The sequence below is a fragment of the Cetorhinus maximus genome, chromosome 20, assembly GCF_964194155.1.
Source record: "Cetorhinus maximus chromosome 20, sCetMax3.hap1.1, whole genome shotgun sequence".
Lineage (NCBI taxonomy): Eukaryota > Metazoa > Chordata > Chondrichthyes > Lamniformes > Cetorhinidae > Cetorhinus > Cetorhinus maximus.
Window position 1 is genome coordinate 13,379,773 of NC_135898.1, and position 63,942 is coordinate 13,443,714.

General features: G+C 41.9%; 2 protein-coding genes across 3 annotated transcripts in view; both read left to right on the forward strand.

The window, feature by feature from the left end:
- LOC144694857 (sodium-dependent phosphate transporter 1-like) overlaps positions 1-5,780 on the forward strand; it is a 21,280-nt gene extending 15,500 nt beyond the window's left edge. For both annotated transcript variants that reach the window (XM_078565507.1, XM_078565506.1), the window contains exons 6-11: positions 90-209; positions 1,365-1,646; positions 2,426-2,990; positions 3,699-3,884; positions 4,705-4,789; positions 5,029-5,780. In XM_078565507.1, the coding sequence (XP_078421633.1) occupies positions 90-209; positions 1,365-1,646; positions 2,426-2,990; positions 3,699-3,884; positions 4,705-4,789; positions 5,029-5,187 (1,397 nt within the window). In that variant the 3' untranslated portion in view covers positions 5,188-5,780. The remainder of the gene's footprint in view (positions 1-89; positions 210-1,364; positions 1,647-2,425; positions 2,991-3,698; positions 3,885-4,704; positions 4,790-5,028) is intronic.
- Positions 5,781-17,995: 12,215 nt separating this feature from the next.
- snrnp200 (small nuclear ribonucleoprotein 200 (U5)) lies at positions 17,996-57,234 on the forward strand. Its single transcript, XM_078565504.1, has 45 exons — positions 17,996-18,102; positions 19,471-19,634; positions 20,614-20,785; positions 21,400-21,592; positions 23,307-23,362; positions 23,797-23,895; positions 24,204-24,356; positions 24,586-24,685; positions 25,483-25,619; positions 25,738-25,821; positions 27,050-27,223; positions 29,288-29,425; positions 29,573-29,728; positions 31,681-31,851; positions 32,206-32,399; positions 32,777-32,900; positions 35,178-35,327; positions 35,802-35,912; positions 37,273-37,404; positions 37,592-37,780; positions 37,971-38,168; positions 38,451-38,603; positions 39,244-39,324; positions 39,936-40,019; positions 40,259-40,365; positions 41,618-41,736; positions 42,046-42,200; positions 42,437-42,626; positions 42,970-43,143; positions 44,119-44,279; positions 46,496-46,723; positions 46,947-47,138; positions 49,883-50,061; positions 50,337-50,488; positions 50,893-51,001; positions 52,010-52,118; positions 52,280-52,469; positions 53,415-53,579; positions 53,812-53,933; positions 54,056-54,199; positions 54,319-54,495; positions 54,960-55,120; positions 55,683-55,764; positions 55,857-55,949; positions 56,580-57,234. Exons 1-45 carry the CDS (start codon positions 18,058-18,060, stop codon positions 56,727-56,729), a joined length of 6,417 nt encoding a protein of 2,138 aa, XP_078421630.1. The 5' UTR covers positions 17,996-18,057; the 3' UTR covers positions 56,730-57,234.
- The last annotated feature ends 6,708 nt before the right edge of the window (positions 57,235-63,942 follow it).

Here is a 63,942-nt window from a genome sequence, read left to right on the forward strand (position 1 = left end):
TTCTTCATGTTTTCCTTTCAGGTGGGATAGAAATGCTGGCGTATTAGACACTGCCTTGTAATTCTAAAGCTTTTGTTTTCTTGTCCTAGTATTGGGATTTGACCGGATTCCTCTTTGGGGCACAGTGCTGATTACATTGGGGAGTGGTGTCATCTGTGCACTCTTCATTTGGTTCGTCATCTGTCCCAGAATGAAGAGAAAAATTGAAAGTAAGTGAAATTTACAGACTTCCACAGTGAGCTTTCAGGTGAGTTTGTAGGGATATGAGGTGAAGGATAATGAGCATTTCTTTGGTTTATAAACTTAGTTTTTCTATCAGTTTATTGAAATAGGGGAGTCTCAGGATACGTGTCACAATGCAAATAACCTTCTCCCTCTTGTATAATGAATCACAGTATAAATTTGTCGTGAAAATTTTTCTGAGGCATATTGTCACTTGCCTGTAGGAAGAATGGGAACTTTGCACTGGATTTGAACAGTTTTTCTCCTCCAACCCCTCCATGCTTTCCTTGTCACCAAGAAGCTGAGAAATAAAACTATATATTTGGCCATCATCAATTTCTTAGGGCAGTTGCACATGTGAAGTTCTGGTAATGTGTATTTTGTGGAAGCTGCTCCAGTTAATATCATGTAATTTGGTTTCTTTCACTATTATTTGTTCTTGAGTTTAGAGTTGTTTACTATTTTGAGAGGGACGGATAACAAAGGTTGTTTGTGGTCTCCCTGACATTTTTTAATAATTGTTCTTTTGTCATTTTGTTGAAACTAGAATGATTAAAGTTGATTGCAAGTGAAGTGAATGAGAGCAGTTCTGACTTCAATTACTGTGATGAGTATGGTCAAGAAAATTTTAACTTGCACTAAATACTGTAGAGACTTGGGAGTTGATGTTCATGTGGATTTAAGTAGCTTGATGTATAGCTATCTGCTTGAAATGATAGCAGCATTGTGAGGCCAAATTATATTACTTTGTATTCCTAATGTTATTAGTCAGTTACTCCAAATGGGCCAGTAGCATGTTGTCTGAGATGTCTTTGAGGGAGCAAGAATTATATATACAGTACATTCCAACAAGCTGGTTTGTTAATGCTGCAAACCTGTTCAATGCAGAGTGTTGCTTGCTTCTCATAACCATTTTAAATGGTTGTATATTGTGTGCTGAACTGATGGAAGAAAGTATGTATTCGATAATAGTATGGAGAGACTTTTATCAATCGTTGTCCGCATTAAGCTAATGAATAATTCAAACATTACATTGAGGTCTTAAATAGAAAGTGACTCTTGATTTTATAATCTAAGTTTAATGTTATTTGATTAAGGCTCAAGATGATTTTGTGCTCTGTTTTGACATTTGTGCTCAACAGGAGAGGTCAAAGCCCGTAAGGTACACAGTGTACTAGATAAGAAGAATGATGATTACTATTCAGTTCCCAAGGATGAGCTGGAAGAGACTCATTTGAAGGTTCTGTTGACTGATGCAGCATCTGAAATAAAGACTCCCCTTACAGATGGGGTTTCTGTTCTACCAGCCAAGCAGAGTTTGGAGAAGCCAAGTGGAAGAATTGCTTTCATCGGAGATTCAGCAGAGGATTTAAGGAAAGAAAGTGGAGAAATGAAAGAAACCAATATTGACCATGTGATGAATGGTAAGCTATGAAATTAGTTCTTCAAATGTGAACTCTGAAGATGATCTAGTGGTGCATGCCAAATTTTGGACAATGGACAAAATACTTTGGTGTACTAATGATGTTAAGAGCAATAACAGAGAAAGCTGGCTTCTCTTCAAAACAAAGTTTGAACAATTTTGAACTTAAATAATGTCTCAATGGTGTTTATTAAACTTTTTGGTGGTTGTAAATCTAAGTCAATTTGCTGACTTGACATCACAATTGGCTATTCTTCCTGCAGTAACTCATGGGACAAAGTAGTGAAATTCAACTATGTGTGCTTGCTTCAGAAAGTTAGTTTTCACAATTTCTTGGGTGGTGGGAGTTGGAAAATAAATAGTTAAATAAGTGGATACAAAATTTTGAAGCTTGGGTTTAAGTCATGGTATTTCATTGGGAAACAGTCTGACTATTTTTGACCAGCTTTGGGTTGTTATCGGATTTTTGGTTGCCAAATGAATTTAGCGGTGTACATCACTGGCCCCTTCCAAATAAGTCAAACAGACTACTTAATCTTTAGTTTATTGGCCAATATCAGGCTACTGCCCATTGTTTTTGAACTGAGAAGGTGGTGAAATCTTATCTAGTAACTGGCTTACAATAAATTGAAGCCTTGTCTGACCAGAAACATGCTTTATCCTGTATTCTAGTTTCTTAAGCTAAGTGTGAGCTTACATGATGCAATAAGCAAAATGCATACTAATGTGGAGGTAGCTTTTCTTGAAGCTTAAATGATTTTATGTTCATAACTGTTCAAGGGACCGTGCAATTTGGAAGCAATCATGTGCAGTTCAACCAGGTTATTGGTGATCAAACAAGTACCAATGGCTACACTGGTCACTATCACACTGTACACAAGGATTCAGGATTGTACAAAGAACTTCTTCACAAGTTGCACTTAGCCAAAATGATTGACTGTTCTGGGGACTCGAATGAACCAAGCAGCAGGCCACTACGTCGCAACAACAGCTATACGTGTTACACCATGGCAATTTGTGGCATGCCTCTTGATTCCTTCAAGCCCAAAGAAGGGGAAGCGAAGGCTGAGGAAATGGAAAAACTGACATCATCTGGCTTGGAATCGAAAAAACGTATCAGACAAGATAGTTACAGCAGCTACTGTAATGCTATGGCTGACTCCAACAAGAGTACTGAGGATGGAAATGTGAAGCTTGAAATTGACCTGGGAGACCGTAAATGCAGTGATGGGTCGGTGGAGGAATGGCGTGAGCAGGAAAAACCTGAAGTTGCATTATTGTTTCAATTCCTGCAGATCCTGACTGCCTGCTTTGGCTCCTTTGCTCATGGTGGTAATGATGTCAGGTGAGGAACCTTTTGCATTGCATTTCTGACCAGACTTAACACAATATGGTGTTTTAATTTTTTTTGTTTTTGGTTCTGTTTCAAATGACTTGTTATTGTGAGTTCAGACTCCTAATTACATGAAGGTTCTGCATGCTTTTTCTAAGTAAGAAGCCAAACATTGCAAGTAATGCGTGTGTAAATTGGTTAGGCCAGGTGAACTTGTATCTATTTCATGTCTTTAATGTTGTAAAACATTGTGGCACTTCACATGAGTTTTTATAAAACAAAGTTTTTCACTGAGTCAGCGATTCAGGCAGACGGTCAAAGAGGAGGTAAATTTTGAGAAAAGGCATGTTTAAGGAGGCAATTCCAGAGCTTGGAACTTGAACAGCGGAAGGGACTACTGTGATTGCCAAGTGGAGCATAGGCACATTTGTAATGTTGGCAGAATTTTGAAATTTCATGGTACTGTAAGAACCTGCATTGTCTCAGTACAAGTGGTTATTTAGGCAGATGGTATAATATTTTGAAAGGAATTGGATTGAACAATTTGAGAAGGATGAGTGCAGAAAATGGATTTCATGTAGATACCTGTGGAACCAGGATTGTCTTGGCTAGATATGCTATAAATTCTGTGTGGGAAGACAAATGATGACTGAATGAGAAAATACTTGGCTTAGCAGCTTGCATTTATTTCACATGACTCAAACTTTTTTTTTCCCTCAGCAATGCAATTGGTCCTTTGGTGGCTCTGTGGGTTGTTTACTACACGGGAGATGTTGCCTCAAAAATGGAAACTCCAATCTGGCTGCTTTTGTATGGAGGTGTCGGCATATGTCTTGGTCTGTGGGTCTGGGGGCGGAGAGTTATTCAAACTATGGGCAAGGATCTGACACCAATTACTCCCTCAAGGTAAGCATTTCTGTCCTTTTAAAGCTTCATGAGTTTCTACGATTTGAGTATGTTGAATATATTTAAGTGTACACGATCCAGGTTTTTGTGCATTGCATTTGGGCTCCAGTCGGCTTACTGACACTACCTTTGTGATCTTCATGTTGTACTTGGTGGTATGGAGCTTAGGAAGGTCAAGTTTAAGCAAGTTGTTTTAGTTGAATAACATGATTTGAAAATCTGCATAAAATTTACCAAGCACTGAGGAATACAATTACTTTTTTCTGATTAACATTTTAAGGTAAAACTTGTTTTGCGAGAAGTGAAGAATGTTGAGACTATTTGATGTGAGCTTGAGTAGATGAGTACAGAGTAAAGTTATTCTCTTCAAGTTCCAGCAGTTTCTGGCAGAGCATGAAAAATATGCTCCTACATCTAAGTGACAACTTTTCACAATAGCCAGCCCAGGTGGTTTTGGCTGTTTAATGCTGTAGACTCCATGTCCTAAAAAGATAGGTTGAAACTGTGGTCATGGAGCATGTTGCCCAGTATATGAATTCCTTCAAGTAAGGTGTTTTTCACCTGCTATCATGCAAGGAATGACGGGCATAATATAATTTTTATCACAATCCCTGGACAAAGATATCCCAGAGAAATAACTCTGGATTTGTTGCATTAGGAAAGACCTTGAGTGAGGTGGTTTGCTTCCTAATTGAAGCATTTAATTTAATTATAGTTTCAACCTTTCAGTTATCAAGCAGTACAAAATTCTATTGTAGCAACATAACTGGTCCCATAGTGTAAGTTAATCCATGTTGTAACACATGATTTACTTTTACAGTGGCTTCAGTATTGAATTGGCTTCTGCTCTTACTGTGGTGATTGCTTCAAATGCTGGTCTTCCTGTCAGTACAACACATTGCAAGGTGCGTGTCATCATGATAGTCAACATAGTTTTGTGGCCTCCTTATCTGAAGAGAATCGAGATATATATAATATATTATAGATATATATAAAAATATCCTGAATTTGGAACCATATTCATGATCAAATTAATTAGAATACACTCTGTAGGCAATTAAATTATCATGGTACATAAAATGCTCATTTAGAAGGATAGCTGTTAAACTGTTAACAAAACACTAATGTCCTCTTATTTCTGCAGGTAGGGTCAGTTGTAGCTGTTGGCTGGATGCGTGCCAAGAAAGCTGTTGACTGGCGTCTCTTCCGAAACATCTTCATGGCTTGGTTTGTTACGGTCCCAATCTCCGGTCTTATGAGTGCTGCCATTATGGCTTTATTCAAATATGCTATCTTAATATAAGTGTGCTGAACAACTGCCTAAGCACCATCTACATTCAGGCAGCATTGCTGTGGTTATGGCCCTGTGCTTCAGTAGAGCAGTTTATTCAGATTGTTGTGTGAATCCTGTAAAATGGAAGTCAAAGCAATCACTTGAGTCTTCAAAACATCAGTATACATTTAAATAGAGTCCAACTTGGCTGAAATTGTGCTGTACAAAGTAACTTTTAGTTTCTTTTTTTTCTTAGACTTTGTGATGCTGAAGTAATTTGAATGAGAGTCAATTTTTTTGTATAGTGAATTTATTACTGCATGTTTTTAATTAACAAGGCACATTGCTATTTAATACTGTGAACTATGAACTGGAGAAGCTTCTTAATGACATTTAAAAACTTGAAACAAGTATGCATAAAGCACTGGGATTCTAGTTGAGCCACTTGCATGTCCGCTTGAGCCAATATGATGGTACCAAAGAGTGGGGCAATCAAGTGCAAGATTCACATGTGCACAGTTTTTTTCCCCCCAAGTCTTCCATTTAAACCTGACAAATATTAGAAAAACATTCATTTGTAATTGAAGTTAAATGTTCATTAAAGATTAGCAAGCCTTGCACTACTCTTATGTCTTTTATTAAAAAGCTTGTGATAAAATACAGAAGATGTATTGAAATTCTTGTGTTTTGTACAGGTCACCTGTGGAAGCTTGAAGACACTTGTTATGAATTTGTAGTTGCATGTTAAATTACATATCTCAACTTAGTGTTTTTGATGTATCCACCACTTCAGGCTCAAATCTTGTTCTTGCAGCATTAATGGCCAGCTGAACAGGATCTGTGTCAATAGGTTGGACATCCCAGCTATTGGGCATATTCAGTTGAAGTAAAACCAAAGCTCACTACAAGATAGGAAGGGGTGTAATACAGGTTTAGTACTAGGACCACTTAATTTGCAGAAATGAACTAAAATCCAAAGTACAACTTGAGAAATTGTAGACAAAACCAAATTTTTCCCAGGGGGGTAAAAAAGAAGTTAAGTGCATAGAACCTTGGTACAATTATATTAGTACAGTGCCTAGTTCCAGTTTGGTAATTTAAAACCTCACTGGGACCAGACTTCCAGTGAATTGTATAACCTGGGATATAGAGGGCTTTAAACTAAATGGTCGGGGGCAGGGCTTGGATAAGGCGAGTTTTGGGAAGTTTGAGATAGTAAAGATAATGGAGCAGGGGAGCAATATTGGGTAATCATGACCAGTGCGACAGGAAAGCAGTGGATAAACACCAAGTAGGGTAAGTAGGAGGAAATGGTTAAAAAGAAGCAATTTTGTGCTTTTAAGAATGCTGCTTGAATACAGATAAACAGGGTGGATAAAGTGATAGCACAAATTGGCATAATTGAGTCTCTTGGCCATTAAAAAGTTATGGCTGTAAAGTGACAAGAGCTGGGATCTGAATATTCAAGGGTATTTGGCAGTTCGTGAAAAAAGGGGGCGGCTCTCTGAAGGGATGAGTTCAGTATAGGAGTGAAAAATTACCTTGGTTCCAAGGATCAAAAATGTTCAGTCAGTTTGGATGGAGGTGAGACATAGCAAAGAATGTCATTGGTGGGAGTGTTTTATATGCCCCTGACAGAAGCTAGGACTGTAAGCAAGGTACTGCAATAATTGGGGAAGTTTTAATCATGTCATTTGGCTAAGTCACAGTAGCAAAAATAGCCTGATTTCAAAAGTAAATTTCAAAAGTTTCTTAGAACAATAGATTCTGGAACCAAACAGGCAACGGGCTATTTTAGACCAGGTGATGTGTAATGAGACAGGATTGATTAATGATATCATAGAATAGGTAAAAGTGATTATAACATTGAGAAATTCCTTGAGTTTCAGGGTGAGAAATATGTGTCTGAAACTAGTGTCTTAAACCTAAATGCAATCACACAGGTATCAAGACTGAGTCAGCTAGAGTGAAATGGGAAAATGAGTTAAAAGGTAAGACTACAGACATTTAAGGATATTGAGTACTCATCTAAGATATATTCCACTGAGACACACTATGACAGGACGTGCCATCCTTCTAAGTAAGTTAAGGATGCTATCAAATTGCAAGAAAATATGTACAATGCTGCAGAGGTTAGTGGTAGCTCAGAAGATGGGGACAATTTTACAAAATGGCAAAGGATGACTTAAAAGAAGAGGGAGAAAATTAGCAAGTAAAAAAAGGGACAGTGTAAGCTTGTACAAGGATATAAGCAAGAGTGGCTGAAGAAAGCAGTGGTCCCTTAGAGGGTGAGGCGGGCATTAATAATGGGTGGGGGAGGGAAGCAAACAGCAGAGACTTCGAACAAGTATTTATATCTGTCTTTGTAGAAGCTACAAAAAGCATCTACGGAGAAGTAGGAAATCAAGAACCAAAAGGGAGGGAGGCACCGAAAACAATGATCACTTAAGAAAAAGTATCAAGTAATGGGACTTAAGACTGACAAGTGCTGAAGTGACAAGTCATGGCCTGCATCCAAGACTTTAAGGAAGTGGCTGCAGAGACATTAGATGTAATCTTCAAAATTCCCTCGATTTTGCGAAGGCTCCAGCATATAGTAAAACTGAAAATTATTTGAGGAAAAATGGAGAAAAAAGGCACAACTATAGGCCAGTTCGGTGAACATATGTCATGGGGTAACTGTTAGAATCCATCAGTGAAGAGTTAATAGGACATTAGGAAAATCATAACACAGCAAGGCTGAGTCAATATGCTATTGTGAAAGGGAAATTGTATTCCACATATGGGGTTGGCGAGGATGAAGCAATTAGGGTGGATAAGGGGAACCAGTATATGCAGTGTATTTGAATTTCCGGAAGGCATTCAATACAGTGCCACAAAAGGTAATTGCACAAGTGTCTTGGTATTGGGGTGATATTAGGATTGGCTAACTGATGGGAAGCATTAGATAAATGGGTCATTTTTTCATGTTGGCAAACTGACTCATGGAGTGCCACAGGGCTGAGTGCTGTGAGCATGACTAATTATTTATATTTGTGACCTGGATGAAAGGACTGACAGCATTGTTGCCACATTTGCTGACAATACGAAGGTAGAAAAGTCCCTTGAGGAGGGATGGAGATTGAGTGGGCAAAAGTTTGGTACATGGCATATGTTTTGGGAAAATGAGGTTATCCACTTTGGCAGGGAGAATCGAAAAGCAGAAGATAATTTAAAATGAGAGCGCCTGCAGAATGCTGCAGTACGGAGGGATCTTATTCATGAATCTAAGCATTCAGGTAAAGCAAGTAATGAAGGCAGATGAAATATTAGCCTTCATTTCAAGGTGGATGGGGTATAAAAGTGTGACAACTGTATAGGGCATTGGTGAGGCCACACCCCTACAGTACCATGTATAGTTTTGGTTTCCTTGGTTAGAGGAATATACTTGCATAGACAGCAATTCATTGCAGGTTCACTGGGCTGATTGCTGGGGTCGACTGAGGAAAAGTTGAGCAAATTGGGCCTGTATTAGTTGGAGATGAGAAGAATGAAGTGATCTCATTGAAACATAAGATTCTGCGGGGGCTTTCCCAGGTAGGTGCTGAATTTTCCCCTTCATGTTGTGAAATCTACACCTGGGGCACAGTTTAAAAATAAGGTCATTCTAATTTAAGACTAGGAGAAATTAATCTTTTTCTGAACCAATAGTTTTTGGCATTCTCTTCCACAGCAAGGAATCGCAGCTGGGTCATTGAATATATCCGAGGCTGAGTTAAAGCGATTTTTGATCAACACGAATTTAAATGTTAGGAGGGCAGACAGGAAAGCAGATTAGCTTTAAGGTAATTGACTGGCAGAGCAGGCTTAAAGGGCTAAATGGCTGACTGATCAAAGAGTTTCTAAAATTTAAAAAAGGTACAGGAGCAGATGCAAAAGCAGATTTACAAGGATGATTGCACCAATCACATCTATGATAGGGTTTACAAATCGAGAAGATGGGGTTATAAATACAAGATAATTACTAATAAATCTGGTCAGAAATTTTTTTGACTTATTTAATCCATTTAACTCTAGGACAACTGGAGCCATTGTCTAACCCTTAGCAGAAACACCATGCCCTTGCAACTTATTCCATCTTTTCCTGAACTCTGCTGTTATATCTGTACTTTTATTGTCATGTTTGACCTGAAACTGTACTTCTGCCCCCATCTCTTCCTGTGTGGGGGTAGAGGATGAGGGTCTCAGCTAGTTATTTGTGACTGGGAACTGTGGTTGGTATATGAAGTGTGAACATCAAAAATCAATTTCCTTTGATAGCTTACATAAATGCTTTGTAACATCTGGTTTTGTACTTGCGATTAGGTTACCCCTTGTCTTCTTCATCTTCCCAAAAACACAATTAATCTGAATTTGCAAGAGGAAAAATATTATCTTGGGTTTGAGGTCCTAACTGTTATCCACTGGCTCTTGAAGAACATGGTACAGGGATGTTCAGTAAAAACATAAAATTAGTATTTTGATGTTCATTGACAACTAATTAAAAACCAGCTCACAGGAAGGAAAATAACAAACTGCTTAATTTATTAAAATGTCCACAGCACTTCACAGAACTTTTGAACAGAAATTGACATCAAGTCACAGATAGTGTAACATGTAACCAAAAGCTTTATCAAGAGGTAGGAAAAATGCATAATTCTGAGGTAATAGCTGAAGAAGATCAGAGGTGGGGAAGGGAGAAGTGATGAGAATGAGTGTGATCAAAGCAGTTAATGAGAGAGAACTTCATAGGAAGCATCAAGTAGAAAAGAAAGCTTACACAGGACTTTTGGGCAAACTGCCTTAGGAAAGATATCTTGGATTATAAGTATAAACGTAGATCACAGAGATCATTCCATTTTTCCTTCCCAACTGCCTCTTGAATGAGTTCAGACGTTTTGTCACTATTAATCTGTTCTGAGACCTAAACACTGATTTTACCAGTTTATACTTATTTCTTTTGTTCTGTAGTTGTGATTTAACTTGAAATCATACTCCGGATAAACCATTTCTACTACATTTAGTACTAGTACGAGATATACTTCCGGTATTACAAGTGACAAACTGGATGGCTGTCAAGATGGGTGTGAACTTCAGGATTACTCAGATAAAAGGACTGCTGTTGCTAATGATAGAAGTTTTGAGCCAATGGCTTATTCGTGTTCTATTGCTTAGTAACATTAATAGCAATGGACTTGGACATCTGCACACCGTGGCCACAAATATTGTCTGGCAGAAACAGATAATTGAGTATTCCATCAAACATAAATACTAGCATAAGCTTTAGTCATTACTGCTGAGGTTATTTTAACATCAGAAGGCATAAGTCACATAACTTCCTCTGTAAAGTTTGTGATGTGTTGTGCTTGTAGGAAGATGCATTCAAGATTTTCACCATTTTACCTATCATACATGCTATGGACTCGACAGCAATAGTTAAATTGTACAATCACAAGTTTATCAATACTTCAGTACTCCCTGTAGCTGGACAAATTTATGTGTTTCGTGATAGACTAGATTTTAGGCAAACTTGATAGTGACTGGATAATCAAACACACTGCAGTTTATCAAGGATAATGATCTATACTTCTGACAGTGTATCACATGCTAGAAAATTGATTCAATTACAGCTTCACTCTAACAAAAATATCTTTATTCTGAAACTTTCCACTCATAAACTGGCACACAGTACATGAAATTGTCTTAGATATGGTTAAACATCTTCAAAAGTAGGACAATAGATTTCTTGGTATGAGGGGAAATCATGTCATACACCTCACTGGCTCTAATGACCAATTTAATGCTCATTTTCTGGAATCGAGATCAGCAAATATCCAAGTGAAAAACTACTTCCAAACCTAACTTCAACCACGTTGCAGCATTCATTTTTTCCAAAATATAGTTTCAGCCACTTTGTGTTCAAGACTCAGTATTAGCCACAGAAATATTAAACTATCAAATCCATAATTTTAACATACACATTCAAAGACTGAGTTATTCATATATTATACTTTCATGTGGCTAACTACCAGAAGCCATATAGCCAAGTTGTCTCATTTCCTCTTAAACTGCAGTTTGAATTTAAATACACCCAAATATTTCCCCATTCTTTTATCCTATTCAGGACCAATCATAATAGCCACACCTTGGGATACCTGTACAACTTCCCATTGCAAAGAAGAAGATTTCTGTATTTCTCCCTATTATGCTTCATAAACATATGCAATATTTTCTATTACCCACTCACTCAACAACAACTTGGAAGTTCCCTTATTCTTTCATGGGGTGTCATTGTTGCTGAAAAGGCCACTATTTGCTCATCCAATCTGCAAGTTTTGCCCCAATCCACACACCATCCTGACTTGGAACTATATTACTGCTCCTTCACTGTTGTCGGATCAAAATCCTGGAACTCCCCAGCAGTTTTCTGGATGTATCTGCACCAGGTGGACAGCAGCAGTTCAAGAAGGTAGCTCACCATCACCTTCTTAAGGGCAATTATGGTTGGGCAACGAAAGCTGGCCTTGCCAATGATGCTGATACCCTTGAAAAAAATCATGGCACAATGAGTAAGGCACTTAACCAAAAAGTCAACAGAGTTTAATACAAAACCACATGTATAGATTAAAAGAAATTAGGTTTTAAGGAGGTTCTTTAGGGAGCAGAGAGATGATTTAGATCAGAGTTTAGGGTGTAGGCATTTGAAGGTATAGCTGCCATTGGACAGATTCAAACTCGGGATGTGCAAGAGGTTAGAATTGGAGGTGTACTGAGATCTTGGATGGTTGTCGAACTGGAGGGGGTTTAAAAAAGACATGGTCACGGAAAGATTTGAAGGCATAGGTGAGAATTTTAAAATTGAGATACTGCTAGACCTGGAGCCAGTGCAAGTCAGCAAGCTCAGAAGTATAAGAAACATTAAGAAATAGGAGTAGACGTAGATCAAAAGGCCTCTCATTATTCAATGCTTCATTATTCTCTGCAATCATGGCCGATCTTCAGCCTCAACTTCATTTTCCCGGGAGCTTCCCTTTTCACTTGTTTTCCTGAGACACCAAAACTTTGTATTTCTCGGCCTTAAATAGAGCATCCACAACTTTCTGGGATAGAGAATTCCAAAGATTCACAACCCTTTGAAGAAATTTCTCCTCATCTCAGTCACAAATGATCATCCCCATAACTTTGACATTGCCCTATGTTCTAAGTGCCCCAACCAGGGGAAATAAGCTGTCAGTGTCTACCCTGTCAAGCCCTTCAGAATCTTGTGTAGTTTCAATGAGATCACTTCTCATTCTGTGAAACTCCAGGCAGTAATTTTTTTTTTTCACGGGATGTGGGTGTTGCTGGCTCGGCCAGCATTTATTGCCCATTCCTAATTGCCCTTGAGAAGGTGGTGGTGAGCTACCTTCCTGAACCGCTGCAGTCCATGTGGCCAAATGCCCAATTTACTCAGTCTCTCATTCGATAACTCAGTCCAGGAACCAATCTAGTGAACCTGGAACCTGGAGGCGGTCTTCATGATGGAGAGAATATGGAGTCAGAAGTTCAACTCGGGCAGATAGACAAAAAAGCTGTAAACGGTCTGGTTGAGCCTCAGGCAATTGCCAGGGACAGTAATGAAGTTTATGGCTTGGAGACTGAGTTCACGGCAGGGACTGAAGATAATGCTTCAGTGTTCCCAACGTTTACTTGGAGGGAATTTCTGTTCGTCTAAAACTGGATGTCAGACAAGCAGTGTGACAATCAGAGACAGCGGAGAGGTCAAGGGTGATGATGAGGTGGAGCTTGTTAGTGCGTATATGGGACCCAATGTGTTTTCAAAATGTTATAGTTGGGGATGGTGGGCAAGGGACAAGATAACCCCTTGGGGGACTGCAGAACTTTTATCACGTTACAAGAATGCGTTCTCTTGCATTTGCCATCCTTCAGTAATGCCATATTTGTAAAATAAAATATTTGTGACTAACTCACTTTAAATGATTAATAAAGTAACATTGTAGCATCAGTTTCCTGTTAGATGAATAGTGCATTATATTGCTGTAGTCAGACTTGAATATGTGCTTTGTATTTCTCAAAATTTAGTTCTTCATTCCATTCAAACACAAGATAAAGGAATACTATAGAAAACAGATTACAACTATAACAGGAATTAATGGCATTTTAATGTGAAGTGCAGATCAAAACGCTTTACAACAGATAAGCAAATCAAGATTGTGGACACATAAACTATGTTCCTCAGCTTTGTTCATGTTGATTGTCATATTTTGGACTGACATGTATCTCTGTGTATACAGCTTTCATCAGATACATGTGCATGGCAGTTTGCTTTATTTGATATGATCAACATACACATTTAAGACCAGTTTGGGGCAACTCCAGGGTAAAGTAGCCATCAGTTAACTTGTTTAGTTTGTGCCAGTAACTTGATTGCATGTATCTCATCAAAGTATATGAGATATAAACATAGGAGATGGGGTGGTATGGCAAGTTGAAGACACCATTGTACCACTCCAGCCCAAGTTGATGGGAGAACCTTAGGTTCAACTGGCTTTAATGGTTACATGTGAAAAAGTTTGATTAATCTAGCTAGTTCCCAGTGCCAATGATTTTCAAAACATAAGCCTAGCAGCAATTCAGCCTGATTTGTCAACAAGTCATTTTACTTAGTGTAAAGGAAAGATCATTTTTCTCCCCCATATTACTGTGGGATACTTTAAAGCAAGCTTGTGGGGGCTATGTTGTGTGTGTTTAAACTGCAGACAGTCAGGCTGCAAGGTTTGAATCATCAAGAGGTATTAGGTGTAAAACAAGAATTTGGAAGAGAGATGGATAAACGAGGATGATACAGTAGATACAGTGTGAATGGAATTTGCATTTTTAGATAAATTGAGAGGTTGTTTGATTTTCAAAGGAATATAAGATGTTCACAACTGGCAAGATAAATAGGCAAAGTTACTAAGTTTATTTTTCCAGAAAGTGCTGACCATAATTACAACATGAAAGATTTTTATATTCTGGGAAAGGTAACTTCCAAAGACAGGTTGAAACAATGAGATTTACAGATCAAAAGGGAGAAAATATATTTAAAGAAAGAAGATAAGCTGTGTGGGGAGTGGCGTATGAGATCTTGAAAGGAGCCCTGTATGAAACAGACCTGTGGGGAAAAGCCTTTTGCCACCCTGGAGAAGTTTGCTGTTCCAGTAACCAAGGTTGTGTTAACTTTGGAGGTCCATTGTTGAGTGAGAGGAAGAGAGTGGGTGCTTGTGGTAATTTTGCTGGATGTTTTATAGATTAAGAGTCTATTTGGAGCGTTGCCTGAAAGGGGTGTGTAGTTGAAAGTAGTTAAGTCGAAATCTGGTGAGAACTATTATAAAACTAAATGTAACTACTCTTGTGTGTTTACTTTTTCTTTTCTTTTGTTAATAAATGTTTTAATTTAATCTTAAAATCTCTAAAAGTAGTAGTGTACTCATTACTCCTGACTTTAGTGCACAGATCTTTTCATAATAAATACAAATTGCAAAATCGTTGTGCTAGTGTGGCCAAGTTTCCCTTTGGGATTTGGTCAGCCTGGTAAATACCACCTGCCATATCATTGGTAAATGTGAAGAAATAAGTTTAGCCACGATTGGTAATTTGTTCAAAAATTATAAAACATTGTCCAGAAAGACTTCAAACTCAATGCAACAAAACACGGATGAAGTAATCTCAAGGTACTTGGATTTCCAACAGTTCTCTCATTGGAGGTGGCAACAAACACAATAGCGAAGCATAAAAAGTACTTTAAAACTTAGAACTCAAAGAATGATTGCAGAGGTTAAAAGAAGGGAAACTTCGTACTTGCAGATTGAATGTAAAAAGAATATGGAAGACCATGTACTATTTGCTAATCCTACATACACTAAGAACTCCTGGTTAAAGTGCGAGGATCATATTGCAAGATAGCAAAGGTGGAAAACAGTTGGGGAGAAGCCAAAAAACTGAGGTCTTCCAAAATACTTCACAGCCAACGAAGTACAACAGGAAACAACTGCAGAGCAGACATCAGAGAAGTACCAATGAAATATCGAAAAGTTATAAACAAAAAAAACTGGAAGCTAAAATCCCTTATCAATTAAGCTTTTATGCAGCCTTCCCATTATACCACCCACACTCCTAACCCAGATTTGAGTGTATTGGACTACTGGATGGTTTTAGACTTAAGGAAATTAAACATTATAGGGGGAAGGTGTTTGACAAAATAAACGAAGGCTCTTGAAATGGCTTTTGTCATTGAAAAATTAATACAATGAGAAGCAATGCTGATTCCAACAACGTCAACAAATGAAAATGGATAAAAAAATGGAGCAAAAGGCTCGATTTGCAATCCATGAGTAAGGTGAAAGACACTGGGATTTTCAATGCCCCATGAAGGGAATGAAGACAAAAGCAGCTCCGCTGAGTAGAACTGATTTTGCATACTCTGAAGTTGACAGCTGCACATGATAAACATCAGAAGGGGTTAGAAAAGGAGTAGAGATCATGGGAGACTGCCCCCGAAGTAGAGATCTGGAGATATTATCCCACCAGCCCATTCCACAACTTTGCCACCAAGATCAGAGCACAGTGGAGAGTTTTGCGCCAGGAAGCAAATGAGATGAGCAGTTTTGGCAGCTTTAAGTCAGAAAAAGTTCTGGCATCCATTTCCGTGTCGGACAGGGAGCCAGACAGGAAAGATTGGTCAAGACAGGAAGTCAGACAGCGTGATGGCAAAAGGTGAATCGCATCCAACTTGACTTAGTTCCAGTCCTACTCCGGCCCCCTCCCACAACTCTTTCTCTGGTACATCGATGATTACTTCGGTGCGGCTTCATGCTCTCGTCGGGACCTGGAAAAATTTATTAATTTTGCTTCCAATCTCCACCCCTCCATCATTTTCACTTGGTCCATCTCTGACACTTCCCTTCCCTTCCTTGACCTCTTTGTCTCAATTTCTGATGATAGACTGTCCACCAATATCCATTACAAGCCTACCGACTCCCACAGCTACCTCGACTACAGCTCCTCACACCCCGCTTCCTGTAAGGACTCCATCCCATTCTCTCAGTTCCTTCGCCTCCGTCGCATCTGTTCTGATGACGCTACCTTCAAAAACAGTTCCTCTGACATGTCCTCCTCCTTCCTTAACCGAGGTTTTCCACCCACGGTCGTTGACAGGGCCCTCAATCGTGTCCGGCCCATCTCCCACGCATCTGCCCTCACACCTTCTCCCTCCCAGAAACATGATAGGGTCCCCCTTGTCCTCACTTATCACCCCACCAGCCTCCGCATTCAAAGGATCATCCCCCGCCATTTCTGCCAACTCCAGCATGATGCCACCACCAAACACATCTTCCCTTCACCCCCCCGGCGGCATTCCGTAGGGATCGTTCCCTCCGGGACACCTTGGTCCACTCCTCCATCACCCCCTACTCCTCAACCCCCACCTATGGCACCTCCCCATGCCCACGCAGAAGATGCAACACCTGCCCCTTCACTTCCTCTCTCCTCACCGTCCAAGGGCCCAAACACTCCTTTCAAGTGAAGCAGCATTTCACTTGCATTTCCCCTAACTTAGTCTACTGCATTCGTTGCTCCCAATGCGGTCTCCTCTACATTGGAGAGACCAAACGCAAACTGGGCGACCGCTTTGCAGAACACCTGCGGTCTGTCCGCAAGAAAGACCCAAACCTCCCTGTCGCTTGCCATTTTAACACTCCACCCTGCTCTCTTGCCCACATGTCTGGCCTTGGCTTGCTGCATTGTTCCAGTGAAGCCCAACGCAAACTGGAGGAACAGCACCTCATCTTCCGACTAGGCACTTTACAGCCTTCTGGGCTGAATATTGAATTCAACAACTTTAGATCTTAAACTCCCTCCCCCCATTTCCGTTTCTTCCCCCCTCCTTTTGTTTTTTCCAATAATTTATATAGATTTTTCTTTTCCCACCTATTTCCATTATTTTTAAATCTATAACTGTAATACCCTGTCAGTCTTTCCACCCCACCCCACCCCACCCCGACTAGAGCTGTACCTTGAGTGTCCTGCCATCCATTCTTAATTAGCACATTCTCTTAGATAATATCACCACCTTTAACACCTCTCTGTTCCTTTGTCTGTGACATCTTTTGATTATCTGCTCCTATCACTGCCTGCTTGTCCCTACAACCACCCCCCTCCCCCAACTTCTCCCCCCCCCCCCCCCCCCCCACTATTTCACCCCTCCTAACTATACTCAGTTCTGCTGAAGGGTCACGATGACTCGAAACGTCAACTCTTTTCCTCTCCGCCGATGCTGCCAGACCTGCTGAGTTTTTCCAGGTAATTCTGTTTTTGTTTTTGACTTTGTGTCTCCTGCCTGAAGTTGCACTCAGGACAAGTCTCCAGCTAATCCGGGACAAGCAATGTCACTCAGATAGCTTAATTCGTGTTATTCACAAAGAACCGGAGGCAGGATAAAATAATCGCAGTCCAACTTAATTTCCAATAACCCCGCCACCCCCTTTCACCTCCCTCCCCCCCACCCCCGGGGGTCCCGCAAATGGTGGGACGGCGTCTAAAATGGCGGTCGAGTGAGCGGTAACAACCTGTTCATAGTCAGGAGCGGGGCCATTATTCTGCCCACAGAACGATTAAAAAAAAAACAATCTTGGCCACGCAAACCCTCCTCATTCATCAACGGGGGAGGAGGGGAAAAAAAGGACTCACGAATGTGAAGTGATGTCGGTCCGAGGACGGCGCGTTTTCCTCCACCTTTGACAGGCCCGTTGCCATGGAGACCGCCCCGGTGCTCACCCGGAAGCGGAAGCCGCTGCCGCCGGAGGTCAGGTTCCAGCGCCATCGGGCCGAAACAGAGCTGCAGTCATGGCGGATGTCACTGCTCGGAGCCTGCAGTACGAGTACAAAGCGGTGAGTGAGGCCGGTGCCGGTGGGATGTTTGCGCCGGGTTTGAAGCCGGGGGCTGGCTGGCTGGGGGAATTGGGTGCCGGTTCGCCCTGCCTGATCGAAATCGGGCGAGCAGGATGGTCGGGGTTCAACGAGAGTGCAGGGCTGAGGCCTGGTTTTGATGGGCTAAGGCTAGGCGTTGAGTTGGTGCTGAGGTTCGCTGGGAAATTTGGCGTGGATGCCTGTCCCAGTATACTCGCAAATGTCAACAAGGAAAGAACCGTGTTGTAATTGCGGGAAATCGAGTTGTATTTCCTGGAAGTTAGATGGTTAAGAGGTGATTTGATCCACGTTTTGAAGATAATAAGGGGAACTGGCAGGGTCGGTGGAGAGAAACTATTTCTACTGGTTGAGGAGTCGAGGACTAAAAATTAGAGCCAGACCTTTCAGGAGTGAGGTTAGGAAGCACTTGTATACGCAAAGACTGATAGAAGTTTGGGACCCTCTGAAACAATTGATTGATCGGTTAATTTTAAACCTGAGATCGATAGATTTTTCTCACCCAAAGGCAGGTAGATTGGGTTACGTTTTGCTTTGCATATTAGATGTAAGGACGAGATTCATGAGGGGTCAAATTAAACATGGAGAGTTACAAAGAATTATTTATAAAGTCTATGTACTTTGGATTTGTAGTATTTTGTTTAAATTGTAAGAGAATTCAGGGCAAAAACAATTCTTGAAACCATCAAAAAGAACTTTCTCTCTTACTTGTAATCATTCTATTCTGGAATTCTCTCCCACAGGCCTTGTTGGTCCCCTACTTAAACATGCACAAAATTTGTACCCCATCCCCATCCAAAACAAAAACAAGCAGAAAATGCTGGAAAAACTCAGCAAATCTGAAAGCATCTGTGGCAAGAGAAACATAGTTGATATTTCGAGTCCGTATGACCCTTCTTCATTGGGATTCAAAACGTTAGCTCTGTTTCTCTCTCCACAGATGCTGTCAGACCTGCTGAGTTTTTCCAGCATTTTCTGTTTTTGTTTCAGATTTCCAGCATCTGCGGTATTTTGCTTTTATACGAAAACAAGCAGAATTGAGGCCATCTGGAGCCTTCAATTCTGTTTCTAAACGATGAATGTAGCTCCTTTTTGAAAATGCTAACTGACACTGAGCCACCTATCTTCTCCCAGCGTTTGTTTTATACATTCAGCAGCTTGGGAGGGGCTGAGGGCAAGTTTCGAATAATTCCCAACTTTGCTCGAGGATTGTGAGTTTTGTGCAGCTTTATATATAAATGGAGTTGCTGATATTGGCTGCAGGTTTGTTTAACCTGCTGTACATCAAGATAAAATTAGGTTTTTGCTTTAATTCCTTGTTTCTTATTGCAGAACTCCAACCTTGTATTGCAAGCAGATCGCTCACTGATCGATCGAACAAGGCGAGATGAACCCACAGGAGAAGTGCTGTCACTGGTTGGAAAGCTGGAAGGATCCCGAATGGGAGACAAAGCTCAGAGGACAAAACCACAGTTGCAGGAGGAGAGACGAGCAAAGTAAGGACAACATGTATTGCCAACATCACAGTTTATTTGGAATTAGGAACATTGTTATACCAATAATACAAAAACAAATACATCTTTATATGCTGAAAGCATTGATTCTGAATGGTAAAATGTATCAGATTAAATACTGGAAAATATACTGTGAGGATTGGTCAATCTGAATGACTGAAAATATTTTTGCTCAAAGAAATTCAATATTTTTAACGCTTTAAAAGTAAAGTTAGGAAACAACCAACTGAATTCTGAGTTTATTAAATTAATAATTACACCTTATCGATCCACCTTACTCAGACACTACATTAAATGGGAGGAAAGAGCTGCCTTCGGCACATTCCATGCTTTACTGTAGGCAATAATATGAGCATCCACTAGCATTTGAATCGAGACATTATGTCCTATCCACCACATTCCAGACATTGCACTTTGCTCCAAATGCAAAAGAATTTTGGAGGTTCAGAACAAAAAACAGGTTATCTGGTCATTCATAGGATAGACAGATTTTTGGTGTCTCAAGGAATCAAGGGATTTGGGGAGCAGACAGGAAAGTGGAGCTAAGCCCACAATAACGACATGTTTCGGAAAGTTGTTTATTGGTTATCAGGTGCTCTGGGCACAATCTGAATGGCATGCTAAGATGCAGTATAAATACCACTTTTTCTTTATCTGGCATAACAGCTCTATTTAAATAAAACTGCAATTACCTCTGTACAATGCCATGAGAAATCCATTAACAATAAATGTGGCGTAAAATTATGGGAGGTTTGCAGTTGAGCCTGGAAAATTTCAGTATTTTATAGCTTTCCATTTGGTGTGGAGGAGAGCATATCTAATCAGATTATTTGGCCAATTTGCCCTGCCCTGGAAGCTAGATGGTTTTCCACACAATATATATTTGTGTTCTGGTTAAGTGTGGATTCCTGTTTTAATTCCTTTGCCTGTCGTTAAAATGTTTGAGTTCTTCGTCATGCAGGAGGAGAAAGCGTGATGAAGACCGACATGACATGAATAAAATGAAAGGATATACATTGTTGTCAGAAGGTATTGACGAAATGGTTGGAATTGTGTACAAACCTAAAACGAAGGAGACCAGAGAGACCTATGAGGTGCTGCTCAGCTTCATTCAGGCTGCACTTGGTGATCAGGTAAGAGTTTCCGGGAAATACACCGGAATACTGCCAAAAGCTATTAATTTTATTATCCACTTAGTTTAGTCATTTTAAAATTGATTGCATCACACATGGCAGCAAATTATGCTAAGGGACTCACTCCTGTTCCTGTTGAGTACATCCTGGCATGCTCATTTTTCGGTACTTCTACTTGCATTCATTAGTCTTCCTTCAGGTTCTTTTGCTCTTTGTCTGATCTGTACCACATGCTTAAACAAAGTTAATCACTTCTTTCCCTTGGCTTAATGGCCCTTGCTTTTTAAGCCTAAGACCATAGGCTGATCTGATAATCCTCAACACTTTCCTGCCTTTTCCCCATAACCCCTGATTCCCTTACTGATTAAAAATCTGTCTATTTCAGCCTATTCCATGTTAATTGACTTGTCTGTCCCACGTACTCACGCCAAAAACAGGTGCATGTAGGATAGACAAGTTGAACAATAATCGATCAATAATGTATGCAGAGGTGGAGCAAACTAGTAAATTCGTCACAGACAGTGAGGGCTATGTTACATTCACAATGTGTTCAGCTGTCGTTCAGATATGCAGTTGGTGCATTTTTTCTGCATTGATTGGGTTTTCTTTACTAGCCACGTGATATTCTCTGTGGAGCAGCAGATGAGGTCCTTGCCGTGCTGAAAAATGATAAACTGCGTGACAAAGAGCGACGGAAGGAGATAGAAATGCTCCTGGGACAGTTGGAGGATACTCGTTACCACGTGCTGGTAAATCTGGGAAAGAAAATCAGTGACTACGGAGGAGACAAAGAGGTGCAGAATATGGGTATGTAGGACCCAAACTTCAGGGTTAAAACGGACAAGGAGGGGACTGTGTTTTTAAAAAATGATTGCCGCGTCAGTAGGTCAATGAAATGCTTTTTAAAGTACTGATTATTTTGGGTGGTCTCTTTATTATCTTCACTCCCTGCTTCTTCTCCCAACCCTACCTCGGATATGTTGAAATATTTTCTCCCTTTCTGCATGTGAAAGAGTTCCTTCCATTTCATATTTCTGTCAACATCACGACACAGATAGCAGTTTGAAAAAGTGTGAGGCTTATGTTGAGGTGTTTGTTTCTTTCTCCTTGTCTGTGGAAAGAATCTTACCCACAGGGTGGCCTCCCCTCACCGTCCAGTTGATTATGTGAGATGTATCACAGTGTCTCCTACCAATGCAATATGGCCGTCAGTGCATGTGCACTGGTCCGTGCGCACATCACTCTGCTGCGCCCAAAACATGGGTTTTGAAGGTAGAAAATGTATGTAGGTCTTAACGTCATGAGTTTTTAAAATATTTTATAACTACGGGTGAATGACAGCAAAATGATTAGATAATTACATTTCCACTAACGATGTTCAAACAGCACGGGCACCAAACAGTAGCTGCATTCTCACCACAACTGTTCAGACTCCCCCTCTCAATATTTTAACTGTGTCGAATAATTGTCAAAGAGCCATCATTAACAATTCATAAAAGAGACAGGAAAAATATTGCTGGTGCTGCAACTAGGAAAAAGGAGATACAATGTTCTCACGGCTGCCTGAGTCTGTAAACCAGTAGACGTGGCGGAGAAACAGTCGAACTGCACACGCAAGCGCAGCCCAAGATCTATTTTCTATTTTAATGTTTAAAAATAGCCATTTCTGTCATGTGCTACATGAGCCTTCTTCCCACAGCTGCTTTTGTGGAGTAATTAATGTGCTGTTATTTAAAACTGCAGTCTCTAGGTCTTCTGCCCTCAGGGGGTACTTCAGGTCATCTTGTTTCTGTGTTTGTTAACTTAGTAGCATTTAAGTCTTTGGCTGCAAAATCATGTTTTCCTTAATGCTCATGCTGTTTTCCTTTGAGTAACTAATGCTATATATCTGAAGTTGGCACTTGTGGTCCTTGGGACAGGACCCTTTCTTATAAGTTGTCTTCATGCTCACATACAAAGTTTAAATCAATTTCCTAATAATTTGGATATATCTTAAGTTGCTAGTACTCAGGTGTTAAAGATTTCTCCACTAATGAGACAACAATGCGAAAGCGCTTTCCAAATATCAATGCCCACATTAAATATTTCTTTACCTGGGTTTTGACAACCAGGGTCGTGGTACTGGATCCAAAGATGAGATCAACTTCCCTGTTTGCCACTCAAGATCCCTGCTGATTAACTAGAGGCACTGTTGGTGTAATGATTTTTCTGTAATATCCGCATGTAAAGAAAACAAAATTATCCGTCGCGCACACTAGTTTGATTGCTTGGGTGATATTGAGCTGAGAGTGAGCCTTTATAATAATGAGAGACGGCATGATGGTGTTTATAAGTTGCAGTTCTGTAACCAGCAGCAAGGGCTGTTCTACCCATATACTCTTTTAGACCCTTTCTGCTATGTCGAGTGTGCTTCCCTCACCCTCATCCCAGTCCCTGTTCCTGAAGTTGCCTTGATAACACAGAAGTTTCCAAGGGAACTGCTTTGAGATGTTAGAAATTAACAGCATGCCCTCTTTTTCAGATGACAACATTGACGAGACGTATGGAGTGAATGTACAGTTTGAGTCTGACGAAGAGGTAAGTGAAGCAGCCTCCCAAATATTTTCAAACTTGCTGAAACCCCCCTGTAGATTACACTGTCCAGCATTGTTACTAAGATTAGCACCTCAGTGCCTTGACAGGAGAGAGCCAAACCATTCATTATGCTATGGAGTTTACTCATACTACATCATTATTGCATGGAAGTGCAAGCGTGTTGGTCATGTGGCATCATACTGAAGGGCCCCATCTGCTGCATGTGGGTGGGATGTCTCACTATGTACTGTCCAGCCATCTTACTCCACCAATTTTCATTATTGTTACTGGAAAATGTGCCCTGCTGTGGTAGGTTCCGTGAAGGGGGACATTTATAATGACTGAGGGTACCTGTAAACTATGTTTAGGGTTTTTTTTTCCAGATTGTATTGACTATTTTGCTCTGTTTGCTGCTTTGTTTCCAATTCCTATTTCAGGAAGGAGATGAGGATGCATTTGGTGAAGTGCGTGAAGAAGCATCAGATGAGGACACAGAAGGCGAGGAAGCAGATATCAGCTGCACACTTTCTGCTAATGTAAGTTCCTGGCATAAATATTGGTGTGTTGTGAGCATGAAGAGATTGCTGACCAGTGGCTGCCTGCTGAGGGGAAGTAGCTCAAATGAGTCAGCACGATTTCAAATGAAGCAATCAAGTTATGCTGCATTAGTGTGATGCACACAATAATAAACACAAACGGTGGGCACCACTAATAAAGTGGTATGTCCAAACCAAAGTTGTAGATGGCTTAAATAAAATTTCGGAGTGGGGTTATTAGTACCTTGTGTTTTGCAAAATGTTTACTGAGCAATTAAGTGCAAGAGTGCTGGTTTTTTGTGTTTTAGCTCGGTGCTGCTGGAGATGTGCTGAGCGCAAAGAAGAAAGACCTGCATCCTAGGGACATAGATGCCTTCTGGCTCCAGAGGCAGCTCAGCCGCTTCTATGATGATGCTATCATGTCACAGAAGAAAGCTGATGAAGTGCTGGATATTCTAAAGGTGAGCTCCAAGATGATGGTCGGGTGGCCAGAAGTGGACACTGTATTCTAACTCCAGGCTATCCAATGATTTAATTATATTTTGTCATACAACTTGCCCTCAGTGCCCCTAATTTTTAAAAAAAATCTTTAGCTGATTTATGTATAAAATGCCACTTTACAGTGTAGCTGAAGTTGCCTGCAATTTCTTTTCCTCATTGCATTTAAGCCTTATTTTTTTTCCTCACTAGACAGCTGGTGATGACCGTGAATGTGAAAATCAGCTTGTTTTGCTCCTTGGCTTCAACACTTTTGATTTCATCAAGATCCTAAGGCAGCATCGCATGATGAGTGAGTATCATGATATACATGTGGGTGGATATGAACAATTAGATCTAACACTTACCCCCATTATTTATATCCATTCAGGGCAGGCCTTAGAGGGATTCTTTTTGACAGCTCATACAGATTGTAACTGATGTTTGGAAACTCACAAGTCTCTTTGGCCTTAATCACCATCTTGGACTGAAGGTGGTGAAAGCATCTTTTGCTGCCTGCATGTGTCTGATAGAAAATGAGCCTGGGCAGCCAAAACCCAGCTCTTAGTTGACATGAGTCTCAAACACAAAATGGTACTAATTCTATACAAGATGTTAATTTCATTGAAGGACTTGGGCTGGTGTAGTCGTGGATGCTTTTCTGTGGTTGTGTTTGAGGCACAAGGCAGAGTGGAGAGAACCATTAGCCTTTGACTCTGACACTCGGTGCTCCATCCAGCAGAATAAATATGCCTCCACCCTGAGCTTCAAATTCTTTCTCTCAAAAAAGTGCTCTTCCAACAGCCCATATTCATCACAAGTAGCAGTGTGGTGTAAATGGACATTTTGATCAGTCAGCCATGTGTCACTGATTTCTCTGACTGGAGTGTTTAATTCTGCTACAGGGAAGTCTCATCTGAGATTTCTCCTTCCATGAGAGATTATGTAAAGTATGGGAACTCATGGCAGACCAAGTCGTGAGGTTGACTATTTGGGTGGTGTTTATTTGTTAGCCCAAAGTGGAAATAGGAGAGTTTTCCAGATGTTGTCTATGTTTTTCACAGCTGGCTCTATATCCTCACATGCTAACTGTTCTGTTTATCTTTGAAGTTTTGTACTGCACCCTGTTGGCCAGTGCTCAGAGTGAGGCAGAAAAGGAGAGGATTCAGAATAAGATGGAGGCAGATGCAGAGCTTTCCAAAGTCCTCTATAAACTTCAGGAGACTGAAAAAGAGGATATAATTCGGGTAAGCTGCAGAGGAGTTGTAAAACACACCAGTCCACACAATCAGCAATTTTACAAACTGGAAACTGATAGAATTTTCAGTTATAATCATCAAAAGATTTTCTTTTTCCCCCTCATAGGAGGAAAGATCCCGTAGAGAACGCGTTCGTCAGTCCCGTGTGGATACAGACCTAGAAGCAATGGATATTGATCGGGAAGGAGAGGTTAGTCTGGTCAAAAATCAAATGCTGGTGTCATTTAGAACAAGAGTGATGACGTGACATAGAATGTAAAATGAAGGCAGATAGCGCAGAGATCAGTGATAGGACAACTTTTGAAGAGAGATCTGTAGCTTGTGAAAGTGGGATGAATTGATTTTAAATTTAGTGTGGAGTGCAGTGAATTACATTAAATCGAAAACATGTTCAGCTGACATCAATCCCGGCTAAGGATGGCACGATTTCTCTGACTGTCTCAAGCCGGAGAGAGGGAGAAAGAACAGTTAATTCGGGTTACTGTTCTTGATTGCTGTTCTGCAATTACTCATACTCATAAAGCCCTGATTTCGAATGGGTTTGAGATCAGGCAATGAAGAATGACTATTTTGTGAGATACCAGACTTAATTGGGACGCATGAATATTCAAAGTCATCAAGAAGTTTCTCAGCATTAAAAAATTGAACAGGAGAAGTTAATGACCTATATACCTGAGGTGATCTGATTGAAGTGCTCAAGATTATCACAAGCTTAAAAAATAAAATTTCGGAGTATAAAGTGAAATCAAAACGAAGCTTTATTCCACTCGGCAAGTATTCTTGGTGTAAAAAAAGGAGGCTGTCGTTGAATCTGACAGCGTAAATGGGTTCAAGGGCCTCATAGAGAGAAAAATTAAAATAATTTGTATGTACCCTAAAAAAAAGCAGAAAGAATGACATGAGTAGCAGAGATACAGGAGGCTTCAGTAAGTCAGCCTGCAGATACACAGAACCTCGGGAGCAGCACTGAGGTTGACACATAAGGTAGGTTTACAGCAGAAATCATTGCTTCTTTGATGGGCCAGGGCGTGGAGCTCTAAGCAATGTAAATATAATGTTAAGAGTTTACTTTTTTGTTCAGGTGAACTGTGGATTCGTGTTTGATGATGGTGGAGTTACTGGCCTTTCGATGCCATACTTGACAACACAGAGCTCTGAGGAAGAACATTGTAAATAGATCAGCAATTGCTTAAGTTGTTGTAATCAGTACATGATATAAAGTAGAGTCTTGAGCTATCTGATGAATGTACAGTTGTCCTGAATATGCAGTAAAGCAAAGATTCTGTACAGCCAGTGGAATGTTTGATAAAGCGTTATCCTGTCTTACTGTGAAAATGGAGGACAGCAACTCTGAATGTTTCCTTCGACAAAGTTCCCTTTGTAGCTCCTGTCATTTAGGCCTTTGTTTTCTCTTTTAGGTTCTAGCCCCCAGACAGGTTCTGGATTTGGAGGATCTGGCCTTTGCACAGGGGAGTCATCTAATGGCAAACAAGCGATGCCAGCTACCAGATGGCTCGTTCCGCAAGCAGCGCAAGGGGTACGAGGAGGTGCATGTGCCAGCCCTTAAACCCAAGCCTTTCAGTTCAGAAGAGGTGAGAGATCATTGTTAGGACCTAGGTTGATTGTTGTAGCGCTTGTGCATAAACATCAGTTCAGAATCAGCAGCTTGAGTTTCATTGCTAACTATGAAACAATCTACAGTCAGCATATTCTGAAAACAGTGCTGGAAATGTAAATTAAAAACTAAAAATGCTGAAGTGCATACCAGCTCGATCAGCATCCAAAATGGTCACCTGTCTTTTCTCTGCCAGATATTGGATTTAGTAGTTCCATATGGCATAGCGGATGGTAAATGCTGAGCTGCCCAAATCCCAGAGGGAAACTTGAAACAGCTGCCGCAATTCTGTTTTGCAATTTGCATTTTATTGCCAGATGCTTGCCTTGAATTCAGTAGTAATAAGTACATTGATGCGGACAGGTTGTTTACAAAACTAAATTAAACATTTGTTAATAGAAGAAAAGATTTAAGCACATACATAGGTCTGCAAATTACTACTATAATAACTACTAAATCCCCTAATTAATCTGACTCCCAGTTACACCTCTGTTAAGGCAACATTAAAAACAAATAAATTTCAACAGACCCGGGCAAAGCACACAATACCCTGAACAGTAATATTCAGAATGTATTTTCTTAACTTCGGTTCCTGTAGACAACAGCTTGATGCATAAAGGCTGGAGGCTTTTCACACTTGTTAGATCTTAGAATGCCTTCTCCCTTACACATAAACTCATCTCTTTTATACATATTTCTCCCTTTTTAATGTAAATTCCATTGTTCCCGTATGTTTTTGCAACTTCTCTCATAATATAAATATTTCATAGTACTCATATAATCAGTAACCTTTGGGAAAAATAAGCACACACTTTGGCTAGGCCAAATGCAAATGCAAATTTTCTTCACATTCTAAAACTTCTGCCATCTTTACATATTTAGCATTTCAAACCTAGCTTCCCTTTTGAAAACTCAAAAGCTTCAGACCAGCTGCCCCCAATTCAATTAAGTCCCCCACACACACATCCACACAGAGAAACTAATCCAAACCCCACTATCAACCTACCTTTACAATAAATCAAAATAATATTATGAAAATTATTATATTTTAATTTTCAAAAGTAACACATGCAGTGTCTCCTAAATAATTTAAATGCTTCTGCATACTATCTCCCATCTTTGTGTAGAGCTATGTTCTCATACTGGGCCCGTGCCAACATTGGCTTGGTGGAAGTACTAAGAGCTTTTCTTGGTAATTTCCCTCTGGCTGAGGTGTTTCCTCACAGTTGCATTAATTATAGTTTATTGAATGAGACGGTTCAATTGTATGTCTGATATGAAAAGAAAAAATACTAGAAACAGAGTGGGTTGGGCAGCACCTGTGAAGAGAGGAGTTCACACTTCGAGTGTGGACCCTTTGTCAGCATGGGTCCATGCCAAGAATATTAACTTATTTTTATTCATTCACGGGATGTGGGCGTCACTGGCTAGACCAACATTTATTGCCCATGCATAATTGTCCTCGAAGGTGGTGGGGAGCTGCCTTCTTGAACTGTTGCAGTCGATGTGGTGTAGATACACCCACAGTGGTGTTAGGAAGGGAGTTTCAGGATTTTGACCCAGCAACAGTGAAGGAACGGCAATATATTTCCAAGTCAGGATGGTGAGTGACTTGGAAGGGAACTTCCAGGTGGTGGTGTTCCCATGTGTCTTCTGCTCTTGTCCTTCTAGATGATAGCAGCTGTGGGTTTGGAAGGTGCTGTCTAAGGAGCCTTGGTGGTGGAGGGAATGAATGTTTGTGGATGCAGTGCCAAACTCCTCCCATCCCTCCACAGGCACTGCCTAATCTAAGTGTTTTCAAAATTTTCTGCTTTGTTTTGAATTTTCAGCATCTACAGTTCCTTGCATTCAAATATATGTTAAACTGAGCTGGGCAGCATAGTATTCACTATCATGCTGAGGTAGAGAATGAGTGCATTTTGGCTAAGTGTATGTTTGACCTAGATATGACAGAGAGTGCTCAGAAACCAGTGAGACTGTGATGTTGGTGTTGCTGTGTTTATATCTTTAATTATTCTAAATATTATTTCTTACTCTGTAGCAACTGATATCTGTAGAGAAGATGCCTAAATACACACAAGCAGCATTTGAAGGCTTTAAGACACTGAATCGGATCCAAAGTAAGCTTTGTAAAGCAGCCATGGAAACTGATGAAAATCTGCTACTGTGTGCTCCCACTGTGAGTATACGCTTAGTTATACCATAAATCCACCACAGTATATCCCTGTGGTAAGTGTAACAAATACCTTGAATTTGCAATTTGCACCTCGCTGGGAACACCTGGTTTTTAATTCTGAATCTAAATTATTTTTTTGTACACTTATAGGGTGCTGGCAAGACAAACGTAGCTTTGATGTGCATGCTGCGTGAGATTGGGAAACACATTAACATGGATGGAACCATCAATGTCGATGACTTCAAGATTATTTACATTGCACCCATGAGGTCACTGGTTCAGGAGATGGTGGGCAGTTTCAGTAAGGTGAGGATGGGCATACAAACAGCTTACACCTGGCACAGTCTTAAAAACAAAGAGTAGTTTGGTGGCAGCAACATTAGATGTGCTTGTGACTAAAATGAAGTTCTGCTTTGCATCATGTGTTGTTCTGGGTATGGTAGCATTGTAGTCATGTTACTGAGCTAGTAATCCAGAGGCCAGAGCTAATAGTAATCTGCAGTTCAACGGTGAGTCACTCCAGTGTATCAAACCTGCTACAAAATAAAAAGTCACCACACACAGTTGCAGCAGTTCAAGAAAGTGGCTCACCACCAGCACCACCACCATCATCTTGAGGGCAGTTGGGAATGATCAATAAATGTGGGCCTTGTCAGTGATGCCTACAAGCTGTGAATGAATGAATAAAAACAAATACCACCTATTTTCTTGGTCCTAAGCCTGTAGTTTTAGAATCATGTAGTTGCAATGAATACAGTAAAATTGGCGCGACAGAATACAAGACCATAATGGAGCCCGTCTGTTTTTTTTCTCTGTTTAAGTCATTAGACGAAATATCAAGTGGGCCCCCTTAGAATTGTTTTCTCATATTGGTCTGATTTTCTTGTTTTCATTGTTTATGGACGATTAATTAGCCCCCGCACAAGACCTGAGGAATGAAGGACATGAGCTCAGATAAAAGACTACAAGAAACTGGAGAGGCAGGCTGGCTAAGGTCATAGTGGCATTCGCAAAAAAGTGAAGAGGATTTCCGGTTCATTGAGTTGAGGGAACAGGAAATCAGCACGGTTGAGGTTGAAGATGATAGTTCAGTAGTATTGGGCGGGATAAGATGTAGGCTGTGAAGCTTAATAGGCCAGCGATGAGTACAGTTGGAAAGTCAAGTTTAGAGGTAATAAGTGCAGATAATGGATTTTAGTGGCAATTGGAGGCTAAATGAGAGGTATTCTGGTGATCAGTATACGGAATTTCATATTAATGCAGTCATGAGACTGTGTAATGTCTGGTTCAGCCTTAGAAAGTACCTGAGGAGAGATGGAGTTTGTGGCAAAGACATATTCTACCAGCAGCAATTTTTCATATGAAATGCAAGACTGTGAATGTCAGTTAGTTTACCAATAGGGCAAATTAAAGCCAGCTCATCTTGTTGTAGTGTTAACCTTGGCTCAGTTGTAACATGGTTTAAGTCCCAAACATATACTCTTAAGGTGACACTTCAGTGCAATATTCAGGGAGTGCCGCATTCTAATAGGTGCCATCTCCAGGTAAGATCCTGACTGCCTGCTCAGATAGATGTATAATAAATCATTTCACTGTTTGAAGAACATTGAAGCCCGTTGTCTGAACCTGCATTTATTCCTCAACCAACACGAGCACAAATAAACTGGTCACCATTCCATTTCTCACTGTGGAATCCTGCGGTGCAAAATTTGGCTGCTACATTTCTCTGAGGAGCAAAATGATTAACCTTAGAAAGGTGAAGTGCTTTGGGACATCCTGAGGATGCAAGACGCTTGCTCACCACAGCACTCAGTTTTTGTGCTCTACACACATGTTGCAAATAATCATTGGCAATCGGAACCATGGATTTTTTTTTCTCTCTCTCTCTCTCTCTCTCTCTCTCTCTCTCTCTCTCTCTCTCAAACCCTGGACACCAGGGATCAAGTTTCCCTGGTATGTAGGGCCAAGCTACTTAAAGGGTACAAAACAGAACATGCTGGAAAAGCTCAGCAGGTCTGACAGCATCTGTGGAGAGAGAAACAGTTGACGTTTCAAGTCTGTATGACTCTTTTATTCTTAAAGAGTACGTTGGCTGGGCTATTGAGACAGTCCCTGCAAAAGGACGTGCCTGCTTTGTACGTTTAAACATTGTGTATGAAGGGAGAGTCACTTTAGTTATCCTACTTGAAAAGGCTATGATATTCTCGATTTAGTTAATAACCTTTCTGACCTGATGATGTCACTCTGTTTTGTATTAGCGTTTAGCTAGTTATGGGATCAGTGTCGCAGAACTGACAGGGGACCATCAACTGTGCAAAGAGGAGATCACTGCAACCCAGGTGATCGTGTGCACCCCAGAGAAATGGGACATCATCACTCGCAAGGGAGGAGAGCGCACCTACACGCAGATAGTGCGACTCATGATAATTGTGAGTACACAATTAAGTGCAGGATTTTCTGATCTTTTCGTTCAACGTTGTTATATATTCCGCTTCTTGATTGGCATGAATTGCAGCAGTTACTGCCCCTAATTGATAATCCAGCTCATAGGTCATAGGATACCAAGTCACAAATTTCACTATTGGTGCTGCTCCTCTAAAGATGAAGGCAGAAGTATGTTGGTAGAGCAAAGTAAAGAAAACTTTTCTCTGCAGATAACTGCCATTCATGAACTGAGAGTGCTTAATGCTACATTAGACATGTGAAATAAAAGATGTGACCCTGTTTGATATTATTTTATAGACTTGCCACAAGCTTGTTATTCCCTGGCCTTTCTTCCTCAGGACGAGATTCACCTCCTGCATGATGATCGTGGTCCAGTACTAGAGGCGTTGGTTGCCAGGACAATTAGGAACATCGAGATGACTCAGGAAGATGTGCGATTGGTTGGGTTGAGTGCCACACTGCCCAACTATGAGGATGTTGCTACTCTTCTGCGAGTTGATCCAGCCAAAGGTCTTTTCTACTTTGACAATAGGTAATTCACATCAGGATCCAGCTGTGCCTTGTGTTTACACAGTGATATCATTAATATGTAGTAACAGCAGTTAGTAGAATAAGTAATTAGAAACGGGATACTTTATACCCGTCTAAATTGCATTTGGGATATGTGAAACTGTAACTGATGCAAATTATTTGTGGCTCAGTGCGTATTATTTTGCTAAATACTATCCAATTAGTCCTGCACTTCTTACAAAGAATTTAGGTTTGGCGGGGTGGTGGGGAGTCAGAATACTGATGCAAAACACCAATCCTGTCAGATGGAGGGGAAAAATGGAAAGCATGGTCTTCATGTAAGCAGGATGTGAATTGCCTAGGTGAAATGTTGATCCCATCCTGTGTGTTTCACCCCAGTTTCCGTCCCGTTCCACTGGAGCAGACGTATGTTGGCATCACAGAAAAGAAAGCCATTAAACGTTTCCAGATTATGAATGAGATTGTGTATGAGAAGGTGATGGAGCATGCTGGAAAGAATCAGGTGAGTGACCTCATCGGGAAACATGAATTGCACCCCCACTCCATCACTGTCCACCCTTCCCCTGTCCGTACTGCTGCCACACTTAGATTATCACTCACAGATAGGGCTGTGAAATGCTACTCTTCAATTTAGCTGAATGTGTGCAAACCCTATATAGACCTGGTTTCTGTGTCTAACTAAAGCAAAGCTGTTTGCTTGATCTTTAATTTGATGCCACCGACAATGGGTCAGTTGCCACAATTGCTGTTGTTGCGATCCCAGCTGATGTTACTGCTGGACAAGTCAGATCCCTAGGTGGAACCTGGCTTGATAGATCCTAACTTTTACTACTTGTTTAGAAACGTGGAGGGCAGTGACTGAACAGAGTCTGCTGATGTACTTTTAACAAAAGAATAAAACATTTATTAAACAAGAAAAAGATGAACTATATTATACCAATCCTTAACCTCCAACCACATCTTTACAGATAGGTACAGATTCGTAAGAATAACACAAGTTTAAAAAAATCTATCTTAAACTCTAATGTTCACAGTAAGTATTCGGTCTATGTAAACCAATTGGTGACTTGTGGTCAGACGCACCACACACTCCAAGATGAAGTGACAGATGCCACCCAAAGCAGATGCTATGGATCTCTCATCAACTCCCCCAGACGCTTGTCATACTGTGAGCCAATTGATCTCATGGAAACTCTGTCTTTCACACTATCGAGGAACTCACCTTGGAATATTCTCCCAAATTACACTTTTTCTCGGCCGTCTTCAACAAGGTCCCACCTCCAGGGTTTCGACCTCCCCTTCCGATGTTCCTCTCCCCTGGATTGCCACGTGCATTCAAGCATTGCCTTCTACGCACTTTCTCAGATACTCAGCCGTGCCAACAGAACACTGCTTCACAGGCCCGTAGAAAGGCGTCACCAACCTTGGCTGTCTCCTCGCATCTTCTGGCTTCAAGCCCACTTTGCCTTAGTTCTGCTCCCGCAGCTTTCTGTCTTTAACACGAAGCCTTTTCGTCTGCTCCTTACTTTAACTTCGCTGAACAGGATCTTGTTCTAGACTTCTGTCCTTGTCTTTTGCCTTAGCTTCAAGGTCTTCTTGGGACCTTTCTCCTTTTACTTGAGGAGATCCAGAACTAACTTGACTTTCACTGTTACTTTAACTTTAGAGCAATTCATCTAAGATTCTTAGAGTTATTTTGCTCCATAATCTGCTAGTATGTCCAGCTATACAGAGACATAATCACCAACTGAACGCAAACTGCTCTGTTTCTCTGTCTCCGTAGGCCCCCGCGTTGCTCGGCAACAGCAGTTTTCCCTACTTTGTTTTAACTTCCCTAAACCACTTCAAGGTCATAAAATGTCATTAAAATGCAGGAATACAAACAAACCCAAAGACTTGCTGACTCCATTCTAAAATGAAACCAAAACTCCAGGCTCCACCTTTCTAGCACACAGATAAAAAAAAACTATAAATTAAACTTGGGAATAAGCTACAGCTTTAAGTTTAAGACCCACCAATAAAAACATAACTCACTTAAAACTAACTCTAGTTCCTAATGCGGTTCACTCATAATTTTGTCATGGCAAGTAGCATAGATCTTCCAGTGCCACCACCTTCCAACCTGCGTTTGAATCCTCAAGGATGTTGTGGCCACTTATCCACCCTTGGACCTTTTAGATGAAAATCAGGAAGGCTCCCAGAAACAGTTTGAGCCTTCTTATGACCCAAGATGTTTCTCCAGGCATATCTGGCCTGTTTTCGGAGTGGTGAAAAGTTGCATTCCACTGATATGATACAAATTGACACTTGCACCCCCCTCCCCTCTCCACCACCACCTGCCCACCCCACCTCCCACCTCAGTAATAGATGTGGTAAAACGGTTATGATCGAGCAAGTGGTGCATGTGATTTATGTGGAGATGTTTTGAGGTGATAAGCTAAGACAGTTAGACAAGAAACAGACTCTTTTCAATGTCCTTTTGTTCCCATTAATCCTTGTATGTGATGGACACTGTTTGGCACTTCCAACTCACCTGGATTGTCTGCCAGCTTTATTCTCTAGGGAGAATATCACCTGCATCTCTCTTATAACGTTACCAGCCCTCTCTGTCCTCTTGGAGCGATTGTGTCTCCTGATTTTCTCCCGCCCCAAAACTCCTACACGGAGTGCCTCCTAACCCCTTCTTCCAGGAGTGTCCCTTCCTCAGGTTCCCCCCTTCTGTGTTTGGTTCTCTTTCCGGCCTCTGTTCAACAAGTCTAACATGATTGCTTTGTTTCAGGTGTTGGTGTTTGTTCACTCCCGTAAGGAGACTGGAAAGACAGCACGTGCAATTCGGGATATGTGCCTGGAGAAAGACACATTGGGTTTGTTCCTGCGAGAGGGCTCAGCCTCCACTGAAGTGCTGCGCACGGAGGCAGAGCAGTGTAAGGTACAGAGCTATGTTCTTTACCAATCTTTGTGGAATTTATACTAGAGTTCAGAGAGAGTGTTCCTTTCAGTGCGCTGCAGCACATCCATCTTATCCTGTATTCAAGAAATACTGCGAGTTTCCATGGGAGTTCTGCTTGCCAAGTGCAACTTCAGAACAAGAGCTTATATTTATATTGTGTCTTGAACATAATGAAACTTGCCACGGTGCTGTATAAATGGATCCATGAAATCCCTGGAAAAACAGAGTAAACGACGGTCTTCTGGGCTTTCAGTATCTCACCTGCCGAAGCTACAGCAGGCAAACTGGAGAACCCCAGTAAAAAAACACCTCACTGTGCCTGAAACAGAAAGGAAACTTGCAACTTAGAATCTTATCACTTCAGATAAACCTTGTGCACATTTCCTGCCTTTGTTTCAGATTTCTTGCACTGGCTGTATTTTGTATAAAATCTCTTCTCTGCCTCTCTTGTAGAATCTGGAGTTGAAGGACCTGCTTCCATACAGTTTTGCCATTCACCATGCTGGTATGACCAGAGTGGATCGAACGCTGGTGGAGGATTTGTTTGCTGACAGACACATTCAGGTAATGAGTTCTTGCATGGTTCCTGGGAGCTTTGTTTCCCTTTGTTTTTGTTGGCATTGTGTGTAATTTGTGTCAATCCTTTTTGTGTAAATGGTTCCATGATCGGAGACACAGAAAAGTTTTGGAGCAGTGCCTTGTTGTTCTGTGCCAGTGCCTGGTCTCAGCACTTGATTTCTTCCCAAAAACAGTGACCCTTGGTTGTAATGAGCACAGTGAGGCTCTAATCATTGTTTACCATTCACATTCCTATTGGATCAGCATCCTTTGTCCTGTGTACCTACCATAGCTGAGTCACAAACAAGCTGCTGCCTGATCTTTGCCAATCAAGTTTTCTCTGTTCTGTGCACTGAATTACCAGTGAGAGCAGTGCAGGTACAACATGAAGAAGGGAGCAAAGAACTTGCATTATACAATGCCATTCACATTTTTGGGATGTTCCAAAGGACATTAGAGTCAATGAAGTGCTTTTAAAATACAGTCACCCTTGTAGAGTAGGCAAATGATAAAATAAAAGAAAAGATAAAAGCAAAATACTGCAGATGCTGGAAACCTGAAATAAAAACAAAAAATGCTGGAAAAACTCAGCAGGTCTGACAGCATCTGTGGAGAGAGAAGCAGAGTTAATGTTTAGAGTCTGTGTGACCCTTCAGAGCTGCCCACGCACACAATGAAGAAGGGTCACACAGACTTGGAACATTAACCCTGTTTCCCTCTCCTCAGATGCTGTCAGGATCTGCTGAGTTTTTGCAGCATTTTCTGCTTTTATTTTGGGCAAACGTGACAGTTGAATGTACCCAACATGTTCCATGTAACAGCAATGAGACAGCTGTCCAGTGCAATACCTCCAGTGGAGAAGCACTTGCATCTACACTGTGCGAATCTCTTCCCCTGACCTTTGATATTTTCCTTATCCACAGGATCCAAACCAACTACTTTAAGTGAGCTCTAGTTCTCTACAAACTGGCCTGTGTCTGTAGCTTCTCAGTGTTTTGGTCATTGTACTCGGCCCAGCTATTGAACACTGTTGCTGTGTTTGACTTGCTGGATAGGTTACTTCTTTGAGTGAACTTAACCTTGAGGGTAACGGTGAAAAAAAGAGACCAAACGAATGCTGTCATGGACAAAACTTTACATTGGGAGAGAATTAATCTAAATCTCCCTCTATGCAATTATGCACTGCTCTATTCACTACTCTCTTTACACTTAGCAAAGTGCATGTCTCCTGTTATCCAGAACTTTCTGTATTGAATGTAAATAGTGTGCTACAGAAGTAACGATTACTTTTTTAGTATGGATTTTTACCTCTTAACATTGAGTTGAATGTATAATCCAAGTTTCACTTATTGTGCTTTGTGTTTAGGTGCTGGTTTCCACAGCAACTCTGGCTTGGGGTGTGAATCTGCCGGCGCACACAGTTATTATCAAAGGGACACAGGTGTACAGCCCAGAGAAGGGGCGTTGGACTGAGCTGGGTGCACTGGATGTCCTTCAGGTGATGTGACTTCGATCATTTTTTTTAATGATGTCTTCTCTTAACAAATACCTGTGAATCCATTTGTACAACATCCAGAAATCATGCTTGGGCCTACCACAATCTTCTGGTTCTGAATACTTGGTTTCCACTGATAGCTCGGTTCTGATTTGTTCACTCTTAAATTAATATGGTAATGTTTTTACAGATGTTGGGCCGTGCAGGGCGACCGCAGTATGATACGAAAGGTGAGGGTATCCTGATCACATCACATGGCGAGCTACAGTATTACCTGTCCCTTCTCAACCAGCAGCTGCCCATTGAGAGCCAGATGATCACCAGACTCCCTGACATGCTCAATGCTGAGATTGTCCTTGGAAATGTCCAGACTGCCAAGGTAAGAAACTGATGTATAATTGTAGTTGCAGTCTTGAGTTACCCTGGATATTATACTTCCAGGGCATCGGGACATAAAGTTCCACCCTGCCACATTGAATGCTGTCCTTTCTGGGTTGACCAGGGCCCGAGAGGTGAATGTTAAGGGACTGCTCGTAGAATCTGAACTTTCTAACCTTATGATTTTGCAGGATGCCATTAACTGGTTGGGGTACACTTATCTCTACATCCGAATGTTGCGAACCCCAACTCTTTATGGAATATCACACGATGAGCTGAAGAGCGACCCCCTGCTGGAGCAGCGCAGACTGGACCTCATCCACACCGCTGCCATCATCCTTGACAAAAACAACCTTGTGAAGTACGATAAAAAGGGTGGCAATTTCCAGGTAAGAGAGAGAGGATCTAACTTCCAACAGTAACCATCAACCTTTCGCCAGCTTCTAAAATAACACTTGGCGTAAAGTAAGGTTAAGAGAAACTTCAGAAATCTGATATTATTTCATCAACATGCATCCTCAACATTTATTTTTAGTTTTTTTTAGTTTATTTTTCTTTTGTTGTGAAGCTGATGGGCAAGTAAATACCAGACAGTGTACAGTGCTGACATTCATTCTGAACAGACACTTCGTCCCTTCAGTGCTCTAACTTGTAAATCATCTTGTGTGCAGGTGACCGACCTAGGGCGGATTGCGAGTCACTATTACATCACACATGAAAGCATGGCCACTTACAATCAGCTTTTGAAACCCACCCTCAGTGAGATTGAGCTCTTCAGAGTCTTTTCACTGTCCTCAGAGTTCAAGAACATCAGCGTGAGAGAGGTAAGTAGTTTGAACGTTCTCCAAGCACTGCAGGATTACTGAGCCCAGAATGACCATTTCCGACTGAATGGTATTAACAATGAATATGTTTTGTTGGACTCCCTAAATCCCACCAAAGTTTTAAATTCAACCAAGCTGCGAGTAAATATTGTCAAGATTAATACAACAGAGAGATGTAAATAATGCAGCATAAATTTTATCCTAATACTTAAGGGATGTCGGCGTTGGCAGCCCCCAATTCAAGGATGATGTCCACTCTCAAGTTTATTCTATGGGTCCTCGTGTGACTGAGCAGGCAAATTTTTGAACTGCAGATCTTTCGGCACATGGGGCAGGAGGTCCCAAAAGATAATGGGATCCAAAGTGCAGGAACCCACTATGTTGTGGGATCTTAACTAGGGGTCATTGCCCTACATTTTTAAGACTATAAGTTGATAGGTGTATGCTACCATGTTACCACAGGAACTCCATATACAGAAACACACTGAGAATGTGTATTGTATGTATTGACTCAGAATCTGGGAAACCGAGAACTTAGCGAACTGTTTTGCTTAGTATTGCCCTGAGGAAGTCCTAATGGCTCGGCTTCATGCATCATTATCTCATTCTCCTGATGTTTCACCTCTTATCCATCCTTCAGGAGGAGAAACTTGAGCTGCAGAAGTTGTTGGAACGTGTCCCTATCCCTGTCAAAGAGAGTATTGAAGAGCCTAGTGCAAAGGTAATCTGGCTATCTTAACCTGGCTCTTTGTGGATGTTTTATCTATACCCTGTATGAGCTAACTTGCTGAAAGTGGTAACAGACTATCTGGAATTTAGAGGTTGGTGTGATGGAAATCACGCCATTCAGACATTTGAAATGTACTCAATACCTGTCCATCACATACACTAAAGGCCTTGGGTCGCTAAGAAAATCACTGATAACTGGTCTGAACAGTGTTTAGAGGAGGAAAAGTTGAGGGTCGGTGGCAGGTGTGTGTGTGTGAAGTACCCTGTGACCATATATTGGTAGTATTGTTGTGACTTGGTAGAGTTTGCTGAGAGGTACTGTTATTGTGTCTATATGGGGGTGCAATAACCATATATATATGGGGGCGGGATTATTGTAACTACATGCCATGCCACAGGCAAAATTACTATTTTCAGAGGTTCTGTGACTGTATATTGATGCTATGATTATAGGGAAGAGGTGGGTTGCTATGGCTACATATTGAGGTTGCCGTGACTATGTATGTAGGGCTGGGGGTGCAGGTGGGCTGGTGGCTGATTTGACTATACATTCAAGGGTGCTGGCATGGTTGATTGTATAACTTTGTACATATTGTGTTTCAGATCAATGTGCTGCTCCAAGCCTACATCTCCCAGCTGAAGCTGGAGGGGTTTGCACTGATGGCAGATATGGTCTACGTGACTCAAGTAAGTGCAATAAAGCAGAATGGATTCAGTTCAGTTCACTAATCAGCTTAAATATTTTTGTTGTACAGTGGTATAGGAAAGCAGTAGTTTAAGTCTAATTGTCTTCTGTACTATTGTGTACTGGAGAAGGAGTAAAATTGATGCATTGTACATTTTCTTAAAAAATTAGCTGAGGGCTGTTCACTGAAGCCATCTGTATTGAGAGGATTTGTTAATTATCTTTTCATCTTATGTTTCAGTCTGCAGGCCGTCTGATGCGTTGTATATTTGAGATCGTCTTAAATCGGGGCTGGGCCCAGCTAACAGACAAGACTGTCAATCTCTGCAAAATGATTGATAAACGAATGTAAGAAACTTGCACTAAGTCATGTCCTGTTCTCATAGGTAAAGAATTATCAAGTAATTGCAGAAAAACAATGTAGCTGGATTATTCTATCCACCTATGGCCACTACAAAATTCTTCAAACAAGGGCTGTTCATGCTGGGAAATAAAACACTTTTCTCCATCATCAAGCCTCCCCCAGTTTGTACAACATGTGTGGGCTGTAAAGCCAAGCTTCCTCTGTAGTGTCATCATGGTAGCTGTCTCTTTGAATCAAAATATTAAGAGTTCAAGCCCCACTCTGGACTTGATCCTGTATTAATAGATTCATATTGCACCGCGAGGCCATTCAGCCCATCATGCTGTTCCAGGTTGACATTGCAGTGCTGCATTCCTTTCATGCTGCATTGTCAAATGCTATCCTTTTGATGTAACAAGATCCCTTCACTTCACCTATAGTTTGAAATACAGTTACTCACAGAGCCAGCAGTCAGACACTACTCTGATAAAATACTCTGGAGGGAGAGGATCAATGACTGGTACAAAGAACATCACCAAATGCTCATCTTGAGCATATTTTGCCTTCAACAGGAAGTGCTCATGGTGTAGGATAACTTCACTGTCTACATTCTCAACCAGGATCTAGAATGCCTTAAGATCCATGTATCTGTGGCAACAGACAGGAGAGAAATCAAACATTACCAACTCAATCCTTCCACACAGAAAGAAAAAAATTATCACTATGCTCTAGTGGATGTTGAAGATCTTGTAGACCTGTTGCTGTGTGCAAATTGGCAACCAATTAGTTTCCGTATGTACCATAAATCATTGCACCAAAAAAAGAGTAACTAGCTGTAGAATGTTCTGAGAACCTGACAAATGCAAGCTCTTTGCCCGACAATGTGCTTCAGTATCAGGAGAGAAGCCTCTACAGACCAGTGTGGCATTTTCTCATAGTAACCATTTGTGGTCTCTCTGTGAGATTCCCACATAATGCTGACTGTTGTTGTGGGCCTATGACCACTAGGAACTGCATCCCAAACTCACTTAAAGCTGGTAAACATACTTGCGTCTCCTCCAAATGTGAACCCAGATCCAAAAGGTTCAGCAGGTGTTTGACCAACGGAGGTCCATGTGAAGCTCCAAGTATCTGATCAATGCTGCCTTTAGCCATTGGAATTTGAGCTGTTACTTATCACTACTATAAGAGTATGATAGGTATTCTAGAACATGTATCAGTGAAATCCAGCAACTGATGATCTTGTATTTATGATAGGTGGCAGTCAATGTCGCCTCTGCGACAGTTCAGGAAGCTGCCGGAGGAAGTCATCAAGAAGATAGAGAAGAAGAACTTTCCATTTGAGCGACTGTACGACTTGAATCATAACGAAATAGGTAAGAACTGTGTATTGCACCACACCCACAGGAGATTCTGATATCTGTGCTGACAAAATTTAGGAGTTTGCTGGATGGTTTGTTTGAATGTGTGTTGCTGATGGGAAATCCTTTGTCGAAGGGGAGGGATGTCATGGCTGAGGTTGCACTGGGGGCAGGTTGAAGATTTTGCATTTGTTTTGTAACTTGTGAAGTGGCCACTGCAGTGTTATGCAGCCTTTCTGGTGAATTTAAAGCAGCTGCAGGAAACTGTTGGGAGCTGCTGTTTGACTTGGGCTAACAAATTGTTTGCACCTTTTTTCCAACCAGGCGAGTTGATCCGAATGCCAAAGATGGGCAAGACAATCCACAAGTACATTCACCAGTTCCCAAAACTTGAACTCTCTGTTCACATCCAGCCCATCACACGCTCAACACTGAAAGTGGAACTGACCATCACACCCGACTTCCAATGGGATGAGAAGGTAGAATGGAATAGGGCTCATCTCTGCAGCTAATTGTTTGAAGAAAATTCAGTTACAAGATATATGATTCCCAGAATTTTTATATGCAGCTGAGTGTTTACCTCAGGATCATTAATTATAGCTTGTTATTGAAAAGTCCCAATTGAGCAGACCAGTCTTATGGTGATAAATTTGTTCTTTCTGTGCTGAAGGATTGAGTTGGTAATGTTTGATTTCTCTCCTGTCTGTTTCCACAGATACATGGATCTTCTGAGGCATTCTGGATCCTGGTTGAGGATGTAGACAGTGAAGTTATCCTACATCATGAGTACTTCCTGCTGAAGGCAAAATATGCTCAAGATGAGCATTTGGTGATGTTCTTTGTACCGGTCTTTGAACCTCTCCCTCCACAGTATTTCATCAGAGTGGTGTCTGACCGCTGGCTGTGTGAGTAACTGTGTGTTTCAAACTATAGGTGACATGAAGGGAAAATTAGTGCTTTACTGTCATTCCATCTGCAGCAAGATCTAATTTTCTTCTATGTTCACATAGTCTGTTTGGCACCGATTAAAGATAACAGTCTTTTAGTGAGTCTGAATTTAATAATTGAGCCCATTTGAGAACTTATTACCACTGAGGTGATCCGAGAGTCGCGCTGATTAGTTTTGCTGTAGTTTCTATAATGCTGTTTCACTTCATTTCACATTGTGCATTTTCTATGTGTCATTCTCATTGTGCTTGTTTTCATAATTCCTGGTCACAGAGCATCCTGTTACTGTTTCTCTTGCAGCTTGCGAGACTCAGCTCCCAGTTTCATTCCGGCACCTGATTCTTCCAGAAAAATATCCTCCGCCAACAGAATTGCTGGACTTGCAGCCACTGCCTGTGTCAGCTTTGCGTAACAGTGCCTTCGAACACCTCTACCAGGATAAATTCCCTTTCTTCAATCCAATCCAGACACAAGGTAACAGCTCCATTTCTAATGCGTCATCCTCTTGCATTCTCACAGGACCCTTAATCATGGTTCAAAAGGATTTATTATTGGTTAGTTGATGAGCCAAGAAAACATGGAAACCTATGATTGACAATGATTATAATTCAGTTTAAAAATAAAAATGACACTTGATAAAGAAATGCAAGGTGATAAATTTTGAGGAATTATGAAGGAGAGGACATCAACAGTAAACTTCAAAGGAAGCAAAGGTGCAGAGAGATACAGAGATTCGGGTACACAAATCTTAAAAGTCGAAGAACAAGCTGATCAAGGTATTTTTCAAAAATATGTTGGATGGAGGTTATTTAAGCAGGGGCGCAGAATACAAAAAACGATACACGTTGGATGGGGCAGTTAGAAAATTGTCCTACATTGGACACCCTGCTTTAGGAAGTATGCCAAGGCGATCAGGAACTCGACTTCAAAAGTACCTAATTGGCTGTGAAGCACTTTGGGACTTTCTGTGGCTGTTAAAAGCACTATATGAATGCAAGTCTATCTTTTTTACTAAGAAGATCAGTCCATCTCTTATCAACAAAAGGAATGCTCACCTCTTATATCCCTGTTCTTGTCATGTTTTCCCCTTCCTCCCAGTGAGCTGTGCGACATGCCGTTGCATTGTAGGTGGTGGAGCCAGGTAGTTGTCAGTGCTACTCTGTAATGTGCCATCAGGGAATTTGTACAGCTCTCCAAGTTGAAGCCTCCTGATTTTCTTGGAAAGTTGCTACTCTGTCAGTTGCAACTGAGCTAAACTGGGAATAGTGAGAATCTGCCTCCACCATGTATTGCACATTTGTGCTTCAGTTGATGGCTGCGAGTTTGGCTTTAACTGGATATGATGAGCCCATTTACACTTGTTGCATTGCTTAATCTTGTCTCATAGTCCGTAGTCATGCACCAGGTGACTGAAGCCACAATTCTATAATTTTCATCTTCTATTTTCAGTTTTCAACGCGGTTTATAACAGTGACGACAATGTGTTTGTGGGAGCTCCCACGGGCAGTGGGAAGACTATCTGTGCGGAGTTCGCAATCCTGCGAATGCTCCTGCAGAACTCTGAAGGACGCTGTGTGTACATTACTCCGATGGAGGCACTAGCTGAGCAGGTGAGGCCATGTGCTGCACGTTATCAGAAATGCAACCAAGCCACTGGAAATGAAGACTGACTGGATAGTCATGTTCATAAAAATGTTCATAAAAAACCTGTTCTTGAATCCTATTCAAAAGGCTTCATTTTTGAAATTTTCACTTTTTAAAAAATTCAGAGCGTGGGCTTCAGCAGTTTATCCATTGAGTAACTGAGCTAAGCAGGCCAGGAAGGCCAAAAGTGCTGACTGAATTATCTGATCTTAACCAGGGCTGGGATTAGTTTTCTACGAATCCACTCAGCAGCCTCGGTTAATAAGAAGTTAATTAGCCAAGGCTCCCGTAGCTGTGTTGCAATGGTTGAATGTCGTCCTGACTTTGTCCAAGCCAGGCTTGTCTGACCTTTTTGCATGGGTGGGGGGCCCACATTTCAATTTTTCTCACACTCGGGAGGTGTTTGTGGTGGGGGGGGGGGGGGGGGGGGGTGCAATGAGCAAGTTTTGGAAAGATAAAGTTTAACACAACATGAAAGATGAATTTCGAAACAAAAAGCTGACATATGAAAAGAAACAACTTGCTGAGTGAAAAACAAGTCATAACAGTAAATTGACAGTTAAAAAGATGAGCAACAAATAATGACAACCATGAGTGTGAAAGCGTGTGTGTGTGGTCCAACTCACTCCCAGTCTCAGGGTGCTCACTCACCCTCATCCGCTGTGAGAGTGGATGAGAGTGTCTGCTGTTGGTGTGCGGGGGTGAGGGTGAATGAGAACTCTGACATTGCGGGGGTGAGCAAGACACACACGTGCATACACAGCCCTCCCCCTCACCCCACTCTCTTTCTCTCTCACACACACACTCAAACCCCCCCGACACACCCTGACTCACCCACTCAGCCACACTCTTGCACACCCACTCAACCACCTGCCCAGCCAGCCACCCTCACACACACTCACTCACCCAGACAGCCACTCTGACACACACTCAGCCACCCCCTCACTCACCCAGCCACTCTCACTAAATCTGCTGTTGGGGGATGGGAGGGAAGGAGCGGAAGAGAACCTGGACCAAGGCCTTAGGCCTAGCGGCATCCAAAAGCGGCTGCCCACCAAGGGGAGCACCAAGAACCATGGGTATGTGGTCAGAGCCTGAACAAAGCACTGCCAAGCCAGAGCACTGGGTCCAGGTGGAAAATGGCCAGAACCGAGCCAGAGTACTGGGAGAATGGGGCAAGTAGCTGGAACCAGGCCAGAGTACTGGGAGCTGGGGAAAGCGGTCAGAACAGAGCCAGAGTACTAGGAGTGGGTGAAAGTGGCCGGAGCCACGGAAAGGCATGGTGAGTGGAGGCCCTGCACACTCCAGAGTCTCTCTCATTTCACATACTTGCAATTCACATACTTGCTCTTCCAATCACTGCCTGCTTCTCTCCCGTGTTTGCTGCTGATGGCTCAATAGTGAGTCTTTCAGCAGCAAACACGAGGGCGAAACAGAAGGAGCAGTCCCCTGCAGAAACCTTCAAACTCACTGACCCATCTTAGCGGCATTTTCAACAATCGCTTCATGGGCTACGTGGAGGTGCTCAGCGGCCCATAGGTTAGACAAGGTCTGAGCTTACATGTGAATTAGCCACTTGGGTGAGATACTGGAGGAAAGTCAACACTTGAGAACTGTTGCCCAGCAAAGAGTGATGAGAGGAGGAGATAAAATTGGTGAAAGTTTATTTCCATATTAAATTTGCTCCAAAATTTTTTGCATTGAACACTTGAGTGGAGGAGACACTTGTTAGTTACCCTGTGAAATGCTGCCATTGTCATGATTGTGTTACAGGAGGATGATGAGCACTGAATTTGTTTCACATTTGGTGAATTTTGGAATACTGGTGTATATGAAGCTATGATGGTGGAAGTCAGTGCAGATGCTGGTGAGGAACTAACCTGGTAAACACAACACGGGAAATGCTGCCCTCCTCACCACTCTGCTCTCAATTTGAATGATGCTTAATGTTTAGAGGGATTAGTTATTGCGGACATTGCTGCTGCAGGTATTCCCTGTGAATTGGAAGATTAAACTCCTTTACTGAGCTGTGACATTCCAGTTACTAGCCTGCTCCTGCTGATAACTCTGCTGCATTTCTCTTTGATATTGTTGACTGGGTTTATGCAGATACTTACAGAGGTTACTCCTGGATGTGGTACCCAGATGCTTGGCGTTCTAACCAATCCAATTGTTCCCACAGGTTTATGCAGACTGGTACGAGAAGTTTCAGCAGAAGCTGGGCAAGAAAGTTGTGTTGCTGACTGGTGAGACGAGCACAGATCTCAAACTGCTCGGCAAAGGAAACATCATCATCAGCACCCCGGAGAAATGGGACATCTTGTCCCGACGATGGAAGCAGAGGAAAAATGTCCAGAATGTAAACCTGTTTGTTGTAGATGAAGTTCACCTGATTGGTGGAGAGAATGGGGTAAGAGAAAGGAGATAGTCAGAATGTGTCTAAACAAAACAATCAAAAATGTACAGGATTGCACAAGGGCAGTTATTAATTAACATGTTAAAATCACACTTATAGCATCCAGATTGAGGAATGGATACAGTGAAATATCATGCTTATAATTTGTGTGGAAATTCCTCTCATCAATACCTCAATTTCTGATTGTTATCTTTTGATTTCTTGTCACAATTTTAAGCCCGTTCTGGAAGTTATCTGTTCCCGAATGCGATACATCTCCTCTCAGATTGAGCGGCCAATTAGGATTGTGGCTTTAAGTTCATCGCTGTCTAACGCAAAGGATGTGGCACACTGGCTTGGCTGCAGCACCACAGCAACCTTCAACTTCCACCCCAATGTGCGCCCAGTCCCCTTGGAGCTACACATTCAGGTATGATGGTACAGGTATAGGAAGCTGTGCCAGCTTTGATAACGAGGCTCTGAATTTGTCTGAAGCTCAAATCACAGCTTCAAAGACATTAAATAATATAGTTCTAAGGTTGCAGATATTCAACTGAATTTATTTGGCTAAACATAGGAAATTAATAAAATTCCCCTTGAGCAACTTGAGCAGAATTTCCCCAGCAATCATTTAGACAGCACTGGAGGAGAAATTATTACATGGCTCTCTTGGTTAAGGCAGTGAGTAAATTGCACAAAGTAGACATGTCCCGTACAAAAATAAGAGTGGTACTGCCAAATCTAGACCCCCCTGATTGTCTAGAGGAATAGAGGGGAAGATCAAACAGAAAAAGAAAGAGTACGATAGGCTCAAAGTGCTAAGAACTGCAGGTAGCCTAGACGAATATAGGAAGTGCAGGGACGAAGTAAAAAAGGAAATAGGGAAATCAAAGAGAGGGCATGAAAAAAGATTAGCAAGTAAAGTTAAGGATAACCCAAAGATGTTTTACCAATACATTAATGCTAAAAGGTTAGTTAAGGAAAAAGTGGGACCTGTCAGAGATGAAGATGGAAACTTGTGTGTAGATGCAGAGGCTGTGGGAAGGGTTTTGAATGAATATTTTGTCTCCGTGTTTACAAAGGAAAGGGAGGATGTAGATATAGTAGTCCAGGAGGAACACTGCAAGATATTGGACAGGATAGTCATAAAGAGAGAGGAAGTACTCGAAGGGTTGAACTCCTTGAAAGTTGAAAAGTCGCCAGGGCCAGATGGATTGTTTCCGAGGCTGCTGAAGGAAGTCAGGGAGGGGATAGCAGATGCTCTGAGGATGATTTTCCAATCTTCACCAGATACAGGGGAGGTACCGGAGGACTGGAGAAATGCAAACGTAGTTCCATTGTTTAAAAAGGAATCAAAGGAAATGCCAAACAATTATAGGCCAGTTAGTCTTACGTCGGTGGTGAGCAAATTAGTAGAATCAATCCTGAGAAATAGGATTAACTGTCATGTGGAAATGCATGGACTAGTCAGGGATGGTCAGCATGGATTTGTTACAGGAAGGTCTTGCCTCACAAAATTGATTGAATTCTTTGAGGAAGTGACAAGAAGGGTTGATGAAGGTAGTGCAGTGGATGTTGTGTACATGGATTTTAACAAGGCATTTGACAAGGTCCCACATGGCAGATTGGTCAGGAAAGTAAAAGCCCATGGGATTCAGGGTAATGTGGCAAACTGGATAAAAGGTTGGCTTTGTCACAGGAAACAAAGGGTAATGGTCGATGGATGCCCTTGCGAATGGAAAGTTGTCTCAAGTGGTGTTCCACAGGGCTTGGTGTTGGGATCCTTGCTGTTTGTGTTATATATTAACGATTTGGACGTGAACGTGGGGGGCAAGATTGGGAAATGTGCAGATGACCCAACGGTTGACCGAGTAGTGGATAGTGTAGAGGACAGCCATAATCTCCAAAACGATATAGATGGGTTGGTGGAGTGGGCGGTAAAGTGGCAGATGGATTTTAACATAGAGAAGTGTGAGGCCATACATTTAGGGAGGTCAAACAGTTACAGGAATTACAAAATAAATGGGAATATAAGAGGGGAGATGAAGTGAGAGATCTTGGCGTACGAGTACACAGGTCCCTGAAGGCAGCAGTTCAAGTAGACAAGGTTGTAAAGAAAGCGTATGGAATGCTCTCCTTCATTGGCAGAGGTATAGAATATAAAAGTAAGGATATAATGTTGGAATCGTATGAAATACTGGTGAGGCCACAACTGGAGTATTGTGTGCAGTTCTGGTCGCCACATTACAGGAACAACGTAATAGCTCTGGAGAGAGTGCAGAGGAGGTTTACAAGAATGTTGCCAGGGTTAGAAAAGTGTAGCTACGAGGAGAGATTGGATAGGTTGGGGTTATTTTCCTTAGAACAAAGAGGGCTGAGAGGTGACTTGATTGAGGTGTACAAAATTGTGAGGGGAATAGATAGAATGGACAGGATAAAATTGTTTCCCTTGGTGGAGAATTTTAGAACCAGGGGACATAGATTCAAGATAAGTGGCGGAAGGTGTAGGGGGGACATGAGGAAGAACTTTTTTACGCAGAAGGTAGTGGGTGTCTGGAATTTGCTGCCCAAGTTGGTGGTAGAGGCAGAAACTCTAAACGCTTTTAAAAAGTACCTGGATCTGCACCTTAAGTGCTGTAAGCTGCAGGGCTATGGGTCGGGTACAGGAAGGTGGGATTAGAAAGGGCACCTGGGTGTCCTTGGGCTAGCATGGACAAGATGGGCCAAATGGCCTCCTTCTGTGCTGTAACTTTTCCAAGGTTCTATGGTTCTAACTGAACCACACAGACCTAGTTCAATCCCCAGTTTGTGCTGAGTTAGTTCACAGTCCCTGGAGCATTGGGAGTGCTGCTCAGTGGTTTCAGTGTCTCAGGAAGGAGCCATCAACCAGAATTCCAACACCCAAGCGCGATCCAATGACCTCTGCTATTAAGTACCCATGTAAGGGGCTGGGCGAGATTTGGCTTGACTCAGACAGCCTGCTGAATTACACTGTGCATTGATTCATAAATAAAGGAGGAGGACATGGACATGGTACAAGAAAGTGATCGTCCCTATTTATTTGTATCTCCTGAGGGTTAACGTGTTCAGGACACATGGGGAGAAAATTGGTGCTCAGAGTAGCAGGGAAGGTAAAGAAAATGCTTGATTGTCAATATTTTAATTTGAATACAGGGCTTCAATATCAGCCACACTCAGACTCGCCTGCTGTCCATGTCTAAACCTGTCTACCATGCCATAATGAAGCACTCGCCTAAGAAACCGGTCATTGTCTTTGTGCCCTCTCGCAAGCAAACCAGGTTGACAGCCATTGACATCCTTACATTCTGCGCTGCTGACGTCCAGCCACAAAGGTGAGTTATATTAAATCCGTAAGAATGTGAAAATAAACAGTCAAGTTGTCTTTTGAATTTTTGATAGTCGAATTCCATTTGTTGTGAAACATTTCACCTTGTTCCTAAATTTCTAAACTTCAGCGAGCCAAGTTTCAACATTCTCAATGTCTTGTTTATTGAAGTACTACAATTCTTGGGAGGAGTCTGGATTTCCGATATGTCAACTGGGTGTCACTGATCTGATTGATAACTAACTGATTCTCACTCTGTCTTCCCCCAACCCCTTTTTACAGGTTCCTGCACTGTACAGAAAAAGATTTGGTTCCATACCTTGATAAGCTAAATGATAACACTCTAAAGGAAACCCTTGCTAATGGAGTCGGTTATCTGCACGAGGGGCTCAACCTGACTGAGCGCAGAATTGTGGAACAACTCTTCCGCTCTGGTAAGAATCCTTACAATTCTTATTAACTACAAGGACAGCTATGGTAGTGGCTTTTATCAAATTTAGTTTCCGAGGACTTGCAGCAAGGTTTTAGCAATGAAATGTGAAATTACTGTTTGGCTTAGGTGAGTGAATGTTCATCTGTCAATACTAGGCACTAATTTCCCTTGAGGAGTGACTTTTGATGGCTTTAACAGTGTCATTCTCTCTGTCAGCACACTTCTGTCTCTCTCCCTCCCTTTCTCCAGGAAATTTATATCAGGATTGTACAGACGAAGTACAAAACTCAGTTGCATTCTATAATGGGAACAAATGTTACATGTCTGGATGCTTTGAATCATGATCAGGTGCATAAAAATGATAAATGCATGTGATTGCACTTAAAACAATTCTCCTCCATGCAGGCGCAGTACAAGTGGTGGTGGCCTCTCGGAGTCTCTGTTGGGGAATGAATATCTCCTCTCACCTTGTTACCATCATGGATACTCAATACTATAATGGCAAAATCCATGCGTGAGTATTTTACAACATTACTTTTGATTGCGTGTGCATACTCTCCTTGTATAGTTTTAAAAGAATGGACAGTAAAAAGAAATAAGGAACTGTCACTTCAAGACGTTAAACTGTGCCACCAAGAGAGGACCCATCTGACTCTCGCTACTCAGTGAGCCCCTCACTTTCCCTGCTGCATCAGTACTTTTCCATCTCCAAGCATGCAAAATGTCTATATCATCAATGGGATTCATGCAGTATTTGGGAATTTCTGATTTGTTTTCACCTGATCTGGCCCCATTGATTTAGTTTTGTTATTTTAATTCATGTTGTTTTATTCAGCTTCAGACTGAATGGGCTGACTGCATTCTGAAATCTTGGTTTTGGCAATTTAAAGGGGGAGACATATGATCATATCCCTATGTAGCTGGGTTCTCCTAACTCGAGTCACTGCCTATTTAAAAGAGGACCCTTTCACATTATGCATGTTTATAGTTTCCTCTTCTATGTCTGACCTAATATTTACTCTCATTTAGAATCAATAAATCATATATACTAATTGATCCAAGTCTCCCTGAAGATGGACAATACTCATCCCTGCCTACTGTGCCTTATCAGCAAATTTAATAATACCACTAAAAACATCCTGTTCCCTGTTGTTCATAACTATTGTAAATAGCAGAAGGTTCTCAGAATAAATCTGTGGTGAACACCATGTGTTGCCCAGCAATTCTCAATCTGTCTGGACAACTTGTCAGCGATTCCTAAACATCCCTATTAGCTTTGCATGACCACTTTATTGGATTTACCTTAGTTACCCCATCAAAGAATTCCAGCAGGGATGTACAATACATCCTTGACTGAAGACATGAACATTCTGTGAGGCAGATTGCCTTCTTTCTAAGGTATTAGTTGTTGTGCACTTCCCAGTTCACTCGTCACAAACTGTAAATCAACTTGTGTTGAGTGAACATTCATCAGAATGCTGTACTTAAAATTTGGAGGCTCATTGACACTTTTTTGTTTCAGGTATGTGGATTACCCTATTTATGACGTTCTGCAGATGGTTGGGCGAGCTAATCGTCCCTTACAAGATGATGAGGGAAGATGTGTCATTATGTGCCAAGGGTCGAAAAAGGTGAGGATGATATGCCGGTTCACACTGTGCACCTTAGGATTTGCTCTGAGTGTTTGTACCCAAATTTACTACTTGCAGAGTGTCAGTGATTGTTTGCATATTGCCAAGAACTGCACCACATCTATGCTGTTACTGAAGCTCAGACTGATCCTTTGTTTCAGGATTTCTTCAAGAAGTTCCTCTATGAGCCGCTGCCAGTGGAGTCCCATCTTGACCACTGCCTACATGATCATTTCAATGCTGAGATCGTCACCAAAACCATAGAGAACAAGCAGGATGCTGTGGATTACCTGACCTGGACCTTCCTTTATCGCAGGATGACCCAAAATCCAAATTACTACAATTTGCAGGGTGTGTATTTGCATCATTCATTTGCAAGGAGAAATTTGAGCCATTTAGGTGTCAGAATTGGCTCAATGGTAGCACTTTGACCTCTTGGTGAAAATGTTATAAGTTCAAGTCCCACCCTATAATTTAGTCTGACGCTTGAGGGCAATACTGAGAGAATGCTGCACTGTCAGAGGTGCCATCTTTCAGATGAGACATTAAATCGAGGCCTCATCTGTCTTTGAGGTGGATGTAAGTGATCTCATGACACTATTTGAATTATAGTAAGGAAGGTCTCCATAGTGTCCTGACCAATATTTATCCCTCAACCAACATCACTAAAACAGATTATCTGGTCATCTATTACATTGCTGTTTTTGGGAGCTTGCTGTGAGCAACTTAGTTGCTGTGTTTCCTGCATTACAACATTGACGCCTTTCCCAAAAGACTTCATTGCCTGTAAAGCACTTTGGGGCGTCCAGAAATCGTTAAAGGCGCTAAATAAATGATTTACTCCCTTTAGCCTCCTAATGTAAAATGTTTGTGCAATACCCATTGAAAATCTGAGTGCTGTGTTTAAATCACTGAGACCACTCACAATTGATACCAATCTATATCTTAAATAGATGGTTAATTTTGAAGGTGAGCAGAGTTCTGTTATTTGGAGGGTACTGCCTCTTGACATGACTGAGCACTGCTATGAAATGAGAGTTCTTGTGCCTGTAATTCAGATTTGCAACTGTACCATTTCAAATTGCAAAGCTGTTGCCTCAAGTTCAATTGGGTAATGTAATTTGCATGGGACTAATATTTTGGACGATTTGGTAAATTTACATTGAAAAACAGTGTTTATCTGAACCTGCTCAACTTGTACAGTGTAGGCTGGAATAGGATGTGATAGCCTTGATCAGTTTTTTTACAGGACACTCCAGTTCAGCAGTGAATGGTGTACCCTGTTTTGTGTTCCAGGCGTATCCCACAGACACCTTTCAGATCATCTCTCTCAGTTAGTGGAAAATACCCTGAATGATCTCGAACAGTCCAAGTGCATCAGCATTGAGGATGAGATGGATGTGGCACCGTTGAATTTAGGAATGATTGCAGCTTACTATTACATTAATTACACCACCATTGGTAAGTGCTGCTACTATCACAGAAATTCAGTGGGGGATGCCATCTCACAATGAAGTTCCAGTGAGGCAGGTTGAGTTTGTCATCTCCAACATCTCTTACAGTAGCCGACTCAAGCAGAAGGCTCCAATGTAACAATCTGTTGCAATTTTCCTGGACTGAAGCTAAGAGCACAAACATGTCATTCACATTGCAGCAATGAAACTAGAAACTGAGTTTTGTGTTTTGATTTCAGAACTGTTCAGTATGTCTTTGAACGCCAAAACAAAGATCCGAGGCCTGATTGAGATCATCTCCAACGCTGCAGAGTATGAAAATATTCCCATCAGGCACCATGAAGATAACCTGCTGCGACAGGTCAGTGGCAGGATGCAAGGGCTGTTGAAGGCCAGTGGGGTTGGGAGGTCAGGTTCTAACACAATGTAGGTCAGTGGTCACGTTGTTGCTTAAAAGCTATTTCTGTTTATTGATTTTTACAGCTGTATCAGAAGGTTCCTCACAAACTGAACAACCCAAAATTCAACGACCCTCATGTGAAGACAAACTTGCTTCTGCAGGCACATCTTTCCCGTATGCAGCTGAGCGCTGAATTACAGTCTGACACAGAGGAGATCCTTAGTAAGGTGAGGAGCAAAAATGGAAGTTTGAGTAGACAAATGTTCTGGGTATTAATTTCAGCTGGTGTTGCTAGGTCCTGAAACCTTAAGCAACAGTGTTGACCTGTTGTCTTGTTTTCCACTAGGCAATTCGTTTAATCCAAGCTTGTGTGGATGTACTGTCCAGCAATGGCTGGCTCAGTCCAGCTCTGGCTGCAATGGAACTGGCCCAGATGGTGACGCAGGCAATGTGGTCCAAGGACTCATACTTGAAACAGCTTCCACATTTCACTTCGGAACACGTCAAACGCTGTACTGACAGGGTAAGGACAGGGATTCATGCTGAATGCTTCAACAGGGTAAATGCGGGACCAGGCAGCACGAGAGTTGTACTGACAGGAAGTGGCAGGCATTGAGTGGTGTGCAGACAGTGTAAAGACACCAGTTCGGCGCACAGTTGTGCTGGTACAGTAACAGTGGAGCTAGGCACTGAGGACTGTGCTAACAGAGGAAGTGTGGAGTCAGACTGGTATACAGTGGCTATCAATAATTTAGTGTTGACTTTACAGTGTTGGGGAAGAATGATTCAGTATAGTTAAGCAAACCTTAAAATTTAATGCATATTAAGTAAAATCTTTTATAAGGTTTTGCCTCGGAGTATGATTTTTTTTTCAGAAAAAGCACCTGTTTGCTCTGTGCAGGAAGTAACTAGTGTCTGAACTAGTTGAGAGGTGGACTGAGCTGCAGCCCTATATTTGTTCAGTAATGTAATGTGATTTTCTTTCAGGGGACTGACAGTATTTTCGATATCATGGAGATGGAGGATGATGAACGCAATGCGCTGCTGCAGCTCTCCGATGTACAGATGATGGACGTTGCCCGATTCTGTAACCGGTACCCCAACATTGAGCTCTCCTATGAGGTGATCGAAAAGGAAAACATCAAAAGGTGAGAGCAATTAAATAAAACAGACCTCGGCCAGTAGAACAGCAAAGACCGAGACTTTTAAGGTGGGACCTGGATTTAAATCCAGCTCAGGTGCAGAGGAGAGAAGTTGTTGTTTGACCTCTGATATCCAGTTCAATTGACTGGATGTTGCCAATGATAAATGACCAGCATTGAAGTCATTGGGTGCTCTGGGAACTACAAATTATCAGGTGCCAGAGAGATGAGGGTGAAATTTCATTGTTCACTTTTAAAGCAAGTCTGAGTGCAAACAATTCAGCATCAAAATTGAGCAGGCTGAAAGCTATGTGAAATGTAAGGTCTCTGCTGAATTTCTCAGTGACAGACAGTTCCTTCGGGAGGTAACTGGAAGCTGGCTGAAGCATGGGAGCTGGAGGGCAAGGCACAAGCTTGCCACATGGTGCCTTGATCGAATTGGGTCATAGGAAATTGAAGAGTAAAGTACCCCCAGCTGACTGAAAAAACCAGTTGCTTGGATAGTTGTTTTTGTTAAGAGAAAAGTCAGAACTTTGTGACATAGTTGACAATGTGCAATTTTGTGCAGTGGCTCCTCGGTTGTGGTGATGGTACAGCTGGAGCGTGAGGAAGAGGTGACTGGACCTGTCATTGCACCTCTGTTCCCTCAGGTGAGTCCATACACCAAACTCTTTCCAAACATTAGTATTTTCTCCTGACTTCTTTCTACTTTTCTCACAAAATGCTGTTATATCTCCTTCAGAAACGTGAGGAAGGTTGGTGGGTTGTGGTCGGGGACCCCAAAACAAACAGCCTAATATCCATCAAGAGGCTGACCCTACAACAGAAGGCCAAGGTTAGTGTCATGTCTTTGCCTCAGGAAGGAAGATATTCATTCATTGAATGTTAGGTAATGTGTGGCAGTGGCTTAAGCTACTAAATACCTGGCAACAAAGGATATATTTGTTCAGTTTGGACTTGAAAGGCAGTGTGGGCTACGAATCGAATTGGGGTCAGAGAGTGAAAAAAAAACATTTTTATGTATAAAAGGTGGTACAAGTTTGGAACTCTACTCTGCAAGCAGCAATTGATGCCCAGTCAGTTGTTAATTTTGGATAAAGTTTAGTTAATCCCAAGGTATTGAGGGATTTGGGTAAAATATGGAGATAAGTTAGCCATGATCTCATTGATGGAACAGAGGGGAGTAATGACCTACTATTCATAAAATTTTGATACCAGACTCGTTTAAAAATCTGTTACCATATGAACAAAGGCAGGATGCCAAGGCTGAGGCCTACTCAGTCAATGCTGTTAAGACCCACTGATTTGTCAAAGTAACAAGACCAAAGAGTTGCAAGTGACTTACTGACTTAGATGTTTAGCAGGAACCATCTCTGTGTAGTATATATAGTGAATGACTTCAGACTGAGAATATAGGTTGAAGGTTGGTGGTGGTCAACTCAGATGTGTTCATTTTGCATTTCAGGTGAAACTAGATTTTCTTGCACCAGCTCCTAGTACCCAACACTACACACTGTACTTCATGAGTGATGCGTATATGGGCTGTGATCAGGAGTACAAATTCAACATTGATGTCAAAGAAGCTGATAGCGAAGGCGAGAGTGACTCTGATTAAACATCCAGATCCAAATCTGTGGCTCTGCAAAGACTGCTGTTATTAAGATCTCCCAAGATCCACATGCACATTGTATCTCATTTCAGAAATGTGGCATTGAACTACTGCACTATTTAACTCATGTGCATAGTAAAGAACCTTGACGATTTTAATGTAGATTTTCTTTCGCAATTAATATGTAACATCTTTGTTCAAATGTGGCATCGGAGAAACAAAAGTGATGAGTAAATGACTGCATTTGGCTACTGCAGTTTAGACTGTGAATTTTAGGTTACTATAGTAAAGTGTGTAAAACGTGTTTCAAGAATTTCAGTTGAACCAAGATTTAGCCAGATGCTTTTTTTGCTGCAAAAAGTCCTTTCATAATTTGTACAGTTTATATGGTGAAGTTTTGTTAAGTGTAAGAGTGAGTTGTGAGAGGTCTGTACCCCGTGTGTAATCTTGCACATTCCTACTCGGTCAATGAGAAGTTCGCCCAAATAAAATATTAAACGTTTAATTTTAAGTCCATTCGGTTCTCTCATTTGAACAAATGAGTGCCTTGTGCCACAGTTACAGTTCCCAAACTCCAGGATCTCGGAATTGCCGAGAGAGTTGTTAAGCTATTACTTTTCTCTTGTATTCAGTTCCCTCACATTTATTCACAGGAAAAAGATTAGCATTATCGTTGTCAATCTGTTGGGCACAGTCATACAGATTATAAAACTTAATGCAAACCAGACATTTAAGTTTTCCCCAAGATAAAAGCAAAATACTGCAGATGCTGGAAATATGAAATAAAAACAATAAATGCTGGAAAGACTCAGCAGGTCTGACAGCATCTGTGGAGAGAGAAACAGAGTTAAAGTTTCGAGGCCGCACAACTCTTCTTCAGAGCTCCACCATTTTCTGTTTTTAAGTTTCCCAACTGAGCTCCAGACTTGAAATTCAGTATCAATGACCATCAGTTGGTAACGACAATTTCTGATCCTTGCATCCAAATTGAAAGACTTCGCGCCCTTTCTCCATTTCCCCCCACCTCCCCCATTCAATGCCATCTGCCACAGTTTTGTTCATCTCTGCCCCCTCCCCACCTTTCAGTAACGCAGGTTCACCTCTGGTAGCAAATGTGACTTGGATTTCAGTCATATTGCCAGTGTAGGATGTGATGTGATTTCTCTCCAATAAATATTCCTCCTTGTCCCACCCACAACAGACTTGGTGTTTTGAAGAAAATGAACCACTTAATCTTAAATGGACCCCATAACCAGCTATCAACCATTTAAGTGGAAATGAGTATGATGAGCATGCTCATCGAATGCTCAGTTTGGGTTCTGCCAGTCAGCTCGTGACTTAACTTTTACACTTTTGGTCCAAACATGGACAAAAGAGATGAACTGGTGAGGTGAGTGTGCTAGTCCTTGACATCAAGACAGCATTTGATTGAATGTGGCATCAGAGCCTGAGCAAAATTGAAGTCAATGGGAATTAGGGAAAACTCTTTGGATGGTAGTCATACCAAGCACACAGATGATAGTTATGGTTCTTGGGGGTCAATCATCTCAGTCCCCGAACATTGCTACAGGAAATTCTCATGGTCGTGTCCTCAGCCCAACCGTCTTCAACTGTTTCATCAATGACCTTCCCTCCATCATAAGATCAGAGTGGGGATGTTCGCACAATGTTCAGCATCGTTCACAACTCCCAGTCTGTGCCTATACAAAGCAAGACTGAGACAACATTCAGGCTTGGACTGAGGTGGCAAATAAGATTTGTGCCACACAATGACCATCTCCAACAAGATAATCCAGCCATCTGTTGACATTCAATGGCATTACCATCGCTGAATCCCCACTATCAACATCCTTGTGGGTACTATTGACCCAAAACAACTTGACCAGCCAAGAAAATACTGTGGCTGCAAAAGCAGGATAAAGGCTCGGAATACTGTGGAGTAACTCGGCTCCTGACTCCCCAAAGCCTGTCCAAGATCTACAAGACAAATCAGGAGTGTAACAGAATTCTCACCCACTTGCCTCCATGAACTCAGCTGCAGCTTGATACATGCAGGACAAAGCAAGTCGTTTGCTTGGCACCCCGTTTACCAACTTCAAAAATGAACTTTCTCCACCATAGACGCAGTGACAGCATTGTGTACCATCTACAATATGCACTGTAGAAATTCACATGGTTCCTTAAATAGATCCATCCCAACGCGCAACCTCTTACCACCAAGGACAAGGGGAGCAGATGCATGGAAACACCACCACCTACAAGTTGTCCTACAAGCCACACACCATTCTGACTGGGAACAAGATCACTGTTCTCTGACTGTCGCTAGGTCAAAATCCTTGAACTCCCATACTAACAGCACTGTGGGTGTACCTACATTTGGTGGACTGGAGCATTTCAACAAAGGTGGCTCACCATCACCTCAGGGGTCGTCAATTAGAGATGGGCTTGCCTGCAACACATCCTGTGGAAGAATAAAAACTAAATGGCAATTAATAACTGCCTCTTAACCTCCTGTTGTATCATTATTAATGTGCAAACTAAAATGGCAGGGAGATGGGAACCTATGCAAGGAGTCAGAGGAGAGGGAGTCAAGGACAAGAACAAAAGACGGGGGAATAACAAAAGTGATAGGCAGAGAAATCAAGGGCAAGAATCAAACAGGGCCTCAGTGAAAAATAGTGGGAACGGGACAAGTAATGTTAAAAAGACAAGCCTTAAGGCTTTGTGCCTTGCTGCGAGGAGCATTTGCAACAAAATGGATGAATTAACCACACAAATAGATGTAAACAGGTGTGATATAGTTGGAGACATGGCTGCAGGGTGACCAGGGATAGGAACTGAACATCCAGGGGTATTCAGTATTTAGGAAGAACAGACAAAAAGGAAAAAGCGGTGGAATTGCATTGCTGGTTAAAGAGGAAATTAATGCAATAGGGAGGAAGGATATTAGCTCCAACGATGTGGAACCTGTATGGGTAGAGCTGAGAAATACTAAGGCAAAAAACTTTAGTGGGGGTTGGAAATATACCCCCAAACTGTAGTGGCGATGTTGGGAATAGCATTAAACGAGAAATTAGAGACGCATGCAATAAAGGAACATCTGTAATTATGGGTGACTTTAATAGATTGTATATAGATTGGGCAAATCAAATTTGTAACAATACCATAGAGGAGTGTATATGGGATGGTTTTCTGGACCAATACATTGAGGAACCAGCTGGAGAACAGGCCATCCTAGACTGTGTATTGTGTAATGAGAAGAAATAATTGGCAATCTAGTTGTGCGAGGCCCCTTGGGGATGAGCGACCATAGTATGATAGAATTCTTCATCAAGATGGAGAGTGACGTAATTGATTCTGAGACTAGGGTCCTGAATCTGAATAAAGGAAACTACGATGGTATGAGGCGTGAGTTGGCTATAATGGATTGGGAAACGTTACTTAAAGGGATGACGGTGGATAGGCAATGGCAAACGTTCAAAGAGCGCATGGGTGAACTGCAACAATTCTTTGGTGCAAAAGTAAAATAGCAAAGGTGGCCAAACCATGGTTTACAAGGGAAATTAGAGATAGTATTAGATCCAAGGAAGAGGTATACAAATTGGCCAGAAAAAAACAACAGAGCTGAAGATTGGGAGCACTTTAGAATTCAGCGAAGGAGGACCAAGGGATTGATTAAGGGGAAAATAGAGTACGAGAATAAGCTTGCGGGGAACATAAAAACTGACTGTAAAAGTTTCTATAGGTATGTGAAGAGAAAAAGATTGGTGAAGACAAATGTAGGTCCCTTAGTCAGAAACAGGGGAATTTATAATGGGGAACAAAGAAATGGCTGACCAACTAAATACATACTTTGGTTCTGTCTACACAAAGGAGGATACAAATAACATACCAGAAATGTTGGAGAACACAGGGTTTAGGGAGAGGGAGGAACTGAAAGAAATCAGTATTCATAGGGAAATGGTGTTGGAGAAATTGATGGGATTGAAGGCCGATAAATCCCCAGGGCCTGATAATCTACATCCCAGAGTACTTAAGGAAGTGGCCCTAGAAATAGTGGATGCATTGGTGGCCATCTTTTGAGATTCTATAGACTCTGGAACAGTTCCTACAGATTGGAGGGTAGCTAATGTAATCCCACTATTTAAACATGTAGGTAGAGAGAAAACAGGGAATTATAGACCAGTCAGCCTGACATGGGTAGTGGGGAAAATTCTAGAGTCCATTATGAAAGATTTTATTAGCTGAGCACTTGGAATCAGAGTCAGCATGGATTTACAAAAGGGAAATCATGCTTGACAAATCTACTAGAATTTTTCAAGAATGTAACTAGTAGAGTTGATGAGGGGGAGCCAGTGGATGTGGTTCATTTGGACTTTCAGAAGGCTTTCAACAAAGTCCCATTTAAGAGATTAGCATGTAAAATTAAAGCGCATGGGATTGGGGGTAGTGTATTGAGATGGATAGAAAACTGGTTGGCAGACAGGAAACAAAGAGTAGGAATAAACGAAAACAAAAACAAAAATACCTGGAAAAACTCAGCAGGTCTGGCAGCATCTGCGGAGAGGAGCACAGTTAATGTTTCGAGTCTAAATGACCCTTCAACAGAACTAAGTAAAAATAGAAGAGAGGTGAAATATAAATTGGTTTAAGGAGAGGGAATGGGGTGGGGGGACAAATAGAGCTGGATAGAGGGCCAGTGATAGGTGGAGATAACCAGAAGATGTCACAGACAAAAAGACAAAGAGGTGTTGAAGGTGGTGATATTATCTAAGAAATATGCTAATTAAGGGTAGAAAGCAGGACAAGCAAGGTACAGATAGCCCTAGTGGGAGTGGGGTGGGGGGAAGGGATCAAAATAGGCTGAAAGGTAGAGATAAAACAATGGATGGAAATACATTTAAAAATAATGGAAGTAGGTGGGAAAAGAAAAATCTATATAAATTATTGGAAAAAAAAAGGGGGGAAATCAGAAAGGGGGTGGGGATGGAGGAGAGAGTTCATGATCTAAAATTGTTGAACTCAATATTCAGTCCGGAAGGCTGTAAAGTGCCTAGTCTGAAGCGTTGAGTTTCACTGGAACAATGCAGCAAGCCAAGGACGGACATGTGGGCATGAGAGCAGGGTGGAGTGTTGAAATGGCAAGCGACAGGGAGGTCTGGGTAATGCTTGTGGACAGACCGAAGGTGTTCTGCAAAGCAGTCACCTAGTCTGCGTTTGGTCTCTCCAATATACAGGAAACCGCATTGGGAGCAGCGAATGCAGTAGACTAAATTGAGGGAAGTGCAAGTGAAATGCTGCTTCACTTGAAAGGAGTGTTTGGGCCCTTGGACGGTGAGGAGAGGGGAAGGGGCAGGTGTTGCACCTTCTGTGGTTGCATGGGAAGGTGCCATGGGAGGGGGTTGAGGTGTAGGGGGTGATGGAGGAGTGGACCAGGGTGTCCCAGAGGGAACGATCCCTACGGAATGCCGCCGGGGGCGGTGAAGGGAAGATGTGTTTGGTGGTGGCATCATGCGCGAGTTGGCGGAGGATGATCCTTTGAATGTGGAGGCTGGTGGGGTGATAAGTGAGGACAAGGAGGACCCTATCATGTTTCTGGGAGGGAGAAGAAGGTGTGAGGGCGGATGCGTGGGAGATGGGCCAGACACGGTTGAGGGCCCTGTCAACCACCGTGGGCGGAAACCTCGGTTAAGGAAGAAGGAGGATATGTCAGATGAACTGTTTTTGTTAAAGTGGCATCATCAGAACAGATGCGACGGAGGCGAAGGAACTGAGAGAATGGGATGGAGTCCTTACAGGAAGCGGGGTGTGAGGAGCTGTAGTCAAAGTAGCTGTGGGAGTCGGGAGGCTTGTAATGGATATTGGTGGACAGTCTATCACCAGAAATTGAGACAGAGAGGTCAAGGAAGGGAAGGGAAGTGTCAGGGATGGACCATGTGAAAATGATGGAGGGGTGGAAATTGGAAGCAAAATTAATAAATTTTTCCAGGTCCAGACAAGAGCATGAAGTAGTACCGAAGTAATCATCGATGTACCGGAGAAAGAGTTGTGGGAGGGGGCTGGTGTAGGTCTGGAACAAGGAATGTTCCACGTACCCCATAAAGAGACAGGCATAGCTGGGGCCCATGTGGGTACCCATAGTCACACCTTTTATTTGGAGGAAGTGAGAGGAGTTTAAGGAGAAATTGTTCAGTGTGAGAACAAGTTCAGCCAGATGGAGGAGGGTAATGGTGGATGGGGATTGTTCGGGCCTCTGTTCGAGGAAGAAGCGGAGAGCCATCAAACCATCCCGGTGGGGGATGGAGGTGTAGAGGGATTGGACGTCCATGGTGAAGAGGAGGCAGTTGGAGCCAGGGAACTGGAAGTTGTTGATATGATGTAGGGTGTCAGAGGAATCACAGATGTAGGTGGGAAGGGACTGGACAAGGGGAGAGAGAATGGAGTCAAGATAGCAAGAAATGAGTTCCGTGGGGCAGGAACAGGCTGACACGATCGGTCTGCCGGGACAGTCCTGTTCGTGGATTTTGGGTAGGAGGTAGAAGCGGGCCGTCTGAGGTTGGGAGACTATCAGGTTGGAAGCTGTGGAAGGAAGATCTCCAGAGGAGATGAGGTCAGTAACAGTCCTGGAAACAATGGCTTGATAGTCAGTGGTGGGGTCATGGTCCAGGGGGAGGTAGGAGGAAGTTTCTGTGAGGTACGGATCTTTTTTCGAATGGCAGGCAGTGACTAATGGGGTACCGCAGGAATCAGTGCTGGGGCCCCAACTATACACTATATTGATTTAGATGAGGGAACTAAATGTAATATCTCCAAATTTGCAGATGACACAAAGCTGGGTGGGAGGGTGAGCTGTGAGGATGCAGAGATGCTTCAGTGTGATTTGGACAAGCTGAGTGAATGTGCAAATGCATGGCAGATGCAGTATAATGTGGATAAATGTGAGGTTATCCACTTTGATAGCAAAAACAGGAAGGCAGGTTATCTGAATGGCTATAAATTGAGAGGGGAATGTGCAACGAGACCTGGGTGGCCTCATACACCAGTCGAAGGTAAGCATGCAGGTGCAGCAGGCAGTAAAGAAGGCAAATGGTATGTTGTCCTTCATAGCCAGAGGATTCGAGCACAGCAGGGATGTCTTGCTGCAATTATACAGGCCCTTGGTGAGACCACACCTGGAATATTGTGTACAGTTTTGGTCTCCTTATCTGAGGAAGGATGT

What these genes read in the sequence shown, in the direction of transcription:
- snrnp200 (XM_078565504.1), top strand. Translation starts at nt 18,058, where the DNA reads ATGGCGGATGTCACTGCTCGGAGCCTGCAGTACGAGTACAAAGCG. An exon ending in ACTTCCAATGGGATGAGAAG is followed by an intron (nt 42,201 to 42,436) that starts GTAGAATGGAAT and finishes CTGTTTCCACAG; the next exon opens with ATACATGGATCTTCTGAGGC. An exon ending in CAATCCAATCCAGACACAAG is followed by an intron (nt 43,144 to 44,118) that starts GTAACAGCTCCA and finishes TTCTATTTTCAG; the next exon opens with TTTTCAACGCGGTTTATAAC.